At 41.5% G+C, this 72,089-nt stretch overlaps 2 long non-coding RNA genes across 3 annotated transcripts; both read left to right on the forward strand.

Annotated features, from left to right (window-relative positions):
- Window positions 1-5,589: 5,589 nt before the first annotated feature.
- LOC128112037 (uncharacterized) lies at window positions 5,590-7,685 on the forward strand. 2 transcript variants are annotated; one of them, XR_008218824.1, is made up of 3 exons: window positions 5,590-5,641; window positions 6,517-6,648; window positions 7,263-7,685. It is a non-coding gene; the product is annotated as an uncharacterized LOC128112037 (long non-coding RNA). The 2 variants fall into 2 exon arrangements; XR_008218825.1 differs by lacking the exon at window positions 7,263-7,685 and adding an exon at window positions 6,760-7,010.
- A 12,726-nt stretch (window positions 7,686-20,411) lies between these two features.
- LOC128112036 (uncharacterized) lies at window positions 20,412-33,051 on the forward strand. Its single transcript, XR_008218823.1, has 3 exons — window positions 20,412-21,552; window positions 22,035-22,108; window positions 29,862-33,051. It is a non-coding gene; the product is annotated as an uncharacterized LOC128112036 (long non-coding RNA).
- Window positions 33,052-72,089: the final 39,038 nt, after the last annotated feature.

Raw genomic sequence — 72,089 nt, forward strand, 5'->3', positions numbered from 1 at the left:
TTATAAAATATAAAGTAAGATGGTTTTAGCCAGGTATTTTCTCTCTCATATTAAAATGTTACAGTGTTCATGGCTGCCATAATGGCCCTTTCTTAAGTTTACACAGATCTTTGTTGTTTCCTTAATATTGTTTTATTGACTGTGATCCTTACTTCCAGGGTTAGGCTATGATCCAATATGGTACTTGGACACCTGCATTCCAAGATAAACTGGACAATGAGTAAGACTCAGTGTGATAGTTTGAATGTATTTGGCCCCCATAAACTCATAGGGAGTGGCACTATTAGGAGGTGTGGCCTTGTTGGAGGAAGTCTGGTCTTGTTGGAGGAGGCTGGATGACACATGTCTTTAATCCAGACCTTGAGGCTGTAGGGCACACCTTTAATCTGGGCCACACCTTCTGTTGGAAGTGTGTCATTGTGGGGCGGGTTTTGAGATTTTTTTTCTCAAGCTTCACTCTGTGTGACAGTCAGTGGACTTCTTGTTGCCCCTGAGTCAAGTTGTAGGACTCTTCAGCTCCTGCCTGCATGCTGCCATGATGCCCATCATGATGGACTTGAACCTCTGAACTGTAAGCAAGCTCCCTCAATTAAATGTTTTCTTTCTAAGAGTTGCCATGGTCATGGCATCTCCTCACAGAAATAGAAACCCTTACTAAGACACTTAGCTTTTTCAAAAGGAAGTCTTGTGGAAGTCGGAATTGGTGTTTATAACCCACTTGTCAAATGCTTACCTCATGATCATGTGATCTCACATAGCTGCAAAGGAAGCTGGGAACAGAGCTCTTACACTGGTCACATGTCCACCTTAAGCGTAGACGTAAAAAGTGAACACTAAGAGACTTTCAGACGCCTCAGCTACAGCTGCTTTTCTGTGGTGCAAAAGGGGGAATGCTAAAGTTCTTGGATGCTTTTAGCTTTTCTACAATGACTATTTAATTCCTTGTAGATCCTTCAACAATTCTACAGATTTTTCCTAAAAGATGGACAGCAAAAGTTGGCTCATGGTTCTAAAAAGGTCCCACCAAGTCCTTTTAGACACTCTCACAAGTGGGATAATTTTCCATTGTCATCCCTGAGAGTTTAGTCCAGGTTTTAAGAGCATGAATGAACCCACCTGTTCTTGGCATGCTGAGGGCTGAGTTTTTCTTTTGTTGTTGTTTTGTGTTGTGTAACTCTAGTAATCTGTTCTTCAAAGTCTCCTATATTCTGTTTTTAAATTTAATTTTGTACTGTTTTCCTTCAAGCTCTTTTATAATGAGATCATTAAATCTAACCAAGAGCTAAATTGTAAGGGGCTTAACTGAGTAAGGGCTGTAACCGCATTAATAAGGCCATTCTGTGAGAGCTTGCTGGATATATTTGATATTTGCTCAAACACCATCATTCATTCATTCTCTTATCATTCAGGAGATGAGTTTTGAAAGCCTTTTTTTTGTGTGTGTTTTTGTACCGGGCACAATACCCAGAAGGATGTGGAAATTAATATGTGAAGGAAGAGACGGTACTTGATCTCAAAGAGCCTGCTTTCTAGCAGGAGAGAGACAAAATCAAAGAATAGAAACTTAATTTTACTTACCTCATTTTACTAGAACCTCAACAACTACAAGTTTCTGAGGGTGTGGTCATGGAGGCTATGTATTGAAAAAGATGTGGGGCTAAGACCATTTGTTGCAATGGCATTGAAAGTAGCTTTGAGGCCATAGAAAACTTGATCAAAGACAGTCCAGTAAGAGGAAGGGCCAAAATTGGCACAATGGGGCTGTTGAGTATTGGCTAATAGGGACTCTGTGCTGGGAGGGTCAGGGGGCTGTTCGCTTCCAGAATGGAAACATGTTCACACAGGTTTGGCAGTGACAATTTGAGCATCATATTATATGGATTTTTGCATTTGACTATGTGTGTGTTTTTTTTTTTTTTTACTGGGAGGAATAGGAACTGAATGCCTATGCAAAAAGCTGTGTACCCTGCTGAAGTGAGAAGTGGAAGGATATATCAAATAGACAGCATGCATCCTCACAACTCTCCCATGTCTCAGTTTACTGTGTATATAATTCACACACATCCACTCAGTTCTCCTCCTGATTTCAGTTAACCATCTTTCCATTATTTAGTAATCCACAAACTACAATTCTTCTGCCACTCATTGACATAAGTAAACTTCCATCCCCCCCCTCAGTAAAGTATCATATTTGTTGAAGCATTGCTACATTTCTTACTTTTTGAAGATATGTAAAACTGTGCCCAGAATTTGTTTGGTTGCTATCTTTTTAAACTGTGGTACTGATGAACCTTTCGAGTACTTCTCCCCTGGCCTCATTCTTGCCATAAGTCTCATGGTTTTTTATTGCATGATTTTGCACAGAGCAATGGCTCTGGGGAATAATGTATGCTATATTAAAGCAGGACAAGTAGTCATGGACCAGGTCTTGTACATGATTTTATATACTGTTTGAAAGGAAACATATGTATTTCCTAGTCCTAATGAGAGGCCTCAGAGTAATTTAAACAGGGTGAGACTTGATCTAACCTGGTAGTGACGTGGTTGACAGTTATAGCTGGTCCAGCAATACTAGTTAGGAGATCACCATCATGCCTAGGTCAGAGGCTGCTGTGGGATGGTCTGTATGTCAAATGTGTTGCTGATTGGTCAATAAATAAATCACTGATTGGTCAGTGGCCAGGCAGGAAGTATAGGCGGGACAAGGAGGAGAATAGAGCTGGGAAGTGGAAGGCTGAGTCAGAGAGACACTGCCAGCCGCCATGATGAGAAACAGCATGTAAAGATGCTGGTAAGCCATGAGCCGTGTGGCAAGGTATAGATTAATGGAAATGGATTAATTTAAGCTGTAAGAACAGTTAGCAAGAAGCCTGCCACGGCCATACAGTTTGTAACCAATATAAGTCTCTGTGTTTACTTGGTCGGGTCTGAGTGGCTGTGGGACTGGCGGGTGAGAGAGATTTGTCCTGGCTGTGGGCCAGTCAGGAAAACATTAGCAACAAATGGCGTCCAACGTGGTGGCAAGAGTTTCCACCTAAAACCTGAGAAAAGATTCTAAAATGGAGCTAAAAACAGCTTCCTAATTGTCTCTCTCAAATGAGCGGCAGCTGCGGGTTTGAGAGTTCCTAGTGTGCGCACTCGACCTGCAGTATGGCGGGAATGAGGCCTCTGCAAGTGGCACATTAAGCTGTGTGGTGGATTTAGCCTTTGCTAGTACAAAATAAAAAAAAAAAGGTTTCTGGGCTACACGCTGCTTTGATAGAAGCATAGACCCACTATTTCTGAGAGTTGATGGCTCCCAGAGCTGGCGGAAAACGTACCACCGCCATGCTGGGAAGCTGAAGTGGGCAGAGCCAGCAGCCATAGCGCTAGCGCCGTTTCAGGCTTAGAAGGCTGCAGTTTAAAGCAATAGGCACAAGCTAATATAAAAAAATAAGCCACGTAAAGATGGCTACCACACAGAGAATCTGGATTATGTTCTCTTTGATATTCGTAACTGAAGAAAAACATTTGATTACAAAAGCTGTTGAGTTATGCCAAAATGTATATTTTAAAGGTACCTTGACTTCAAAATTTGGATGTAAGGATATGTTGCTTTGGAAAGGAGGCTCTGCTTTTGTTTCCACAGAAAGCCAGAGGCTATGGATTTGTTCCAGATTAAGATACATCAGGTTTGACCAGCCAAGACCACCTGAAAGGTCTCCGATGGCACCATGGCCCAGATGATCCAACATCCAGAACCGTTTCAAGGCAACTGGCTCAGACGATACACCCTCATGGACTACTCCATAATCCTAAAATATTCTTTATGTCCCCATAAGATACAGCGCCCCCCTCCAGCAGGAAGTAGTATGAGAAGCTACACCCAAATTCCCAAATATACCAAGCTGACTTTGGAGATGTGTAAAGGTTAAAACCTTCCTTTTTAAGAAAAGAAAAGGGGAAGTGCTGTGGGATGGTCTGTATGTCAAATGTGTTGCTGATTGGTCAATAAATAAATCACTGATTGGCCCGTGGCCAGACAGGAAGTATAGGCGGGACAAGGAGGAGAATAGAGCTGGGAAGTGGAAGGCTGAGTCAGAGAGACACTGCCAGCCGCCATGATGAGAAACAGCATGTAAAGATGCTGGTAAGCCACGAGCCGTGTGGCAAGGTATAGATTAATGGAAATGGATTAATTTAAGCTGTAAGAACAGTTAGCAAGAAGCCTGCCATGGCCATACAGTTTGTAACCAATATAAGTCTCTGTGTTTACTTGGTCGGGTCTGAGTGGCTGTGGGACTGGCGGGTGAGAGAGATTTGTCCTGACTGTGGGCCAGGCAGGAAAACTCTAGCTACAGAGGCTGTGGTGATTTAGGCTGATGGGAAGCCATGCCCTTAGAAAGGGATATTTGAAAGAGAATTGTTATAGTTATCAGGGCCTCTTGTCAGATCCTCCTTATGGCCAACATGAATTTCTAACAGCTGCACTCCCCCTGGTTTGAGCTCCCCCCATCCCTGGTTAGTATGGTCCTGTTTAAAGTGAGATGCTGTCCCTCTGTAAGGAAATCAAGGCTATAATGTCATCTTGCTCCGGAGCAGCCATGCAGTGCAATGTCACGCTGAAGAAATGAGAACATCCTTGAAGGTATCTTTCACCATCAAAAATGCTAATTTGTTTTCATTAATTTCTATTTCTTTCTTTTTAAGACACACTTAGGATTAATAAAATAAATGGCAAGATAGAATGGTTTGAATCCTGGGATGCTTAAGGAATTACCAGAAACAAAACCCTCTGAAAACTCTGAGAGGCTTGCTAAGGGGCACATGATGCCAGATGCCATAAACCAGGCAGCACAATAGTCAGCTCTTGAAGTACAATCATAATAGGAGGATTAATTTTCAAAGTCTTAGAGGGATTATGGGGTAGTGCGGAGAAATCAGAAGGACTCTTAAAAGACCTAATCTTGTCAAACTAATCTAACTTTTTTTTTTTTTCTACAACAGCGTGAAAGTTATAGTGTGGCTCTGTGTGTATTACGCCTTTGATGAGGCATTTCATTTGAATGGCATTTTCCTCAATGGTCTGAGCAATGTGATTGTGAACATTTTCTCTCTCAGGGGTACCTTGATCTGGGGGAGGCCAACGCTCACAAAGTCACTGATGAATGTAATCATCAGGCAAGAGGGGCTGGCCCTGGGTGAATGCAGAGTCAGATATCCACAAGGAATTTCCTAGAGTAGGCTAGGGCTGTTGTGCTGTGGACACTGATAGCTGCTGAATGTCATTAACCGAAGGAGATAAGGACTATAGAGTGTGACTGGGTCCTGGGGCACACCAGTCACTCCACTGACTTTTCCCGGGTGTGAAAGGAATGCTTGGCCCATGGTGTTAGGATTGCTGGAGATAGGAAGACAAAGGCTGAAGACTGGGTACTCCTTCATTTTGTCTGTTATGCTCTGTCCAAAGAAGCAGAAGACCCCTCCTTAGAACACACATTAGAACGTGGGATGAGCTTGATGGACTTCTTAGGTACCTCAGTCCATTCAGCTGCTATGTTGAAATACCTTCACTGGGTCATATTGTGAATAACCAATCTGCTGTTTGTAGTTTTAGGAGCTCAGAAGTCCAACATCATGGTGCTGGCAGAGTCAGTGCCTGGTGAGTATTCCTTCTATGTGACCTCACATGGCTGAAGCCTAAGGCAGACCAATGGGGCCTCTATTATAAGGTCACCAGTCCTGTTCAGGATGAATCTCATGATCTATCACCCTTACAGACCTCACCTTCTAATACCATCATCCCTTTGGCAATAGCTTTCAGCACAAGAATTTTAGGGAGACACAAATCAATCAGATTTGAGCATAAAGTGATTTCCCCCAATGTAGCAAAATTAGTTATTTACTAACAAAAGCAAACAGGAAAACAAACTACGTTAATAAGTAAGAGTCACTTGTAATTAAATTAATAATATCTAATTACCTACAGATAACAAAAGAACAAAAGACTTAGCTGTTTGGGCTCCATAGTGGATGATGGGGGAGGTGGGGGAGGGAGCAATGTCTTCTATATTTCTTACGTTTGTCTTTTTTATGCTTTGACTAAATGCGTATTATTACTACAATGCTATATAATGCCTAAGACCGGGATTTTGTTCACCAGAAATTAACACTGTGGGGCAAGAGGGTGGCTCAGTGGTTAGGAGCATTTGCTGCTCTTGTGGAGGTCCTGAGTCCAGTTCCCAGCATCCACATGGTGGTTCGCAACCATTCATAGTGGCAGTTTCAGGGGATCTGACATCCCCTGACTTGTGTGTATACCAGAAATACATGTAAGGTACACATACATATGCAGGCAAAAAAAAAAAATCGTATACAAAATAAAATAGATCTAAAAAAAATAAACATTAGAGAAAAGTCAAACAAGTCACAATGACTACAATTTGTTAAAGGTAATTTATATATGACCCTGTGCTCCTGTGTTTTATCATGCCCATCAGGAAAAGTAAAATTTAATCTTTAGCTCTTTCATTTAAGGACATGAAAACTGAGGCTCAGAGAGGGCTCCTAACATGTCCAACATCTTCAAGTCAGGAATCAACCATTGCTGTTGTTTGTGGAAACACACACACACACAAAAGGAAGTGCCTCTTTGCTACGGACCATCTTGTAAGTGACCCTTGACTTGCTCATTCTTCTGAGGGTTAGAAACTTTTAATGTCTCTTTTGTTCCTTTTTCCTTGAGAGTAGATCTGTTTTAAATATAGTATGGTCATTTAGTTTCCAGTGTTTTGAAGGGGATCAGGAGCTATTTTGTCTCAGACGGGAGATGAACTGAAAATTTGTGAGAGTAATTCTACAGGTCAGTTTTCCAGGTGATCTTCCAACCATCCCCTTTTCCCCTGCTCCCTGCTGGCCGTTGGCTCTAAGAGTAACTGTGGGACCAATAGTGTGAGATGGGAGAGACTGGAGGTGACAGTCCATACTCTACTGCATCCTCCCCCTAAATAGGATGTCTTTGGGTGCATTTACCCAGAAATTCTTCTCACCCCGAGGATAAAGCCCAGGTTGACTATCTGCTTCCTGGGATTCTTCAGGTGCAATGCAGTAGTCATGTGAAGTCAAGACTGTCTGCCCTGGGTAGTTTTCCGTAGCTCTGGGGAATGGACAAGTATTGAATCCTGGGCTTCTGTTGCTTCTTTCTTGAGTATTTTATTTTATATTTTTTAGATTTATTTATTTATTATATATACACAGTGTTCTGCCTGCATGTGTCCCTGCAGGCCAGAAGAGGGCACCAGATCTCATTACAGATGGCTGTGAGCCACCATGGGGTTGCTGGGAATTGAACTCAGGACCTCTGGAAGAGCAGCCAGTGCTCTTAACCACTGAGCCATCTCTCCAGCCCTCGTGAGTATTTTAAAGCAAGTAGTTTGCTTCCTGCAACTCATGCAAGCTGGTAACCAGTCTACAGTGAGTCTGCTCCCAAGGCCTGTCACCTGTGTCTGACCACATGCAAGCCAGTCACAATAGCTAACTCTGTATTTCATCTCCAGTTCTGTCCATCCGCCAGGGTAGGTCCTCATTGGCTTATCTTCTGAAAGGCTGTTGGAAGGAAGTGCAGGCTGCTGCCTGATACAGATTTCTCTCTCTCAACAAAACAAAACACATAAAGAAAATCATCTGGGGTTTAACCTAGGCCCTCTGCACATGTGTTACACTTGTGTAGCTTGGTCTTCTGTTGGAGTCTAACAGAGGGAGCAGGGGCTGTCTCTGACTCTGTTGCTTGCTTTTGGGACCCTTTGCTCCCACTGGTTTGCCTTGTCCAGCCCTAATAGGAGAAGAGGTGCCTAGTCTCACTACAACTTGAAATACCATGGCTAGTTGAGTTTTATGGGAGGCCTACCCTTTCCTGAAGAGAAATGAAGGGGGAAGAGTGGATAGGGGGAAGAAGGGAGGTGGAGAGGAGGGACTGGGAGGAGAGGAAGTAGGGGAAACTGTAGTTAGGATGTAAAAACTAAAACATAAATACAAAAAATAAATCATCTGTTTTATCTTTTTCCTAGACAGGATTTATTAGCAGTTAGTAATCTAACACTCTTTCAGATAGCTCTCATGGATTTTTTATTCTTAAGTTGTTTTCAATTTTGTAATCATAAAAATTATTTTAAACAAAATTACTTTTAGTTTAAAATATATCAACACCAAACACTAACTATAAATACGGCCACTGTGATTTTATTTCCTATAGTATATACATACTCCCCATACTGTCTATAGATGATTTGATGATTTGATTTGAACAAAAATTTCCAAACACGGGAGCACCTGTATTGCCATTTTTCACCACTTTGCCCTTATTAAGTGATTATAGTTACAAACACAGCTGGAAGAATTCTCTTTTAAGCAGCAGAGCCGTTGGAACTTGGGGGTATAGCTAATGTCAAAGCCCATGCTCTTAACCATTATCCTCCCCCCCCACCTCCAAATGCAATGTCTATTCTGTAGCCTCCTGAGGTGTTAAATTTTAAAACTGAGGGTAACAGATTTTACTCACTGCATAGAACTAGAAACAAAAGTTAAAAACTACATGAATGTCTACACTTACAAAAACCTTTATGTAAATTTATAATCGTATTTGCACATGTCTATACATGCATCTAGTTCAATGCAGAGTTTCTTTTCCTTTGCCACTCTGCCAATAGTCTCTCTCTGTCTCTGTCTCTGTCTCTGTCTCTGTCTCTGTCTCTCTCTCTCTCTCTCTGTCTGTGTATATATGCGCACGTGTGTGTGCGCATATGCATGAATTAATTAGTAAACTCTGACTAGCAGGACTTCAGAACAAAATATTTTTTTTGTATAAAAGTATAGTAAGAAAGGTTTGTTTAATGAAGCAGAGGTTTGTTCAAAATCAACACTGTTTTTCTAGTACTTTTCTAACTGTCCTTGATGTAAAGGCAAGGGGAATCTATCTTTATGAAATCCCTAGATTTGGTTTTCATCTGGCTATGCTGCTAACTAGCTAGGTGATTTTAGAGGAATCATTTTATCTTTGAGAGCAGTATTACAATGCCTTGAAGGTGACTTTGATCTTTAAGCATCCATAGATTTGTGAAAATAATTACCTCCATTATATAAAGAAAGTCCTTTCTTTAAAGGAGCCCATCACAATAGAGGCACACTGAGGGTTAGAGATGCTGCAACAAAGGAGAACACCACACAGACCACTTTGAAATGTCTGCATGTGAAGGAAGTAATGTGTTTTTGTTTCTTGTGGTTGGGCTCAGAGGTTCTTAAGGTGAGTCTTTGAACTGTTTGATTTCTAAAGGCAATGGTCTATGTCAGTAAGGAGAGGTGGTGGATGAAGAGAGGAGTATTATGTGAATTTGAAGATAGCTTGTGGCTGTAATTAGAAAGCCCAAGGGTACAGTTGTTCTCATTTTTACCTGCACGACTATCTTTTGAGTTCCAGGAACCACCAGGTGCATATTGCTCACAGGCACATGTGGGCATACACAGACACAGATGTGGAAACACACACAATTTATATGATGACATATAGATACACTGATGAACCATCCTGCCTCCATCTTGGGCTTGAAAGCTATCTTATACTAAAAACAAAGTAGTTTCATTCCTGTTAATGATTAAATCTCTGTTTCTCAAAGATTGGTCTATGCCCCACCTGTAACCTTAACTATAAATGGTTCTCTACTGCCTGTTCCAGGAAATGGAAATAATATCTTTGTTTCAACAAGTTGTTATGACCACCTTGTAACTGTGCCTTTGTTTCAGGAGGTTGTTATGATCATCCTGCAACCTTACCTTTGTTTCAAAAGGTGATTATGACCTGTTGTTATGACCAACCTTGTTATGTTCTGTATTTGCCTGCCAAATCCCCCATTTGAAAACTCTCTATCCTTGATCTATAAAAACATTATCTTCCCCACATCCAATGCTGATGTCTTCAACCCTGCCTTATGGGGAGGCAGCCTGGTTACACAAGTAAAAAGCTTGTGTTAATTAATTGCTTGCTTTAATTAATTTGTCCATGATGATTTTGGATGGTGATCTTTCTCCTCACTTCTTTGGGATTAACAACACATGCTCTAGTCTGAGCATAAGTCCAAAGATTGGAGAAGACTGATGGCCCTGCTTAAAGCAAAGAGAGAATTCAGTCTTGGGCATTCATTTTCTTTTTTTTTTCTGGGCCATCAATAGACTGGATGAGGCATCCCACACTGGCAACTACCATCTGTTTTATGCACCCCATCAGTCCACCCATTCTCTTCATCCTGAGTCACCCTCTGGGATACATACACTCAGAATGTCCAACCAAATATCTGGTCAGTCTGCAACCTAGTCAAGTTGACATAAAATAACAACCACATACATGTCATTTTGTAATACCTAACATTTCTTTGTGACTTCTTGAAGATATGAACTATGACTTAGTAGTAACTATAATTCTAAAACGGAACAAAAGACCTGCCTTGTATGTAGCCGGTGATTTAGATATACATTTATTTAAGAGTGAGTGAACAAATGACTGAACAAAATAGAAAAAAACTGTCTGACATGGGCCAGCTGGGGATGGGTAAGTGTGGGAGTGGATAAAGGTAGATTTTTCCCTTTTCTAGCAATTGGATTTCATTATCATCTTAAGGGAGAGAAAGCATATCAAAACTGCTCCATTTACCCTTGCTTACTTGAATAGATGTGACATTCCAAAGTTGATATCCCCTAATAGCTGTGATTAACATATCTAAATACTTCTCCAGTGACTTCTGAAACCTCTTTCTCTCCTTTGAAGTTCTATTATAACTTAGATTGGTAGTTTTGAGAAGTCAGGCTGGCAGTTTTATTCTTATTCTTGCTGATTGAAACATACTTTCATAAATGGATATTCCAAGGATGGGGGTATCCTCTCCCTCAAGGATAAGAATCAATTTCAAATTCCTACCACTAAGAAAATACAATTTGAAATACAATTTATGATCTAAAAAATCCTGATATTCTCATTAGGAAACAGAGTACTGAGATCTCCTCTTCTGTATCAATTGAGTTAAAATTGCTTTGGCATGGCCAAGCTCTTCCTTATGCATTCTGCAGAGGAAGACAGCCGACCAGCCCAGAGCCTGGTAACCAGTGCTCAATTAAAAGTTTGAATTAATAAAGCTCCCTTAATTGGTTTGAAGGAAGCAGCATTGTGACCTTATTACCCACTAACACCTCTCTGATCTTGGATTTAAATTTTCATAGAGGACAGACAGCAAATTCCTGTTTTCTCAATAACATACCACGTTCACTATTATAACAAGCAATGCCCCAGCTCACAACTTTATCCACCAGTCTAGAGTATGTTCTGGAGCTGGTTAAATTAACTTAGCTATCAAAATGCTAAGCTTGATAGCTCATTTATCTTTCTGTCTCACAACTTCACGTTACAAGGCGGTGATGATTGATCTTGCATCTTCCAGGTACCATATAGTATAAAAACTAAGAGAAGATTAATTAAAAGCTGTCTTACCCAGACAGGTTTTAAAATAAGTTTTAGATTTACACTATATATCAGCTGAAGCAGAAAGAGAGAATCTAAGACCAGCAGCTCTGTAATACCAATTGGATTTTTCTTTTATGTAGAACAGGCATGCAGTGGTCCTGATCACCATTATTATTCTTTCACAAGTGTTGAATACCAAAATGAGGCAGAAATACCCTCAGACAAGTGTCCTTTAGTTGCCTACATTTTCTATGAACATACTGTAGAGCAACAGGAACACATTGCTGCAGGAATATCACATACACACACACACACACACACACACACACACACACACACACACACACACACACTCACACACACCAGAGAGATAGAGAGTCTTCACCACCTACAAGTTAATTCCATGTGTTCTTTCATTGAATTTGGAAGTCTGAGAGAGTATACACAAATACACAAGAAAAACTCTAATTCTCTCCCTCTCCCCCCCACCCCCGTGTGTGTGTGTGTGTGTGTGTGTGTGTGTGTGTGTGTGTGTGTTGACAGGTGTGAAGACTCTGAATAAGGAATTGTAACAACTATTGACTGGATAATTGTGTCACATGACTTATTTACAGTATGTTTGATGCTTACACTCAAAGACATTAAATACATCCGTGCTGTTAGAAAAAGGAGTGTGGCAGAATTACCCTTCAGAATTGGTTTTTATTAGGAATGAAGACACAGAGCCTGTGGAACCATCCATGATCTGGCCTTGAGGTGGGGGACTATTACAAAGGGGGAGTATGATGGTGCCTTAAAGCAAAAGAGAGGCCTCTCTCCAAAACTTGGAAAGTGACTTCATTAAGAGAGATAGCCACCATGGGAAAGATGGTAGGGTAGGCCCAGAGAAGATCCTCTGAAGAAAGGAAAATAATAGACTTTTATATCCTTTCATGGTGTGGTGGGACATTCTACACCACATGATTTGGTCTGAGATAGTCTCTGTGACAAAGAGCTTGGGTGAGTCAAGAGGATCATAGACTAGGAACTTTGAAGCACAACCAACCCTCTGTCCCAGAGAGAGTTGCAGGACTGTAGGGGTGGGTGGCGGGGAGAGGCATGCCTTGATTTCTTCACTGCATTCTGTCCACCTAGTGTGCCTAGCATCTTAAAGGGACAGGCTCATGATCTAACATATGCTGGCAATTACAGATGGAGAAACCAATATCCAAAAGGGTTAAGTCTCCAGGCTAAAGCCAACTAGTAATCAGCAGAGCTGGGCTTTATGAAACAGCTGTTTTAGTTGGTTGAAGGTCACCATGTTGTCTTATACCTCCCTGCATAGCAGTGAGTATATCTTCCTGTATTTATAGAGAGCTTTTGGAGGCAGAAAAATATCAGTGTAGATTCTCAACATTCATTTCTGTTTATATGTTGTTTCTTCAGTGAGTGATGCCACTTCTTCAGGTAAGTGTTCCTCACTGACCATTCAGAAGGTTCTTCAATGGTCTTGCTGCATGGAACTTTCTATTTTTATATAACTTTTAAAAGTTCCTTAATAATAAAATCACCATGCATTATTTTTCCTGCATATGAAACAAATAATTGAGCTGTCCTTGCAAAGCTTTAAATTTGCAGGCCTAAAGATACTTATTGATTAACTGCAAAGGAAACATCATTATACATTAATCTCTCTAGTTTGTAGTCATGAGGCAGTCATCGTAAATCATGAGTGATTAGATTTGTAATAGCTGTAGGTTTTGATTTTTTTCAAAAGAAAGGAAATTTTCTTTGGTTTTTATCCAAAAGGAAGGGAAAGGAAAATGAAATATATTGACCCTATAATGAGTCATGAGCGGTGTTGTCTACCATCTCATTAATGCCAAGTAACTAACTCAATTCATCAAACATGAATGGAGTGTCTTCTGAATGTTTGTACTCTTGCTAGGGATATTCACACACACACACACACACACACACACATACACACACACACAGATTCTAAACACAGTTCTTCTCCTAAGGATACTCTTTCTAGTATGGGAATATGATTACATCCACATATAACAAAAAGATAAAATGATAATTCAGTGACATGACTTATAGGGAACTAATTTTCTTTAGAACATGGGACATTATTTCTTGGCTGAATTTCAAGTTAGAATCTGGAGAAATTTCCGTGAATGACAACAAATCTTTGATCTTCTGCAAAGTAAAATTTTCCCTCAGGGTCAGTGTTTGCTGATGGCCATAGTGGCTGAAGGCATGAGAGAAAATCTGTGAGTGTTCTCTAATGTAGAAAACTAGTCCCTAAGTTCTCCGTTGCGATAGAAAGATATGACTGTTTATATAAATGTCCCTTCCTGCAAGATTCTGGTTTACTAGTTGATAAATTTAATATTAATCAAGACACAGGGACCCTGCAGATGTGATAAAGGCTCAAGTTAGTAGACCTGAAGGTGAGGATTACCTGGGCTTTATAGCCCACACATGTGTGATATTTCACAGCAGAGTGTTTATTTTGGCTGGCAAGAGAGGAGAGTTGAGAGAAATAAGTGGAAGAAAGATTTGAAGCAATCTTGATGGGTAGACAGAGGGAACTGCAACACTGGGAATAGGAAGGCTCTAGAGTATGAGTGGCTTCCAGTTGACAACTAGGAAAGAAATATTTGGCTCAGTATAATATTTCTGTGGACATAGACTCTACCCACAAATGTGTATATTCATTTTCTGTCATATAACAGATACTGAGAAATCAACATGTACAAAGAAAAGGTTGGTTTTAACTTGCAATAGTAGAAGTTTTACTCTATTACCAGGCAGACACACTGCTTTTTAGGACTGTGGGACAAAGTGTACTGGACAGAAGCAAGTGGGATCATTTCATGGACGTGGAAGAAGATTTAAGAAAAAAAAAGAATGGACTACGGCCCCACAATCTACTTGAAGGGTATGGTCTTAAAGATATAAAAGATCCATTAGATCTCACCTCTGAAAGTTCCACCAACTGTGTCATGTGCTGGGGACCAAGCATAAGAGATGGCCCTTTGCAGAAATCTGAACCACAGCAACATGAACCGATCTGGAGACAGATTTGTCTAGATGTCCAGATAAGAACCCAACCCAGCTAATACTCTTGATTTATTGAGGAGAAAACACACTGGAGTCCACTTGGATTTCTGATGTCTAAAATTTTAAGATAATAAACACACATTGTTTTAAGCTCCCAAGTTTGTGGTCATTTGCTATAGAATAGTAGAAAGCATACACCATAAAAGTCTTCAAAAAGGTAAATGAAGGGAATTTTCTTTCTCTGAATTTGGGAACTGTTTATTCTTTGATGAAGAGGATAATTGGAGTTCCATTTTATATGCTGCTCAACATGCAATAAAGGGGAGATTCTGTGTTTTGGAAGTCTCACAGCCCTAGAATCAAGCCTTGGCTCTGTCCTTTAACAATGGGGCCACCTGGGACAACCCTTTTCTGTCCTTTCAGCAGTATTTGCAAAATGGCCTAACCTTATTTATGGAATAAGATTATAGTGTAGATGAAACATGGCAGAAGTATGGAAAAAGTTGCTCAGGAAAAGTGATATTTATTTCTATATGGTTTAGTAACTGATTTTATGCATTTCTTTTAAAGTTGCATAGCTTTGTTGGGAACATGAGCTCCAAGATAGCCTTTCAAATATTTCCCCAAAGAATAGGAAAGTCTCCCGGTTCCCTGTTATTTCTTGCCACCATTTAATCTCAGTGTTGACCTGGTACTGTTCCTTGGTGGTTCAGGGTACTGTTTTTGAAGTCATGTCTCAATTACTCTCCTAGTCAGTGGTGACAAGAGTAGGTACTTGAAAACAGTACTGTTTCTTGATAATCACAGTCAGCAGGTATCAGTGGACTCTATCTTAGTACAGTTTGACAACTGAGGGAGAATGTTTCAGGAGAATTTTTGATCACCTTCTAACTAGGAAATTCCCTAAGTAATGTTTCTCAAATTGTATTTCTTAGAACTTGCTTAAGATATCAAATCTTGAGACCCCACGCTAGACCTCCTGCATTAGACATCCCATGGGCAGGGTACAGCAAGCTGCATCTCAACAAATCCCCTCAGGATGCTTCTTCACAAGGTGAGAGCTGCTGCCCCAAGAGACTAGGATGACTCTTAGTGCCTCCTGGAATTTCCAAGTTGAATTTTCAGTTTGGGAAGATGATGAATATAACAGCACAGGATTAATGAGCAGGATTATGAATGATCCGGTTCTAGGGAGACTAAAATGCCATCACAGTTGAAGTGACACCTAAATTTTGCATGTATATGAAAAGTTTTGCAGAATGAATCACTGTGCAAAAGTATCAGGGAGCTGGGTTTTTTTTTTTTTTAAGAAAAAAATTAGGTGGCAAATTCTTTTGTAAAGCAGAAACTCTGATTCATCTGTTTTGTAAGCAGAATTTTATGTATTGAATTTTCTTAGGGGGAAGCAGATTGTATCTGGTGGTTTTATGCATTGGAAATGCTTCTGAAGTATTTGATTAGCTGATATGAGAGTCAAAATATTCTTGGTTCTGGAAACTGAGAAAATTGCCATTTTTATTATAAATACTTTTAAAATAGAATTTGATACTTTTTCCATAATTTAATTTCAAAGGCTTTTTATTCCCTCCCACTTTGAGGATAGTGCCAAGACGGGAGGGCACTATTAGGACATGGTGGTGCCCTGGGTTGCCTCACTCACCAGCTCTCTGACCTTGGGCAAGGTCCTTTTTGTTGCAGATTAAGCATAATGTTTTGGTATAGCTGTGCTAAGAGCACGCATGGAAATTGCTTGGAAAGCTGGTTAAAGCACACCTTGTCTGTAGTGGGTCCGAGGAGGGCTGCAGCTTCTTTTGCTGGTGTCACAGCTTTAACTCATGGGCTAGTTTTAGTTGAGGAAACAAGCTATTGCTGTGGCTTATGTTGTGCACATAGAAGTAAGGCAGGGAGCTAAGTCACAAACTGGCTTAAGGAGTAACTTACCAAGACATCCCTGGGGTCAAGGAAGAGGCTCTGTCTTCCTTCTGTACAAGAGCAGGCAGTCCTGGGAAGAGGTCCATTGGAATACTTTGTCTTCCATCAACAAAGCACATGAACACAGCAGACTTCCTAGTAGTATTGCAAAATAAAAGGTTTACACCCTTAAAGCAGTAGGTAATTGTCCAGCAAATAAATAGTATATAATGGCTACTTTTTAGCACTTGGGAGCTGAGGCAAGAGGATCATAAATTTGATGACAAGAACCTATCTCAAGCCAACAAGATAGAGTTGCTTATGCCAACCCCTCCAAACGTAAGTATAAGCTAAGTGGTTATAGAGAATGTTTCCTGGGCACAAAGCCTGGCAGAAACTGTCTGTGCTCTAACCTTGATTCCTACTTGTATTCCAATTGTGGTGGTCCTTGAGGACTCCAGCATGTTACTCCTCAGGATTGAGATGTTACAAAGTAGGAGACAAAGGATGCAGAATGTCACGGGCTTTCTCATGAATGAATATATTCTAAAGGACACTTTTGCCTGGATATTTGACTATCAGACTGTTGAAACAATGAAGTCGAATTTTCCCAGGAACATTCTCATGGGGAGGAAAAGTCTGAAGCCTTGAGGGCAGTCAAAGGGGGAACTTGTCTCTTGAAGGAGGATTTACAACTTGTCAGATGCCCTTGCAAGAGAGGCCTGGAGCAGAGCCAATAACAGGGAAGATTAACCTGGGATGACTGCTTAGTTATGCCCTTCTCTTGCCTTCTATTGAAAATATATCCTCACATCAGGACACTGAAGGTGGACTTGAGGTGTGTGGGGAGGAGGGGATGGGCTATCACTAGATCTCTTTGTAATTCTCCCCAATGTGTACACATTGAATAAATCCCCATTTTCTGATTTTTACCACTAAAACAAGTATTTTGATTGAGAGAATCTAATTTATTAAAGTCACCAGCATTTTTAGGCATCGTAATAGACACATTTCGCTCCCATGGCTGGATTCTACCTGCTCATGTTTTTCTACCTCCCATAACAGAATAACAAATGTGCTGAAAGGGTTTGTAATTGCCAGTGTTCACTGGGTGCTCCCTTTGTTCTGGGAATTATTCTAAGCACTTTACATTTACTAATTGATTTAATCATTTTTTTTTTTGGTTTTGTTTTATTATTTTTAATTGACAAAAATTGTATCTGTTTATGGCGTGTAACACGCTTTGAACTATGATGACACTGTAGGAGGGATAGCTCAGCATAATTTGCAGACATTATCTTCCGTACTGTTTAGGAGCATAATTCATCTAATCACCAGGAGAAAACTTCTCTGCAGGTACAAGCACCGCTGAGGCAGTTCCCTGTGGTAGGTGATTTTTTTTCAGAGCTGGTGAACAGCTGAGCTAGGCTTCCTTCTTGAGAGTACAGTCACTCTTCTGGAGTTCCGTGTGAGTCTCTCTGTGACTTTGCCTGGTAGGAAATCTCCTCTTCATGAACTCAGGACACCTCCCACTGAACCTGTTTTCTGAGGCCTGGCCCCGACCAGACCTTTCCCACTGTACTTCCTACCCATGAAATACGTGCCTAACATCTGCCCAGCACCTCTCACAGTATCCTCTGTGAATTTTTCCTTGTCTTGCATCGTTCCTTCTGACAAATTCCTTACCCCAAATCCTTGTATAAATCAGACCCCTGATCCAAGGGCTGATGGACTAATACATGGGATCCAAAATATACGCACACAAATATATTAATTTTTAGATACATATAAACATGTATTAATGTGCATATATTAATATACACACATACACATATTGATATATACATACTTTATTAAATATGTATGACATAAAATACTAATATGTATGCATGTTAATGGAACAATACATGTACACATATTAGCATATGTATATGCACATACATATCTTAATATATGCACATGAATACACATATATTTATATATATATATATATATATTAATGGAAAGTGGAAACAACCCAAGAGCACAATTCAAATAATGTTCTATTGAATGCATTCTTCCTGTGGGGATTCTCTGACAGACAGGAAGCTGCAGCCTTTTCTAAAACCCTTCAATCGAGGTGCTCAGGAAACCCGGGAGAGGAAGCTATCTATGGACAAATTGCATCCAAACTTCCAATCTCCTTTGTTTGTTCAGGTCACTCAGGATATCATTATCACATTAATGGGATTTTCGTATTTCTGTTTGCAGGTCCTGTCATATGCACATTGTAATCTGCTTTGAAAGACAGTGGGGGAGAAATGCTCTCATTTTCATCTTTTTCTGAATGCACAGCTTGAGTGTGGATGCGACCCAATGAATTTATTGACTATCAAGAAGGACAAACCCTCTGTCTTCTCTTTCCTCCTGATTTCCTAATCTCTAGTTCTTTAATTCTTATTTCGGTCACTGGCTGTTACTCCTTTGTTTTCCAGTGTGAGTTTAGGACAGACTGCCTTGTAGGCGCCTGTTGTTATTGTAGAGTAGAAAGTGCAAGCTAAACTCCAGAGGCTGTCTGGGGATAACTCAGACAAGAAAATAAAAATCTTTAATTTTCACTGTGTTTAAGTGTGTGCTTTTCCATTCCATCAAAGTAGTTAAATTGAGTGTAAGGATAGTCCCGGGCTTGTGACAACAGAACTTAATTCTCCATTTGATTTTACCCAGCAAGAGTGGCTTTATGGCATGGTGATTCAAGGATGACAATTTCATACGCAAATGGTGTATTTTAAGCAGTAAACAAATATTAATTTCCAGACCCCAAGATGAGTTAAGCAAGGCACAAATCATCTGGTGCTAAATCTTGAGCCCATTTTCCAAGCAGTTGCAAGTGTTTCTTTACGGGGACTGTGACATGTGTGTGTGTGTGTGTGTGTGTGTGTGTGTGTGTGTGTGTGTGTGTGTGTGTGTGTTAGGGGTGTTTTATCTTGTGTAGCAGTGATAAGGAGCAGCCCGAGCGAGAGGTGATCAAAGGTCCTGATCAGATACTGAGTCTGCGGTCTGAGAGTCACAGCTTATCTGACAGATCTTAGAGAAAATCTCTTCGCTTTCATGCATTTCATGAAATCCAAGAATTCCCTTGCAACTTTACTTGGTTTTCTTCCTCCCATAAGTAATTACTCTTTATTTTAGTGACGGAATCATTTTAATTTTGCATTTTTTCATCTTTATATAGACCTTGGCAGAGATTAATCTGTCCAGAATATTCTTGGTACTTGGCTCTGGTGTTTCAGGACTGTAAATGGGATACAGCAAGCAGGCAGCTTATTTTTCTCCCTACCTTCTAGGTTTATTTGAAGACAAGTTTTATTTGAGGGTGTGTGCACATGAGTGTGCATGTGTCTTTTTGCCATCCCAGGCGTTGTTGAAGACAATGAGAACTGCTTAGAGTTGCAGCGTATCCAGCAACAGGCTCACAGGCTCTGCTGGGCTCAGCCTTCTGACACCCTGAGCAAACAGTACACTAAAATATCACCCATTATGAGTTCCTCCTATCCCTTCCTTCTGTGTTGTCTCTCCTCTCTTGCATCCTGTAATCTCTTCCCCATTCTCATCCTGATCTTTTCTTATCTCTTTCCCTCTTTTATGCTTTTATATATAAAAGAAAATCAATCAGATACATTTTAAAAATGCTTGTCTCATCTGCTTTAGGTTAATACATCTCTGTGTTCTCCAGCTCCAGCCCCACCTTTTGGTTGGTTCTTTCTCTTAAAAAGGAAGAGAAGTGGATTTAGTTCTGTGGTCCAGAGTGAACTGGACAGACTTGAGATGTCACTGAAAATCAGCTCTCATGTATTCCTTAATATGCAATTGAATCTACTGCTATTACAGGTGATCTCTCTCTCTCTCTCTCTCTCTCTCTCTCTCTCTCTCTCTCTCTCTCTCTCTCTCTCTCTCTGTGTGTGTGTGTGTGTGTGTGTGTGTGTGTGTGTGTGACTATGTGTCTATGTTGAGGGAGTAGGAAGGAGGTAAGGAAAGCAACATGAAGTTCACACCATCTGCAGTGGTACAGAGAAGTAAGTTCTTGGGGGATGTAGCTGACCCTGGTCTAGTGTTTAGTTTGCTCTTAGGCTAAATGGCAAACAGGAAGCACTCGGCCTCCTCTCTGTGTATTCAGTGCTATCCATTTCATCTACTTTCATCTCAGCAAGGCATTGAGATGTTTTACTTCAGAGCAGAGGCTGAGGCTTTTTGTTAGGGCTGTGTTTTATGTGCTTTTGAAGATGCCAGTGGCAGAGGGCCCAAGAGACTGTCATCCTTGGATCTCACGCTTAATGGCTTACCTCCTTCTTAGAGGTGGCCCAACCCTGTGGGAAGATCACTTTCTTCCCTGCTCACCACTCTGTCTTTTCCATACATACACATATTTTTGCTCTAGAGAATTTATATAGTCCTTATAGAATTTGAGGGTCTGAAAATAGTTTAGAGTTTTGTTTCAATGATGAGGATACTAAATAAAGAACTTGCTCATAAAACGTAAACTTAAGGTCATTGCAGAAATTGGCAACAACTCTTAAGGACTTGGTGTTCTCATTCAAAACGTAGACTCTTAATCCAACAAAGTTAATCACAGCGACAGCAAAGCCAACAACAATAGTGATAATCACTGTTAGTAACTCAAAGTCCACATCGTCAGGCATTGTGCGGGGTGTGCGACATCATACCTGATTCTCTCAGTACCCCCATAGGGTTGGGTTATTAGTTGTTATTCTAATTTTAGAGATAGTGGGTGCTCAGAAGTATGTAATAATATAATAAGATAAGCTTTAATGCAACTCAATTCAAAATGTGTTATACTAGGACCACCTTGGACCAGCTAATGAGAACCATTTGTAAGTTAGCATCTGTTGTATTTCAAAAACCATGGGCGGCGGCCTTGGCCAAAGGGCAGACTGGAAACTCACTGGTACCATGCAGACAGCGCTCACGTGGAGGATTTTATTAAGGGAAGGGAAGAAGAGACGCAGAGTGCACCTCTGGAGATAAGAGAAAAAGACGGAAGAGATGGGAAAAGGAGAAGAGAGGAGGTTCAGACACGACCTTGTGGGAAGAGAAGAAGAGAGAGAAAGGTAGGCGGAGCCCACCTCCTAAAGGGGCCTTAGCACATGCACAAAAGAGCTAGCAAATGGGAGGGGCGGCTATGTAGCATGTCATTGTCAGGACCCCAAGCAGGCCAAGGTACTGCCTGCTTATTGGCAAGGTTCCCAAGTGGCAGGCCAGGTAATGTCTAAATGCTAATAGCCTCCCCTCCCAACCCAGTGTTTAGCCAGTAACTTATGTGAAATCAGCCAAGGCAGACATATTTGCATCATAGAATTTTGCAAAGGCTGCCTATCAAGGCTTGTTTTTCTTTACCAGTGAGTTGATTTGTTAAATGTTTACCACCATACTGACATCTATAATTGTCCATTTATTTGTGTGTCTATTTGTTTATTTATTTATTTGAGTTGGGGGGGGGGTCCTCACCTATCCTAGGCTATTCTTGAACTTTCTATGTGCCATGACTGACTTTGAATTTATGAAGCTCCTGCTTCCCCCTCTACCTCCTAAGTTCTGCGATTACAGGCGTGGACCACCACGCTGGTTTATGCAGCACTGAGGACTGTACCCAGGAATTCATGAATGGTAGGTGAGCACTCTACCAACTGTGCCATATCCCAGGTTCTAGAATGACTTGTGTGTGTGTGTGTGTGTGTGTGTGTGTGTGTGTGTGTGTGTGTGTGTGTGGTTTTTTGAGACAGGGTTTCTCTGTGTAGCCCTGGCTGTCCTGAAACTTGCTCTGTAGACCAGACTGGCCTCAAACTCATAAAAGTTCCACCTTCCTCTGCCTCCCAAGTGTTGGGATTAAAGGCACGCACTACCACTGCCTGGCCTAGAATGACTTTTTTAAAATTATTAGTTATTTTTTCCCATTTATTTTACATCCCAACTGCAGTTTCTCCTCTGTCTTCTCCTGCTGTTCCCCCCACCCACTCCTCTCTCTTTCTGTTCAGAGAGGGACAGGCCTCCCATGGGTGTCAACAAAGCATGGCCCATCAAGTTGAGGTAGGACTAAGCTCCTCCCTTTGTATTAAGGCTGAGTGAGGCAACCCAATGATCCTATGACAGCACAAGAGAACAACCTTAAAAATAACTTTATGAAGATGAGGTCAGTGAGAGGTTCTGTCTCTAACACCAGGTAGAGAGCAATTAAAGGGGCACTGAAGTTTGGCTTCTGACCTTTATATGGACATAGGACATCTTCTCTCTCACACATACACACACACACACACACACACACACACACACACACACACACACACACACACATGTGCGCATGGCGGCGGGGGGGGGGGGGAGAGAGAGAGAGAGAGAGAGAGAGAGAGAGAGAGAGAGAGAGAGAGAGAGAGAGAGAGAGAGAAAAGAGAAGGGTTGTCTCTTGTGGGCAGGGATAGTTATCCAAACATAAAAAAAAAGATGCCTATTATCCTGAGAAAATAGAAGGCTAGGAAATACTCCATAAACAAAATCATACTGGCCAATAGAGATCATTGCCAATGAAATCTGCATGGACCTATGCCAGTCATCAGAGGGATTATGATGTCATTTCCCACATCCAGATGTGCCCTTCGGTCAGAAGTACAGTTCGACACAAAAATTTACCATTTCAAATTCCCTCTCATATTGCTTCAGCCCTTTACAAGGTTATGACTAAAAGCAGAGCTATCTGCAATAATCATTTATGAAATTACATGCAAATAGAAGAAATCATGTCCAAATTGAGGAAAATGACCATTTTTTTAAAAAAAGAAATTATTCAATCCTTGGAAAATAGCTTTTAAAATAAGTGACATACATTGCTCACTTTTTTTTTTCCTTTCTGGTTAATGAGGAGCAAAATGTGCCCTCAGGAGTGGGAGCCCTAGAGTTCAAATGATCAATGCAATTGGAAATATTTCTTGCCCTGCATATTGAACTTCAAACCTCAGGAGGAAAGATTTTATTGTGCTGTTAGAACGTTACTGCCTAAAGGGCTCTCTTGTTCTAGGAAGAATTGTTAAAATTAAGAGTAATTACAATACAAATCTCATCCAAATTTTCCAAAATTCCAGAAAGAATGGTGGGTTAGTCTGAAGGTGTGAACTTATTTCTACCCTTTTCAGTGTCTGGATTTATCATTTACACGCTGCCTTTGAAATAGAATAATAGAACTCAGCTTAATCTTGCAAGAACTAATTATTGGCATGGAGATGTACTCACAGCACATCTTGCTTTTAACTTGCTTGTAGCGTAACCTTTTCTGCTTAAGCAGCTCCTCCAGTGACATTATCACCATCTCACTGTGCTCATTCTTATATGGGATTGCAGCCCGCTAGGAATTGGAGGAGGTGTGTCTGCTTGACTTGTTTTGTGCTAACATAAAACAATCAATGGCTCTGGAGTTTCCAGCCTCTCTTCCCCTTCCTTCCTCTTCCTTTGGTTCCTACTTTCCTGTTCTTGCCAGGTGTGAGACAGATGGTCACATGGTATTAGATAAACCAGGGCCCCTTCATCCAGCTCGTGCTTTTCTTCCTCACCCTGTGCTGCTGCATTTTCCTTGCTATGGAGGCGGTCAAGAAGAAGTATGTGGTGGGGATGGTGACAACTGATTCTGGCCTGCTTTTTCCTTTGGGTCTCCCTGACCCACTCCAGCTAATGTACAGGGCAACGGCCACGTACGTTGTTAAAATACTTAAATATTTTGTGCTGGTTGATAAATAACGACTGCTCAGAGTCCCTTAACACACAATGACTCCATAATGGCTTCTTGTACCTCAATCTGAGGCAACCTGGATATCCTTCCCCACAGCCAGTGTGATTGATTCCTGGCACAGGACTGGGCCTTAGGAATTAGTCTGTGATTTTTAGAACCATCTTTATGCTTTATTTGTTTTTCTCTTGTGTGAACCGAACTGAACCCCTGTATGTATTTAGAAGAGTAGTCAAAATAATATCTGTTGATACTGTATAACAGCCCCTTTCTCCACCCACCTCCACAGGCCACTCTATCAGCCATAGGCTATGAGGATCTTATTAGAATCCTTGGATCTTCGTGTCCAGTTGTAAGATGAGGAATCAGCATTAACCTTGTAGGGTTGTAGAGATGTTCATATGAACTTCTGGAAAACATGATTGGCATCGTACTTGACAAGTTAATTCAGTGTCATTCATCATGACTATGTTTTTTTTTCTATTGGTTTAATGGTTGGAGGACCCTGCAGTGTGTTCATTTCTATCCAGTTGCCCAGTTGTTTGGGTTGAGATGTCAATATTAAGTATTCTTATTTCCTCTGAACTCTGACTCAAGTCTTCTTGGCAGAGTTACTCCAGTGTCTAATACAGTTCAAGTTGGTTATAAGTTTATATCGATTCTCTGTGGCAATTCAACAACCTTCTACTTTTCAGTTGGTTCTTGCAGTCTACCTACAACTCCATTCCCACACACCAGTCACCCCTTCCTAGCGTTCATCCATTTCCGTTCTTCTGAACGTCTTTCTTTTCTCTTGATTCTAATTTTATACTTTTCAGGCTTGTATCCATTCTCCTTGCCTCTGAAAACTGAAAACAGGTGGTCTCAATAATGTCTTATTTTGTTGGCCTTTAATGAGATTTAGGGTCTCTAGTCCCTGCTTTTAGGACTCATTTTCTCCATTGTTTCTTGGGAGCCTTTTCTCTACAATTTATGTGACTCAGAGGCACAGACTGAAAGTCAGACAGTGACCAGAAGTATCATGCAGGGCTTTTAAAGGCCAAACATTCCTTGGGAGATTACAAAGAATGTGGACTTTTCAAAATATGAAGGCAAATGAGATAAAGACTTTTAAATCAATAAGGAAAATAAGAATGGTTGCTTAAAAAATTGCTTTATCTTCACATCTTAGACTTATTCAAGGTATTTAGATTAGATTTGCATATTAATTTTTTTTTTTTTTTCGTTTTTCGAGACAGGGTTTCTCTGTGTAGTTTTGCGCCTTTCCTGGGACTCACAGAGATCCACCTGGCTCTGCCTCCCGAGTGCTGGGATTAAAGGCGTGCGCCACCACCGCCCGGCCGCATATTAATTTTTTTAATGTATCACATTAACAAAATCTCAAACGTCATAGTCAAAACAAAGATGGACAGATCATCTGCCAATATATTAAATGGCTCATAGAAATAGATGCAGTATTTCAGAAGACTATGCTCTTGGGGTCTACCTGCTCTGGGGGTCAGAATTGCAATGACATCTGACTGGGGAGGCACCTATTTTGGTAAAATATCTGAAATAATGACAATATCAGTAGTAGGTTGGAAATAGTTACTTAGAGAAGCATAGACTCAGAAAGTTTCCTAAAATGTTAATTTGATGTGAATCTATCCCATAAACTCTTAAGAGCATGTGTGGTTGCTCTATGAAGCCCCTTTTCTCTTCTTTGAGCTGCAGAAACCTATGTGGTCACGAATGCAGAAGATGTTTTGGTCTTGGCCTGGATCTTTTCCTTCGTGTTCTCTGGTTCTGAGTTGTCACTGTTTTAGTTAGGATGCCTTCCATCACAGGCACCAGTTACCTGATTCAAACTCATCTGCTTCTTGTCACTGAACATCTTCAAGGAACCCTGTCTCCACACTCCTTGATTCAGAACTCATGTGGAGTCCACAGCCCTGGAATGCCCTTCATCTGCTCTTGCCTCCCTTTCCCAGGGCTACTGTTGTTCTAAGCCTGCCTCTTACTAATAATAACACTCTAGGTCATCTTCAGAGGGAACGAGAGCTGAAGTATTCTTTGAATGTTTCTGAATAAGTGCTGTTAATTGGTTAATTGATGAATATGGTATGGACCTGGCAAACAGCCCTATGCTGATTACAGTAGCCAATCAATAATAGAGGATTAGGTGTGCTGATTGCCACTACCTCTGCTTGGTTACATGGTCCATTCTGGTATAGAACTGTAGACAGAGTCACTGAAAGTACACCTGCTAGGGTGGGCAAAGTGTATGCTCAAATAAAGAAAATTTTTTATTTATTATCTTTTGGAGGGGATATGTGCTGCCAGGATATCCTTTAGCTACTGACTCATGTTCTTATTCCATTTCCTTCTGTGCTATCTCAGAATGGACAATTGTTTTTATTAGTAATTCACTCTCACAGTAGACAATTTTCTGTGACTTAGGACCACTTGAAATTTAGACTCTTACGTGTAATGCTACACAAACTATGCTTCTATGTTCTTAGTTTTCTGCTAATACACACTACGAAACATCATACCCGAGGGAGCTAGAATTCAGTCTGTCCAGGGCAGAGACCTCATGTGTCTAACTCTCTGTTTTGCAGCCCGTGGTGGTTAATCTTCATTGTCAACTAGATCAGACTTGGAATTACCCTAGTAGACACACCTCCAGGTGGGTCTGTGAAGGCATTTCCAGGAAGTATCCACTGAGGGCAATGAGACAGTCCCCTACAGTGGGTGGTACCTCCCAACAAGCATCACAGCTATAAAAAGGTTCAAGAAAAGTCAGTGTTTCTTGTCTACTTGCCTTAGCTTATGGCTGGTGAGTGTGCCCATCTCCGGTGCCTCTGCTACCCTTCTCCACGGACATCATCCAGCTTTGTGGTCTCCGACTGACTGTGTTCAGTGACTCTCTAGGAAACTCCCAGGCCTTCAGCACTATATTGGGACTACTGAGACATCCTGCTTTGGGGACTGGGCGTCTTGTGGGTTCTGAGCATCAACAGTGTGCAGACAGTCATTGTTAGACTACCTATCAGATGGAAGCCATTCTAGCAAATCCCATTTATAATATGTAAACGTTCTATCAGTTCCATTCCTCTAAGGAACTCTGCTGAGTGTGCACACTGTAGTACTTAGTGTGTTTAGCATGTGTTCACAGTGGTGGCTTCTTTTGAGGAGTCCTGTGACAGTAGTGCCTCTTGCTACCCTGGAACTGTGCAGTTGTAGTGTCTTTTCTGGAAAACCCCTGGATGTGGAGGAAGGGTCAGTTCCCTAGAGAGCCTTGATCTTTGAGGGAGAGCTACTTTAAAAAGAGTGTACTTTAAGTGGAAGTCATCAACTCCATGTTATTCCCATGTCTCAGACAATAGATGTTTCTCTTGCTGGCAGCTCCTCCGGGAATTTCCTGCTTAACTTGCTCATACCCATTAACTGTGAGCTACTATCAGCTGGCTTTCATGTCCATCGCTGGAGAGAATGGCTCTGTAGTGACACTGATAGCTTTTCCAGACTGGAGGGCAGGAAGAAAGTGGGACTTTGCACTTCTGAACCTACGCCTGTAAACACCGCCATTTATACATTGTGTGCCAATTTTACTGTTTAATATCATTTTCTTCCCATGTAACAATCAGAAAGCAATAAAAGGACTGCAGAAAGAAGCTAGTGGGTTTTATCCAAGGGCTAGAAATAAATTATGTTTCTCAGAATTCTGATTGTGTAGACCTCCTGATTGGAAACTCCAGAATGAGTCACAAAGCAGCCAGCTCAGGAATTACTTTGCATCTTGTTTTTTCTTTCTGCTCTTCCCTTTTCTCCTCTTCTTTTTCATTGTCACTTTCTTTTTCTTTTGCTTTTTGTTGCATGTATGGTGTTTATGTGTGAACATGTTTGTGTGTTTGTGGAGCAGAGATGCAACCTAGGCAGCCTACCCTGTCCATCTGGGATTCAGTCTCTAGACTAACCCCTTCCTGTTCCTAAGCTCTGTACACTGTTCCTGTCTCTCCTTCTGGGGCTCAAAGGCCTCTCCCCCAACCCTTTTCTTTCATCATGAAGCAGGTTGGATGAGAGATACTCGGTAGCACATCTTATACCCTACCATCCAACCTACCTTACTGACACCCAGGTGAATGAGTTTATATATCTATAGCTATATATAATATAATAGTTAATATAATTTAATATGTTATATATTAAATAGAATTAAATACTGGCAATGTGTATAAAGAGCCAACTGTCTACATTAGCAATATATATAATATAATTATATATTAGATATTAAATATATAATACATATTGATGAAATATAGACAGTTGGCACTTTCCTTATACACGTTGCCTGTATTAATAAGCATTTATACATGTTTCTATGAGTTTTTCCATTTAATTTTATTTCATAAGAACTTTTACATTTTTCTTCACAGTCGATACTGAACACCTACTCTCTGCTGGATGTTGATGTTGGCTCTTTTAATGGTCCTGTCAGATGATGGACTTTGACCTACTTTTCATTTATACATGTGCATTTCTCACAATCTCTCCATTTCTATAAAAAGGCAATTAATGCATTTGAAGATATGTCCTTTTCCACATCTTTGTTAGATTTCAACAGTAGAATTACTGAGTCAAAGAGCATGGATATATTTATGGCTGCTAGTATATATTATCACATTGATTTCTAGAAAAATTCTATAAACTTACACATCTATGGCTATATTATGAAACCATTAATTTCACTAGATCCTCACTGGCATTTGTTTTTATCATGTAAGAAAAGGGTAAGGGCCACATGGTGGCACACACCCGCAACCCTAGCCCTTGTGAGGTTGATGTAAGAGGAATCTCAAGCCTGAGCCTCATCAGGGATACATAGCAAGTTGTAGGCCAGTGCAGTCTACATAGTAAGACTCTGCTTCAGAAGCCAGAAACCGAAACCAAAGAAAAAGGCTAAAATGAAAAAAAAAAAAAAGCATTAGGTTTCTTTTTGTTTATTAAACTGCATTTTATTGTTTAACTGGGCAAGGCTGGACATTTTTCTATAATGTGTTATGAGTCTGCATGTGAATTAGTGCAGCACGTCTGTAACTCGTGGTCTTAGCAGTGACCTGGCCTTTCATGCTATGGTTTTTGTTCTTTCCTGGGTTGCAGGCTAATAGAACAGTAGCATTGTTGCATCTACTTCCAGGATGATGTTAATGATCTCTTTCCCTTCTGTTTAGCCAGCAGCTGTGAAGGAGCCAGGGCACCAGCAAACAGGAACTGCCGGCCAGGAAAAACCCACAGAGGCAGGAAATCATCCTAAAAGGGTGAAAATTGAGAAACCACCCCTAGTACAGCTTGTTTCCAGGATACGGTAGTGCCTTCAAGCCTCAGCAATTATTCTCTTAGAATCAATTTGGTGGTTCTTAAAAGAATAGATTTTTTTTTTTAACTTGAAAGGGGTTCAAGAGAAAAAGATAAAAGCTTGGAAAACATTTAATTTTGGTTTATAAAGAAGTCATTCTTCACCACCGAACAGGAAATATCATTCTTTGACACTTTTCTACTATTTTGCACCAAAACAAACAGTCTCCTTTTAGGCTACACACTTTTGTGTTCAGATGGATACAGAAACCTGTGGAACAACAGGGCTAATGCTATCTTCTTCATTTGCAGGGAAAAGAACACATGGGGCTGCCATGCTCCTTAATGGTAACGATGTTTGGTGCCAGTGGGGTTGCTGTGCTGCAGGGAGGGGAGCATCATGGAGGACGGTGAAGAGCTGCTGCCTCAGTGGTTGAGAGATGAGTGTCTGTAGCCGGCTGTTTCCAGGCATGAGTGCAGAGCTCTCCCTCCACAGCCCTTCCTTTTTTAAAAATACTTTTTTGAAAGCATAATAAAGTTTAATATGCATATGTAATATGTCTATGTATGTAGGTTATGTGTATGATTCTTTATAGAGTACGTAATTTTCACCTACCCGAAATATCATTTGCTATGACTTACTGATCGCAAGAAACTTGTTGAGCACAAAATATCGAAGGTGTGCTGCCACTTTATTAATAGCATAATAATCGATAATGTAATAATAGGTCAAGAAGTCAATAGTACAAATATTCATGAATTTTAAGTAAAACTATAAAATAATGCTCAATTCATTTTAGCAACTAAATTTGCTTTACTGTTGCTGTGATAAGATACCATGACCAAAAGAACTCTGGGAGGAGGTTTATTTGGCTTTCCAACTGGATGGTGAACTCCAAGGTTGCTCGTCTCAGCTCTGGGACTCTGCATCCTTGGCATGCTAACAGAAGGTGCTTAATATCTCTCATGAAGGGCAACTTCTTTTTTTTCAGTTTTTCAAGACAGGGTTTCTCTGTGTAGCTTTGCACCTTTCCTGGAACTCACTCTGTAGCCCAGGCTGGCCTTGAACTCGCAGAGATCTGCCTGCCTCTGCTTCCTGAGTGCTGGGATTAAAGGCATGTGCCAACACTGCCAGGCTGGCAACTTGCTTTTTAAGCCCTACAACTCCCTCTACCCCTCACCCTGGGACAGTGGCCTGCTATTAGTATATTCATCCAGCCTGATGTGATCATGTATATTCAGAAATTCTCCTATTCAAAGTATCACGAGTCTCAGTGTCAGGATAGTTGGAGTCCTACTCCTCTAAACTTTTCCTTTGTGAATATCAGAACTGAGCTACAAGAGCCTTAAGCTGTAGAAGCAATGAGTAAAGCTAATAAGACAGTGTTGAATAAATGGTTTTCCCCCTCTACTTCTGGTAGGAAAGACTAGTACAGAATGACCTAGCAAAAATGTGTTGGAACTAGCCCTTGACCTCGGGTTTTTAATGAGAAGTAATACAGGTAGGTTTAAAGTCTGACTTCAGCATTATAAAAGATGACATGTATTCATCGGTTTATTCATGGACTGCATTGTGTCTGTTACACACTCATTGGCGGTGCCAAAGGGCTCAGCGGATGGTGCGGAAAGACAAAATGAGATGAGAAGCAATCAGAGCCTCTATTCAACTAACCAACCTTGAGTGCTTCCAACCACTGGCTCTTCTGCGCTCTCAGAGTGGCCATGCATCTTAAGACAGCTCCCCGTGACCTTCTTATTAAATGCTAACTTGAATACGCTGGTCCTATTTCTGTCAAGTGAAAAGCCACAGGAAAATTGCAGTTCTTTTCCATTCTATGTCCTATAAACCACCACTTGGCATTCCCTTTTGTCTTTAAAATCTTAGCTTGAATTTCTTCCTCTGTGAGGCTCTCAAGAGTGATTTCTTTTACTGTGTGAGTATAAGCTTGCACTCCTAAAATTGTGTGTCAGGACACATATTAAACAGAGATTCTAGAGTATACTATGAAGCCTCCGTAGAAAATCCTGAGGTGGGTGAGTCAGAAGATAACACTGCTTAGTGACTGCCTTGCCTAGTTTTCATGTCAGTTTGACAGAAGCTACAGTCATCTGAGAGGAGGGAACCTTGACAGAGAAAATGACTCTAGAAGATTGGTCCGCAGCCAAGCTTCTAGAGCATTTTTTGATTAATGAATTATGTGGGTGGGTGTTTCCCATTGTAGGTGGTGCCACACCTGGACAGGTGGTTCTGGATAGTATAAGAAAGCATGCTGAGCAAGCCAAGAGAAGTGAATCAGTAAGCATCATTCCTCCTTGGCTTCTGCTTCAGTTCCTGTCTCCAGTTTCCTGCCTAGAGTTCCTGCCCTGACTTCTTTTGATGATAGACTATCATGTGGAACTGTAAGCTGAATGAACCCTTTCCTTCCTGAGTTGGTTTGGTAACAGTATTTTGTGACAGCAATACAAACCCTAACTAGAGATAATGACTGTATAGTTATTAGGGATTTGTCTTTGTTGAACATTTATTGTGTGCTTTAGTTATTATCTCTATGTATTTTTGATAGTGAGTAAATACTTCTATCACCACTCATTGAATTTATATAATTATATTGTTATTGAGTAAATATAAGTGTGTATTATATATGTATTATGTAATTGAATAATTATTTGTATCATCTATCATATTGCAATGTTTGATGGTTTTTTATTGTCTTCAGTTCTTACCTCTGTACATGGCACACAACAGGATCTCTATAAATAACAGTCCAATAAGTGAGAGGAAACAAAGGAAATAAATTTGATGATGTCAGAGACAAGGTTAGTGTTTGTACTATTCTGAAAGGTATGACACTTATCCCATGGTATGACACTTATTCTATAGTATGACATTTATTCCATGCTTTCAGGGAAGTTTTAGGACCAGTGGATTCATCTAGCGCGCACACACACACACACACACACACACACACACACACACACACACACACATAGCGAGATGCTAAGAGGTAGGTGAAGCATTTAATCCATCATGGAATCTCATTCAGTTCAGGATGTAAATGACTCAAAGGTTTTAGGTAGTTTCTGAAACTGACAAAATGTGTTAGACACCGCCCTCCCCAAGCCTGTGTAAGCTACAGGACTGAGGAGAGATACTCTCAGACAAGCTGAGCTGCCTAGAGATGATCAGACCAGCTGAGGCACCTGGAATAAGCCGAGACAAGCTGAGCTGCCCCAAAGACTCAAACCAGATCAGCTCCTGGAGGCCAAGAGAGCTGCCTGGAAGAACTCAGACCAACTGAACTACCTGGAAATGGCGCTTTCCAACCTGTTGAGCAGTCTTCACATTGTGCAGTGCACTTCATGTTTCCATCTCTCGTGAGCTGGCACCCATGCTGGGGAAGGGTTTGGTGATGAAGCTGTTTTCAACTCCATAGGCTCCTTTAAGTAACTCTTATTCCCATATTTCTACATGTAACCCCAATAAAGCTCAGTGATTCACCAAGTTGTGCTTTGGGTGGTATCCTTAGTGTGGTCTGTCATCAGTGATTTGAGTTACATAGACATTTGTTCATGTCTCCCCAGAAATAATGTCATGCAGTAATTTATGTGTGTATGTAGGGGGTCATTGTCCAGTTTGCCCTAAGCTTCCATATCATAGTTAGGGAAGTAAAGGCCACTCAAAATCTGCCCGCTCCTTTTTGTCCAAGTGGAAGCTGTAGGAGGGAGAAAGTAGATTGGTCAACCAGATCAGCTAGGTCCTTTCTAGACCTTCTTTATCATCTCTTGGTCCTCAAATCAATGATGATTCACCAAAGCCTGTTAGTGTAGTAACAGGGAGAGCCCTGACTTCTGAGACTCGTTTTGAATGGTTTGAGATGGTTAGACCTAATGGTTCTGATGTATTCCTAGAGCCTTAAGTGGCTGTTTAGCATTCAGGCTGCATACAGCCAGTGAGAGTTCCCAACAGAAAAGGGAATTAACTGTTTGGTGTGTTTTAATAAGTGAGTGAGCAAAGACCATGTGAATCGATTATCAATTTGGCTAACTTTCTAGCGGGGCTTGTGTGGAAGAATTAAATGCAAACAGACTGTGTGTTTACCAAGGAGGAATGCACCTTGAGGTGGATATTAGCATGCTCAAATGTGACTTTTGTAACACACTGGATTCTTTGCCCACCCCCCCCCCCCCCCCCCCCCCCCCCCCCCCGCCTCCTTGCAAAGTCATGAGTGTGTATTGGAAATAGCAGTAGATTACTGTAAAAAATATAATCAGATACGGGGATAACACATGAAGAACCTCTTTCTCTAAGTACATTTGTGACCTCTTTTGACCTTGAGACTGGTAGCATCCTTCTGTTCATTAACAGGTCATTGCCAAAGCCTCTGGCTTCAAGGACACTCGAAGAGGACACTGAGTTTGTTCTAATGCTGGACGTGGCAGCTGTGCTTAGGTAGTTTCATTTCTCCCATGTGAGCTGGCTGATTTTCATCAACTTGACACAAACCTAGACACATATGGGAAGAGGGGATCGTAACTGAGAAAATGCCTCCATGAGATTGGCTTGTAGGTGTGGTGATTCCCTACAGGCTTTACAGCAGGCAGGGGAAAACCAAAAACAAACAAACAAACAAACAAAAAAACAAAAAAAAAAACAATCCACAAAGAGAAAAGAATGATACTCAGCCCAGCTGATTTTTATTGTAACTGATCCTGGACCAGGACTTCTAGAGTCTAGCCCACATCAGTTTACTTTAACCATATTTAAAGCACAATACAATTTTTGAAAAAGCATTCAGATAACAATGAACTCAGTCCCAAGTACACAATAATTTAAGACATGTTTACATTGATGTACTTACAAAATACATCTGGCTTCTTTCACAATGGGTACTGTTGACTCAGAGATAGTGCTCAAGATTTAGGGTCTAGGAAGTTTGACTGAGGTAAATATAATGCCTGTGGGTGTCGGGATTGGCCTGGCCCTAAGATAACATAGAAGTCACTTAGGCTGTTGTAAAGTACAAGTGACATCCCTCATAAGAGTAGATTTTATGATCTAAAAACAATGCTCAAGATTCAGGGAAAAAGGTCTTGGATAAATATGTAAATAATAAATTTATGTTTGTACTTATCCAACACCAGACAGCAGAGGATCACCAGGTTGTAAAACGACATCATTCTTAGCATTCCAGGAAGAGCAGCTTCTCTCCTCATTCCTTTCAAGAGGTAAGCTGTTACCTGGCTTCTCCAGTGCTTATCTGTGTGCACAAGGCTCTTTGCTCTCTACTTGCAGGCAAGTCTGTTGAGCAATTTTTAAAGAGTAGTGACTGATGTGGGAGGGTCCAGCCCATTGTGAACCACTGTGGAACCAACCAAGTTCCACCCTGGGCTGGTGGTCTCGGGAGTTAGGAGAAAGCAGGCTGAGCAAGTCATGAGGAGCGAGCCAGTAAGCAGCACCCCTCCGTGGACTCTGCATCACTTCCTGCCTCTAAATTCTTGTCTTCATTCCTACCCTGACTTCCCCAGATAACGGACTACTGACTCTAAGAAGAAATAAGCCCTTTCCTCCCTAAGTTGCTTTGGTCATGGTATTTTATAACAACAATAGAAACCCTAACTAAGACATCATCGACTTGGAGAAGAGTGGAATATACATGGCACCCAAACTATCTGTGCAATAGCTGTTTCTTTTTAAACATTTTTATTGGCATATAATTATTGTACAAAGTGATGGGCTTCATAATAACATCCTAATATCATGTATTTTGAGGAAATTCTTCCCCATTGCCCTCTTCTGTCCTTCCTACCTCCTATTAGCCCCTCCCTCTTCCCAAAGTGCCTCTCTTTCTTTTATTTTCACTTCCTAGTCTTTAGTGTCAATGGATAATTGTTCCTATTTCATCCCATTTTAAATACAATATTTGATGAATTCTTTATGGATTTTGTAATGTACACAATACACTTAGATCACATTCATCCCTAGTCTTCTCCTTAACTCCTTCCAGATGAACCATCTCACTATCCGACCTCTTTCCAATTGGGTATCATTTTTTTTTTTTAAATAACACACTGAATCTCATTTATGCTGTTCATATACTCATGGATATGGGGCCACCCACTAGAGCTCTGTTTATTTACCAGAGGCTATACTCACGAAGAAAACTGATTCTCCCTTTCTTAGAAGACATCATCTGTCAATAGCTCTTCAGCTAGGGGTGGGGGGCTCACGAATGTTTCCCTCCCCTAAGCAAGAGATGTTTCTTAGATTTGAAAACTACCACACAATGATTGATTAAACACACACATACTTTGTCTAGCACTGCTTTGGGATTGATATAACAGAGGTGATGAGGGAATGAAGAAAGGACAGAGAGATAGACACATGTACAGCAAAGCTGAGATTGGGTGGGATGTTCTTGTCCAGGGGGAGATGCATCAATTACGTAACCTGGAAACTCAGTTTGTTTTACACAGCTGAATCAAGGAGGCTGGGTTATTGTGTACAGCTGAATAAGGAGGCAGGTTTATGGTGCACAGTTGAACAAAGAAGCAGGCTTAGCTAATTTCAATAGGAGGTTTCTGCAGGGCAGCAGTCTTAAGCTGTAGTCCTCTGGAAGGAGTTGTAGTTGATTTTTGTACACACTGGTTAGTCATTTGTCAATAATCATATTTGAACCAGAGGAAGACTTTCCCATGCCTCTGAGCCTTACTAGGGGAGGGCTTTGCCACTTCCATGGATCTGAGGAATTGGTGTCTTTGGCATGGTGTCTATGTCAACAACACCTGTTCACTTGAACTTCATCTGCTCCTTATACATTCACTCTGGATTTCTTCCACTCCCCACACACAAACACATACACACACATTGCGACAGGGACTTCTGCAGCCCATGAACTGGGAGTGTCATTGAGGAGGACCTTGAGCTTCTGATCCTCCCACGTCTACCTCTCAAGTGCTGAGACTCTAGGTATGTACCATCTCATCTGGTTTGTACAGTGCTAGGGATCAAACCCAGGGCTTCATGAATGCTAGACAAGCACTCTACCAACAGAGTCATATCCCCAGCCCCCAGCCCCCAGCCCCTACTTGTAATAGCTAGACTTTACGCTGTGGGGCTCTGTGGGTAGCTAAAATTCCGCAATTATAAAATGAGAAATTGATGTCAAAAGACAATTATGATCCTTTACACAATGGAGTGTTGCACATTACAGGTGTTGTTTTATGTATTATTTTAGAATTCTAGAACACATAGCTATATCATATCATTCTAGGAAGAAAAGCTGGAAGGCCTAATTTATGCTCCTAGTCTGGTTTATACACTACAGGGAGATTATTTGACTCTGATTCTTAAGCCAAGCTATTTCTGGAAAAGAGACACTATAAGTAATAATAATAATAACACTTTACATTTGGGGGAGGTATGTAACTGTTAACCTCTTAGCCCATTTATTGGCCACACTTTTTTTTTTTTATTAGTTTTTGGTTTTGATTTGGTTCTAGGGTTTAGCACTAATAGCCAGATGGGGTCTGCCTAGTCTCTGTTAATATGTAGAGGACGGTAGAGGATATCCCTACTTTAATTAATAAGTTTATTTGATAAGGTTACTGGTTGCCATTGGTTAGGCAAACACAGGCCCATGTCTCTGACCCCCAGGGCCAGAATGCTAAGGCATTTTTATTTGCAAGGAAATATGACTAAAGAGTATGGAATACAAGTGTACACAGTCCTGCTGAGGATGCTTTTTCACAGTCAGTGACACAGGCTGGGCCACTTGGAAGGGGTTCAGCATTCAAAGTCACCAAGGCTTCTGAGCTCCTTTCCATTCTGCTTACACTTGGCCTTCCTTTTCTGTATATGCCCGTCGCCTCACACAGCTTCTTATAATACCGTGAATATTCCCAAAATTTGAACTTTCTTTTCAAAGGAGGTAACCCCGGAGTCTCTTTCTCCAGCTCCTTCAAAAGGGCTCGAAGTTTTTTGAATTGAGCACTTTGTTAAAGAATCAGCTTTCCCTTCCCCTCCTTGGCAGGGTGAATGTCTTTTCATAAATTATTGTACTAAAGCATAGGAGAAAAAGCCATTTCTTTAATGTTCTATAAAGCATACTTATAGCTCCTTCAAAAGGTCCCCCAATTTAACAAATTTTTGTGACTTCACATGCTTTGTATATATTTCTTTCCCAGATGATTATCATACTACATACTGAGAAAGCATGTGGGATTTTTGGGCAATACTAACTGTAATTTTGAACAGTATTCTGTTTTCTACCTTTGCCATATTAGATAGCTATGTTGCCAGATCAAGCCACACAGCTGTTCGGAGTCCTGCCTATAAAATCATTCTCCTAAAACCTACCTTATTGGGTTATTGTCAAGTTTAGATAGTCCACATAAAACACTTACTGTAATGACTAGGATTAGGAAGCTCAGTAGTTTGTTGTTACTATTTTAGTGACTGGGCTGTCCTCTACACAATGTTACAGTTCCCCCTTTTTATAACCTGTCATATTTTTTTCAAGACAGGGTTTCCTCTGTGTAACAGTCCTGGTTGTCGTGGGACTCGCTCTGTAGCCCAGGCTGGCCTCGAACTCACAGAGATCCACCTGACTCTGTCTCCCAAGTGCTGGGATTAAAGGTGTGCGCCACCACCACCACTGCACTGCCATATTTGAAGGAATGCTGTTTATTATGAGTTAAGAGCCCCGCTCCATCTCTTCCTACTCCTGAACTTCTCTCTCCCCTTCTTCCCCCACCTGTCCTATTCTATCTTCTGTTATATCTTTCCCAAAGTAAAGGAGTTCTGCTAATTTGCCCTCAGTGGTTTTAGTGTTTTTCTTATCACCACATTCCTTGGGTTGTTACAGATTAGGACTCTGTAAGAGAATTTCAGACACTATGCATGTCCAACCATCATCTCATGCCGCTCAGCTGTGATGGTCGGTTTTCATTTCAGAGCTTCATGGTGTAGGGGTTAAGCCAAGGGAAGCCAGGCTTGGGGTTTTTTCAGGGTGTTGACAGTAAGCTGTTGACAAGATCAGAACTCACCTCTTGCACTCTCCTGCTTCTGGTTTCTTTGCCTTGGGGGAGGGGAAAGCAACTAGCAAGTCAAGGCAATAGATGGAGCAGGGTAGGTGTAAAGAGTGAGAGCCCAGGCTCTGCTGAGTCCCGTTGCTAGGCAACGGCATGCAGGGAGCAGACACATGCATATGCCTGCTAGCATCCTGTTGTCTTAGCAACAGAACATTTGGATGGAGGGCTGGAGAGGAGGGGAACTGGGTTCAAAATATTCGAAGTTTCCAGGATCCTAGAGTCCCTCTTACTCTGAACCTCATATGTTCATTTTCTTAATCTTCCTGTATTCACTGAGACTGACTAGTTTTTTTTAAGCTTTCTTCTTTTTTCTTTAGTTCATCACCCAACATTTGTATGAGGTTTTTTCCTCAGAGCTCGATATTATCCCAGTCACATTGCAATTCATTAGAGCCCATCCACCTCTGAGTCCTCTGGTGCTTCGCATGGCAGGGCCTATTCTGCAGAATTTTAAAATGATCCCTTGCTCCAAGTGCAGCCCCATGGGATTGAAATTAAATGCTCACTTGTGTGAAAATTTAAATTCCAGTGTTCTGGTATGTGAAACGATGCTAAGTCATTATCATCAGGGCCAAGGCTGTCACTTGTGAGCTTTTCAGTGAGTTACAAAGACTGCAGGAAGTGGGAGGGGCCATGATGGCTTCCTTCTCACACTGCACCCTGAGATGAGCAGGGGTTAGTGTATTTTGTCCCGCCTTTTTGTCTGTCAGTCCTTCAGACCCCACTGTTCCCCCTTCAATGTTGGAGTTGTTCCTTCTTCATCTCAGAGTTGTTCGTCTCGGCCATAGATTCTGGAAGGTGATAAGTTGGATTCATCTGGAGAGCCTGGGAACTCATACAATATCAATTTTTTTTTAAAAACTATACAAATGTTTTGCATTAGTTACTGTTTTTGCATGCCTGGCTTAAAACCTGGGTTCTTTCATCAATAGACTAGACTATCACTTTTTAAAGTATTTATAGGTGGTGTGTGTGTGTGTGTGTGTGTGTGTGTGTGTGTGTGTGTGTGTGTGTGATTGGCTGTATGTTCACATGGGTGCGGTGTCTAAGTAACCAGAAGAGGGCATCCCATTCACTGAATTGGAATTACAGGCTATTGTGAGCTGCCCAGTGTGGGTTCTGGGAACCAAAAGCTGGGTCCTCTGCAAAAACAGCAAGTACTCTTAGATGCTGAGCCATCTCTCAGTCCTTAGGCTAGACTGACTTGTTGCTGAGATCATTTTCTGCCTCTGACCCCTTGTGCTAGCAACCATGTTCCTGACATTTTCCCCAGCATCTTATGCCCTGTTTTAAAGATCTGCCACGTCCAACAACTTCCTCTTCCTCCTCCTCCTCCTCCTCCTCCTCCTCCTCCTCCTCCTCCTCCTCCTCCTTCTTCTTTGAGACAGGGTTTCTCTGTGTGTAGCGTTAGCTGTCCTGGAACTGACTGTAGACCAGGCTGGCCTTCATAGAGATCTTCCTGCTTCTGCTTCCCAAGTGCTGGGATTTAAAGGCATATGCCACCATAGCCTGGCATATCCAACTTCTTAAGATGAAAATTTTGTGTTATTTTTTTCTCCCTTTAGTCTTCAAGGGTCTTGAGTGTTACCTCTATTTTGTACTGCTATACCAGAATATCTGATACTGGGTAATTTAAAGCTATTGGCTGAGAAGTACAGAATTAAAGTACTAACATCAAAGGCCTTCTTGCTCAGGTTTATAGAAGGACAAGAGAAAGAAGATCTACCCTTTAATCTCATGTTTTTATAGCACCATTAATCCATTCAGGAGGGCAGAATCCTCACCATTCTAAATACCTTTGAGCAGGTCCCACCTCCTAGTGCTCCTGCATTAAGGATTACACTTCTAAACTATGAGTTTTGGGGGTCACGTGCAAAGTCTGGCACTCTATAGTGCTCAGCCCAATGTCTGGATTCCTGCCTTCAGCCTCTAGGTTTTCCTGCACCGCTAGTGGCTCCTGGGCCTCCTTTGTCACGAGCAATTCACATTTTGTTTCTCTGTTACATCGTGCCTGCATCACAGGACCCTCTGTGAGGCCAGAGCCTGTCTTAGCTTTCACATTCTTATAACTCTAAGGATTCATGGTACTCACCTAGGGAAGTGCTTAATTTTAAATCTTGCTCTACTGCAGCTAATCCTGCTATTTGTGGGGAGACTCTGGTAGGACTAGTGTCCTTTCCAACCTTGTATTCAATTTACCCACTTACCCATGCTCCTTTCTGTAAACTTGCACATGGGCCTTACTCTCTCTAAGAATGGAACAAAACAGTTTTTCTGTAATGTGATTGTGGTGGTTTCAATGAGAAACCTCCCTGATAGGCTCTTATAGTTGGATACTTGGTCCCGAGTTGGTGGCACTATTTGAGAAGGTTTAAGAGGTGTGGCCTTGCTAAAGTATGCCAGCCACAGGGCTGGGGTGGGCTTTGAGAGCTTAAAGCCTTGGTCTTTCCAGCTTGCTCTCTCTACTTCATGCTTGTAGCTCAAGATGTGAGGTCTCAGCTTCCTGTCCCTGCGCAAGCTTACTGCTGCTGTCACACCTCTGCTTCACCGTCATGGCCTCCTGTCCTTCTGGGACCAAAAGCCAAAATAAACTCCCCTGATAAGTTGCTTTTGGTCATGGTGTTTTATCACAGCAATAGCAAAGTGACTAATGTAGTGATCTAATTGAGGACTTAATTATTTACTGCCTAAGTCATTTAACTTTTTTCCAGAAAACATATATACCATTAAACATAAAAAGGAAACACATTTTCAAAACCCTGTTCAATATCCAGTGTAAGGCTAAGCTCATAGTATCCAATTAAGAAATCCTTTTTGAATTAAGTTGAATTAAATTAATCTTTGCCTGTGAGATGGAACTTCCTTGTGCTAAGCCTTTGAATTTCCTCCAATGTGGAAGTTGCCAGCATTTGGCCCAGGATTGAAATAAAATGATGAGGATCTTGAATGGGAGAAGGGAGTCTTGGTCTCTTTACGTGTATAGTGTTTATTTTATACCAATTTTGCATTTTGATTCCAAATGCTGTGCATTAGTGTCCCCCTTTGAAATATATCTCCCTCTTTTAAAATTTTGTGTATGAGTATTCATGTCTAACTGTGTTATGCCATGCGTGGGAGCTCCCAGAGGCCAAAAGAGAGCATCAGATCCCTGAAGCAGGAGTTATAGGTGGTTGTAAGGTGCCCATTGTGTTCTAAAATCTGAACTTAAATCCTTTGGAAAAGCAGCAAGTGCTCTTGAACATTGACACATGTCTGTGGGCCCAGTGTGCACCTAATCTTTTCAATGGAGCCTTGTTGACACCTTCATTTACTGCCTCAGACTTCTGAGTGCAAGGATAAGGCAATGTATCTGTAGCATTAATAGCCTTGGAAAGGCAGAAACCTAGTGACCTCATAAGGAAAATTTTCATCTAGACAGGATGAAAGGTGTATAAACCATAATCAAATCAATCATAGAAAGATTTATTTTGGGGGCTGGAGAGATGGCTCAGAGGTTAAGAGCACCTGCTGTTCTTCCAGAGGTCCTGAGTTCAATTCCCAGCAACCACATGATGGCTTACAACTGTAGGTAGAGTTTTCCTGCCTGGCCCACAGTCAGGGCAAATCTCTCTCACCTGCCAGTCCCACAGCCGTCAGACCCGACCAAGTAAACACAGAGCCTTGTATTGGTTTCAAACTGTATGGCCATGGCAGGCTTCCTGCCAACTGTTCTTTCAGCTTAAATTAATCCATTTCCATTAATCCATACCTTGCCACATGGCTCGTGGCTTACCGGCATCTTCACATGCTGTTTCTCATCGTGGCGGCTGGCAGTGTCTCTCTGACTCAGCCTTCCACTTCCCAGCTTTATTCTCCTCCTTGTCCCGCCTACACTTCCTGCCTAGCCAATGGCCAGTCAGTGTTTTAATTATTGACTAATCAGCAACACATTTGCCATACAGAACATTCCACAGCATACAACCATCTGTAATGAGGTCTGATGCCCTCTTCTGGCCTGCAAGTACACATGCAGCAGAACACTGTACACATAATAAATAAATAAATCTTTAAAAAAGAAAGATATATTTGTATCATAGAAAGATATATTTGCACTGTGTGGATGATAACTGAAGACCCTCAGTAAGGGCAATATAAGCACACTCTCTCCTGGATACCTCTGTCTCTCTGCCTCATCTCTGTACCTCCTCTCTGCCTCTGATTCCCTTTTTCAGGTGGAGTAGACACTTAGTAGGCTGATCATCTTAATTCTTCCTTCATGTTTGCAAGTCTATTTTAGCTTGAATGCAGTTTGCATGTTGCATCCCACTAGGTCCCCCAAAGGTAGTGGGGGGCATGGGGTCGTCAGAATTGGGGTGGGGTGAAAACATGAATTCAAGCTTGGCAAAAATTACTATGTCCTTTGCTTTGGGGAGGAGCCGAGGGAGGGAGGTTTTCTTCTCCAAAGATAGTGAGAAGCTTAAGGCTTTGTCTGGAGAACTCTATCTGCAAAACAGTGCTTGGGAGAAGTAGGTAGAGCAGCTTCTAATGCTGCTACGCACCTGACTCTATTGATATGTAACAAGGTTTTTCTTCTCTGGGTCCTCAGGTACATACAAAGGTGTTTCTTTCAAAGAATTGGAGCTAGAGAGCTGAATCTGTCCTGTTACAAAAGGTCTGCTGAGCTGATTCAAGAAAATGTGTGGTTCAAGGCTACAGCTAGTGCCTGCAAATCACATTTTCACTGAAGGAAATGCCCCGGATAGTCACCAGTTTCCTGTCTTTCAAATGAAGAAAATAAATTTATGGACATTGTCCATACAGTCACGCTTCTGCCATTGAAATGTGATTTTAAAAAACAATGTCTATGACTCCTCTTAATAGCAGTGATAAACTAAACCAGGGTTGCATCTTAGTGTTTCAGGATGCTGATAACTCCTGAGGTACAAGGCCACAGTACTCCAGAGAGACTGCCGGAGTGATGGGGAGCTACCTCATCTCCCTAACTTGGAAGCTGTGCAGCAGAGTGATAGGAGGCACCTTCCCGGGGGTGGGTGGGTGGCATGGTATTGTGGGAGTGACAACGGTGTTGCACAAAGTCCCTGATTCATTCACTTTTTCTTGTTCCACGAGACTCTGGAAACCAAGACAGGTTCTTCAGTGCCGATCTCCAGCATCGAGTAGTTTGGCTGTGTAGCTCTGTTGAAGGTCTGGGGTGATGCCTAGTTCTTCAAAACTCAAATTTTACATTTGGCCTCATGGGATATTCCTTCTTCCAGTGTGCATATGGCACTGAAAACTGCTGCTGGTGATCGCCCCTTATAAAGCAGCCTTCTTAGAAATGTCTTTATGTGCGTGTGGACCAGCATTCAGCAGTGACTTACTCTTTGTCCTCTGGATACCCCTGGAAATACCTTTAGTGGCTTCAGTTCGTGCTGCTGATCACTGTCTGTCATCCAGAAACTCCTGATTCTTGTACGGGAAACTTCCCAGTTCATTCATCGCTCATCAATCATTTTCCTCAGTGACTCATCATCCCAAAGTTTCATTCCTTGCCCCCTCCCCTTTTCTGGGGCTGGTAAATAGCATGTCATTCCAGCAAAAGGCGGAGGGGGTGGCAGCCCATCTGGACCCTCAAGTTTGATTTCATATTTATGAAACAGCTTAAATGTCACTTTGAGTGAAAAACGACACCTTCCCCAGCTTCTCACATTAGTGCCTGTGGCTGCCACTGAGTGTTTCTTTCTTTACCCCCCTCCCTTTCTTTTCAAAGACAGCTTGTGGTTTCTCTCTACTAGGCTCCTCTATGACAGGAATAGAAAGGGGTGGATGGATAGATGGAGGGATGGATGGATAGGCAGATGGACAAGACCACGATCAGCTATCCCCACCAAGCAGCAGAAAGAGACGAATAGGAGACAATGAAACAAGAAGCAAGTGGGAGTGATTCTGGCTTCGAGGGATTTTTTTTTATTCATGCTGGGGATTTTGAGATATATTTTTATTATTTTAGGTTGAAAAGGTAAAGATAAACATTTAGAAAACAAAGCTTTAGAAAAAACTGAGTCATCTATAATTCTACCACTCTAACAGCCTTATGGTCATTTGGATATATTTTTCTAGCCTATTCTTTAAGGCTATATAGCTTTTAAAGTTTAAAATAAAATGTGGACATGGAACTTGGGGCTCTGTAACACCTAAGGTTTCTGGTAAAATATTTGCTCAGACACAAAGAGCTCTCAGAAAAGGCAGGAGAGGTCATAAGTAAATACCTTAGAGATAGTTTCTAAATGTGCTCTGGGAGTTTTGGATAGATTCATTAATGAGACATTTTTTCTTGCTATAAAGCTGGAGAAGTTTTCAACATAAGTGAACTTGCAACAAAATATTTGGGTCTGCTTGTCCAAGTATACAGCTCTTACATGGGGGCTCTTGTGTTCCCTGAACACACTCAATCAAATGGGAATGGGAGGGGGCTCAGCTCCCAGCTGTGTGCACTCATTAGGTCCTGAGTTACAGCAGCATGGATATCTGTCTGTCTTTAGTCCTTCATTCAGAGGAACCCCCAACAGGGACTTTTGTCTTCTCTGGGAACATTCTGATGTTAAACTTGATCACCAACTTGCTTGGGTTGAGAAGCACCTAAGGGGTTGGAAAAACACTTCTGTGTGTCTGAGGGAGCTTTCAGAGATGAGTACATCATGAGGACCTGACCAAAAGGAATAGTTTAATACACTAATGGATTAAACTTTTAATAAATTACTGGGAAGGTGTAAACTGAGGAAGACGGGGCCTAGATGGATAAAATAGATCACTAATGATGCATCCTTGGAGACTGTATATTACATGGGTCTGTTTTGTTACTTCTTGGAGCTCAGTCTGCTGTCCACCTCAGGGAGAGTTGCGACATCATGCCCTTCTCACCACAATGGACTGAAACACCTCAAATCATGAGGAAAAGGAATCTTCCTCCCTTTAGGTTGTTTTGTCAGGTATTTGGGTCCAGTGACAATTAACTCAACATATATACTCAGTTTGAGAAATAATAAAAGCACTAGCTACTCTAATGAGAGTGAAGTGGGCAAGCATAAGGGATAGAATAGCAACCTGGAACTCTGCCTGGTTTGGCCACATACCCTCTTCCAAACAATGCGCCTAGGAACATAGGAGCCCTACCTGCATGGAAATGTACACATTCTTTTTCTGAGCAATGGAATACATTTTCCCCTCCGTTGGTCACCAAATTTAGATAATTTCTTTTCAAACATATTTCCAGTACATCTGTGTACAGGGGTAGGAGGACTGATCTGGACTGAACCGTTTGGGGTACACGTGCAACAAGGTGAAGTGTGTCTCCGAAGTTAACTTTTAAGGAGAATCCTGTTTATGAGGAGTAATTGGGAGCATGTATGATTAAAACCAGATGCATTATGATTTAGAGTCAGGTACCTTAGGAAAAAGGTGATGTAACTATCAATCAAAATAGAGAACTACCGTTACTATGCACACCAGAAACCAAACTCTTCTTGTCTGTGAACATAACCCAAAACCCCAAACAGTGACCAGGGCCCCTGAGTATCCTCACTCATATGGCCTATTGTCACTCTCTTCAAAACTGCCAGGCACATTTAGAAATCACCACAAAGGCATTCACCTTACCTGGCTCTTCCCATAGTTCTTTGGGTTTGAGCTAATTTTTTTTTAATTAAGAAATTTTTAAAATTCATTTTACATACCAATCAAAGATTCCCCTCTTCCCTCCTCCCACCCCTCTAACCTCCCCCTCCCAACCCACTCCCCATTTCCTCCTATAAGAAGGTAAAGCCTCCCATGGGGAGATACTTTTAGTAGAGGCAGGTCTAAGTCCCTCACCCTGCCTCAAGACTGTGTGAGGTGTCCCATTATAGGTAGTAGGCTCCAAAAAGCCAACTCATGCACCAGGGATGGATTCTGATCCTACTGCCAAGGGGCCCTTTAAGCAGATCAAGCTATACAACTACCTTGCCATGCAGAGGGTCTGTCTAGTCTAGTCCCATGCAGGCTCAGTAGCTGTTGATCTAAATTTCATGAGTTCCCACTAGTTTGGTTTGGTTATACCTGTAGGTTTCCCCATCATGATCTTGATGCCCTTGTTCATAGAATCCCTCTTCTCTCTCTTTGACTGGACTCCGGGAGCTCGGCCTGGTGTTTGGCTGTGGATCTCTGCATCTGCTTCCATTAGTTACTAGACAAAGGCTCTATGATGACAGTTAGGGTATTCACTGATCTGATTACTGGGGTAAGCCAGTTCAGGCACCCTCTCCACTATTGCTAATGGTCTAAGCTGGAGTCATCTTTGGGGATTCCTGGGAACTTTCCTAGCACCCAGTTTCTCCCTATCCCCATAATGTCTCACTCTACCATAGTATCTCTTTCATTGTTGAGCTAATATTTTTACAGCATATTTCTGATATGTGTTATTGCTTTGCTTTGAACAAAATTTCCTTTGCAACCTTGAAAGTCTGTGAGCATACCCCCACTTCACCTTTCAAAAAAAATATTTGAATACAAGGCCAAGATCCTGAGAACACCTGCCCCGGGTTCAGACCCCGACCACTGGTAACAAGAGATTTCAAGAAGTTCCTAATGGAAGAAAAAAAGAGACTGACAAAGTTAAGGCGCAAGATGAGAATGGAGGTGGTGGTAGGCCTAGAAACAGAGTCTGAAATGGAAGAAAGGACCTCCATGACCTTGGTTACAGTGAGTGTGGTTTACTCAAGCCTTTCCAGGGACAGCTTCTGGCAGGGCCCAGGAAGATAGTGGGGGCACATCTCACTGCAGAGATGCATTATGGGAAATGAGACGTTCCCTGCAGACATGCTAGTGCAAGCCAGAGCCGTGATGGAGAAGAATAGAGACAGAGGTGTGGGCAGATCCAGGGAGAACCAGTGGCTTACAAACAGCTGAGTATGCAGCGTAAAATTTTTGTCTTTAGTGGTCAAAGTAGAGGTATTCAGATGGGAAGAAAAGGGATGCTTTGCCTGGTCCATGCGTGGGGCCCCCCTTTGTCCTCCCCAGAAAGGTACTGCTGTCCTGTTGGGATGAAGACAAGAAAGGAAGCTCCATTCTAAGATGAGAAGTTTAAGAATTTTTAGCAGACACCCTCATTGTTTTATTTAGTTTTGTTTCACTGGAACAGAGTATCCCTAGGTAGCCCAGGCTGGTTTTGAACTTGTGGCTCTACTGCGTCCAGAATTCTGTGATTACAGTTATAGTCACTCTGCTTACTCATACACTAATACACTAACACACATCTTTAGATTGGTGTTTAAACATATTCCAAGCCAAAGAAAGTAACCAGCTGGAAGGAAAAATGATGTTTTTTCTTTTATAATATCCACTTGTTCTTTCAGGCTTTTTAATACCCTCTTACTTAGGTTTAGACATTATTGAAATGCCAACTCAATTTTCACTGAAGTTATACTCAAGTATTTGCTCATTGTTACCTAGTCTCAGTCATCAATTTTAAGGGTTATAATTTAACAATTTTATTTTTATTAACATGTCTTATTTTACTTGATTATTTCTGAATTGCAAGTCATTCAGGCTGCTTCTAACTTTTGTGGTTATAAATTATGTTTTGGTGCATACCTCATAGCATATGCTCCACCTCCCAAGTTTCCAGGTGTTTAGGGGTCTGTCTCCTCAGAAATGAGACATCTAGGTCAAAGGTTGTGAATGTTCATAGTTTCTTACTATATGTGAGATAAAGGGACCAAACCAAACAAAACAAAACAAAAAAAAAAACCCCCGCAAGACTTTTCTCATTTTGCTGAGATCTTTGAATGAAAATGACCAACACAGAAAATACAATCAGGAGCAAGTCTCTTTGGGTGGCGTCTTTTCTTAAATAATGGCGGTGGTCCGCAACTTCTAAATATAAACCAAGGAGGAAAAGTGACTCTCAGAAACTTCACAGTAACAAAAAGGAAAACATTTCCCACTCAGTCTGTTCATTATGTCAAGGCCTGGAGAAAGGGCAAGAACAAGACAGGAAGTGTCCCGGGATTCTGAGGCTCAAGGGAAATCAGACAACAGATGATGGCAGTGTGGAAGACAGAGGGCCATGTATATCCACTGTCCTGCAATGGCTCCCAGAGGACTCCTGTTCTCAGGAGCAAGTGGTGCTGACAGGGGAGTGGCGAGAGACAAGTGGAGTCACATCCTAGCAGGACATACCAGACCCCAATGGAAGTAAATCAGTCCAGGGTCGGTTCTCAGAAGCAATTCAGAGAACTGCATCTTTCAACTGCAGGGCTATTAATTGGCATCTTGTTTAAAGCATCATTAATTTTTCTGGATTATAAGAATAAAACTTCCTGACAGTTTCAGAAAAAAAATAAAGGAGAAAATAGAAATATCCCAATCCTTGTACCATTAATCATGTTATTAAGAATTCTAATTCCTTTAAATCGGATACAACACACATACACTATCCCCAAATGGAATGAAGCTGTACATAGAGGTCTGTGGTAATTATACGGTATAGATACAATAAAATCTCTCTCTCTCTCTCTCTCTCTCTCTCTCTCTCTCTCTCTCTCTCTCTCTCTCTCTCTGTGTGTGTGTGTGTGTGTGTGTGTGTGTGTGTGTGTGTGTGTGTGTGTGTGTGGGTGTGTGTTTCTTCCTCTCTTTCTTTTAAGGAGGATGTTGTTAAGCAGCCCAGGTTGGCCTAGAACTCAAAATCCTCCAACTACCACCTTCTATGTGTTGGGATTACAGGCCTGTGCCATTATGGTGTATAGGTTGAGTTCCTTTTACATTGTGTGTGTGTGTGTGTGTGTGTGTGTGTGTGTGTGTGTGTGTGTGTGTGTGTAGTCCTGGCTGTCCTGGAACTTGTTCTGTAGATCAGGCTGGCCTCGAACTCATAGATCATCCTGCCTCTGCCTCCTGAGTGCTGGGATAAAAGGCATGTGCCACTACACCTGACTCCATTTCCATTGAAAAAATGTTTTTGAATAATATTTTTCAGATCATATTCTTTGCTGTGTTACAATTGTGGGTTAAAATATAAATGATAGTTGAAAGTCTGGCCATATTGAAACCAATAGTAGCAGGTTTTGTGGGTATTTCACCCCATGATGCCAGCAAAGGATTTTATTCTGTTTTGGTCTTCGATGTGGGTTTTACTTGAAGGAGTTGTTACCTATTGCACCCGTGCTCTCCATCTCTCTCTCTCTCCAGGTCCTGATGTTGAGGTTAATTTTTCTTATGGTCAAATAAAAAAGGAGCCATCAAGGAGAATCAGGGTGGCTTGAATAGGGCGGGAGAGAAGTCACTCATGAAGCGGAGAAACTAGGCTAAGTGACACCTTTACTTATTCAAAAGAATCAGGTGGCAATAAAAAAGGAACTATCAATAAGTTGATACTGAGAGAGAGAGAGAGAGAGAGCGAACCAGCGAGGGAGAGCCAGAGGCAGACACACAGAGAGACAGAGAGAGATAGGGAGAGAGAGACAGAGAGAGAATATAACAACTTGGGTCTGGAAAGGAAAGTTATCTTGAATCCATTTGGAAATTGATGAGATAGAAAACACAAAAACATGGATAAGTAATTTTCCTTGAATTTTATATAAAGTTAGAGTCTTATGGCTAACTTTGGTTTTATGAGGTCTTGATATTGGGAAATTCAACATCACAGTTTCTAGTGTCTGTACAAATACAGTTAAGTCTCATGTTACTCAGAGTTATGTCTTTTATTTTCATTTTGCCGTTTTGTCCTAAGCCTATTATTAAGGGGCATATTTTTCTCATGAACTTGGTGGCTTTTTTTAATCTATAGTCTTATTTGATAAACAATTTTCCAGGACTTAGAGATAAAACAGTGTGTGTGTGTGTGTGTGTGTGTGTGTGTGTGTGTGTGTGTGTGTGTGTATGTGTATGTACTTCCTCTCTCTCTCTCTTTCTCAAATCAGCTAAGAATGGTAGAACCCGGGTTACTAATCCTCGGCAGCCCTTCTCACTTTTCTTAATTGTTCTCCATCTCCCCGGTTTCATCCCTAGACTTTGATTATAATTTTCACATCACATTTATGCAATTTAATCTTATGATCACACATCTCTTTGGACCACCATATGGTTCTGTGTCTTCAGGCTAAATTTACCTTCAAAAAGCTTCCGGCTTCTTTGAGCTTCTGGAAGGCCAGGCTAGTAAGCCCTTCAAAAGTAAGACACCAATTTGCTGATTGCTGCTCTTTCTGCCCTATGGTGAGGGCCTGGCAGCTGTTCAGAACAGAGATGGTGCAAAGTGAAGTTTCCTACCCGGCTAAAGCACACCCCCTCCTGCATCCCACTAATGACAGATTCATTTAAGGTAGTGGTTCTCAATCTTGTTCAGTTGGCGAAACACCTGGAGGAAGTAGCGTTCTGAAAAAAGGACCTTATAAAATATTGATACACTTAATTCCATTTACAAACTTAGACCACTTAACCGGCAGAAAATAGGACCATCTCACATGCTGCATATGAAATTGCGTCCATAATACCACAGAGCAGGGAACTCTGGATGGCTCCAAGTTTTTCTCTCAACATTAACATACTTAATAGTTTGCCTTGTCGTGCATGTACTCATGCCCTATAGTGGTACTGCAAGATTTGAGAATGATTTGGACTTTCTCATGGATTAAAATTTTAAACTGAGAAATTCCTGTTCATTGCAATGTCTGTTCATTTTGAATTCAGATAAAAGCAAATATCACTGAGTTTAGCATCAAACTACCTCAGGTTAGCATTACTCGAGAATTACTAGTTTGTTTTATGAACTAACTGGTTCTTTGAAAATGCAAATGTCCCTGCTGCAGTTAATCTGGACCCTGGTGACAGGGTGGGTGACTTCAATGTCAAGACCAACTGCTCCTTTTCTGGATAGTTTTCAAACTTTTAAATCCTGTAGATTCCTGAACTTTAAACACTCCCCTAATCTTTAACACAACTTCAATTCCATTTTGAAGTCTTCTACTTCCTTGTCTTTTAAGGAGATCTCATTATATTGTGCTTTATGACAAACCATTGTAACTCTTAGTAGCTTTTGGCATCATGGAAAGATAAAGAGAGATTCCAAAGCCCTAATCTTCAATATTCACCAGGGTTCAAGGGAGTGACAGGCTGTTCAGTGGTGAACCATCAATTCTTCTATGTGTGTGATGGAAGGAGCAATGACCCATCTGTAACATTTGCTCATTTCCTTGGTGTGAGTACCCCCAGTGCCTTGATTTCAGGTGATAACCATGATGCCATTAGAATAGCTCTGTGAAGGAGATACACATAAGTGGCTTTGCAAATCAACTCTAGTTGACTTCAGCCAAGCACCGCTCATAGGTCATAGCCTGTTCTCACTCACCAGTCATGTTGGAATCATATTGGAAGCAGGTACTCAAACTCTACAGGAACTACCCACTTCACACATGGAGTAGAAGGCTGCCTTTTCTTCTAAATCCTGTCCAAATTCTAAGCTTGCTAACAAAATAAATGTGTGTGTGTGTGTGTGCGTGCGTGTGTGTGTGTGCGTGCGTGTGTGTGTGTGTGTGTGTGTGTGTGTGTGTGTGTATGCTCATGGAGGCAAGAGGCATTGGATATCCCTGTAGCTGGGATTATAGTTAATTGTGAGCCTCCCTCTAATTGTAGGTGCTGGGAATTGAACTCAGGTCAGCAGAAAGAGCAATGTGTGGTCTTAATTCCTGAGACATCTCTCAAGGCCCCTTGTTCCTATATTTTCAATACAAAAAAATTTATTTTGACTGGGCATAGTTGCACATGCTTGCAGTGCTGGCACTTGAGAGGCAGAGGCAGGAGGGATCAGAAGTTCAAAGCTGGCCTCGGAGGCCAACATGGGCTACCAGAGAACCTGTATCAAAAAAGCAGAACAAAACAAAACTGCTTAGCTGAAGTAACAACTGTGTCTCTCTGTATTTTGTGTAGTATGTTTGTTTATTGTGGTCCAACGACTGCTGAATGAATTAATGAACTAGTCTTGGCCTTTGATGGCTCTTGGGGAGAAGATGCTCTCTGTTCCTTTCCTGTGGCTCCCTGTGACTTACTCTTAGTCACCCAGGTGAGTGAGAAACCAACTTCCTTTCAAGTATCCACCTGTGGTTATGTTCTGAGTCTGGTGACAGTGTCATTGATTCCACAACTGTCCAACCCCTGAAGACTGCAAGGGTGTACCTTCACAGGAGCTCAGCTTCCCAGCAGCCAGCCACCCCAACCAGCTTTCTGGACGAGAACCCCTCCCATCAACTCAGGGCTAGCCTTTTGTTCAGGGCACTCCGGGGGCTAAAAGCACCCCAAGGTGTCAGTGTCAAAAAACGGAAACTTGAGAATCTCATTTCTGCTTTGTCTCTCCTAAGTGTACATCCAGGGAAGGTGCCGGCGCAGTGGTAAAAATAGCAGGGTTATTATGCTCGAATCTAATGCATTTAATGTAACAATAGATTACTCCATTGTCATGAAATGAAGGGAAGGTAGGAGGTTCTAATTCTATCTCCAGATTCCTTAATAAGTACCTCATTGTCAGGGAAATCACTTACCTTGTTCAATCCAAATAAAAAGGAAGATTATACAGTGGCACGTACGTCTGTGAGAGCACCTAGGGGCCAGGAGGACTTCAGGCTCTGGCTCGGGGTTAAGGGGCAGCCAGGGAGGAGGCTGCTTGCTCGGAGATGAAGTGCTTCGCTGTATGGAGTCAGGGAGGTAGTGTTTTGGCGAGATGGAATTGACAAATGCTTCACTTTATCCACCTCCTCACACCCCCATGAACGTGTGATTTTGTGGCAGGATTTGGAGATGAGATTTTCTACTGTATAGGCTTCTTGTCAGGATGAATGAAGACCCTGTTAGCGAGAGCGTATCCCCCAATGGCCTGTAGGCGGCGCTTTTGCTCTAGATTGAACCACCTGCAGGCTGAAGGCGGTCGCTGCGGCCCTGGCTTTCTGCTCTGGGCATGGCAGAGTGCAGTCCTGTGAAATCTGTACTCAGGGACACCTAATCGAAGAGCCAGCCACAGCTCTCCTCTTGCCAAATCAACAAATCCTCAGTATCTGCTAATCAACCATTAATGTTCTATTGATAGGCAGAGCCAAAACAGGCTCACAGGGATGAGTTCATGGATTTAAACTGCTGCTCAAGTTTATAGCCTAAAATTTGGTCTTTCTTTTGCTTTAATTTCCCCCTTGAAGTTCTTAGAGATTATGAGTTTAAGGTACTTAAAATATTAGAAACTCTGAGTTTATAGAGGAGTTGAAAGGGAGTAATTTTTTTGAGATTTGTACAAATTTAATCATTTTGAAAGATAAAGATCATGATTAAAACACCTTGTTAATTCTATGGAATAGATCCTATACTGTTCAGAATACCTGCTAGCCATATGCTACTATTTAAAAAATAAAATTTTAAAAGCCCTCAATTTTACTTCCTCACTTTCATATTTTAAGGACTCAATGACTACATGTAACTAATAGACACAGATGTAAGTTGTAACTGCTGTCACAGAGAATCTAGACATCAATAGAGAATTAGAAGAAGAGGGAAAAGGAGGAGAAGTTGACCATATGCAAGGCTCAGGGTTCAATGAGGGATAGAGACACACACACAGAGATACAGAGATTGAGAGGAGACAGAGAAAATGAGACATACAGAGAGATAGAGGAGACACACTCAGATAGACACACAGAGAGAGGAGACACACACACACAGATAAACACACACACACACACACACACACACACACACACACACACACACACAGGCACACAGACAGAAACAGAGAGACAGAAAGATAAACTGAGTCTGAGGCTGGTGTATGTAGAGGACTTTCACATAAGTATAGGGCTGTATGATTCTACACACAAGGATTTTTGTAGATCTTCCATATTTTTGCAATGATGAGCAAAAGTGTCTGTAGATACTATCATCTCTTAGTACTTTCTATATTGTCAGGATGAAAATGAGTTGAGACCCTGTCTTGGTTCATAGCCCACAGCTTGTCTATACCTAATCAATCAGTGCCATCTCAGTTTGTCGGGAAGGTGAGAAGCCTTCTGAGTGGTTATTTTGTTTACACAGGATGCGATGATCAGCTTGACTTATGCTCTCAGAGCTAATATATCACCATGGTACCACATGGGCATATTGGGAGAGTCATGAAGCCAGAGGTGACTAAGGTTTGAAAATAACCTAAGTTGGAGCAGCATCCATCTAATATTGGGATGGCATAAGACTTTGGATTGGACAGTCATCCTGTGCAGCAATTCTAACTTTCCTGTCCAAAGTTCTTCCTGTTAGTTAACCAATAGTTCTTTGTCCACTGAATACATCTATTGTCTTTTGATCTTCTGTTTGGTGTCTAGTGAGAAGTAGGGAATTGTTTTGCTGTTGTAGTCCTGAAATTATTTCTTTGAACTCTGAAGTACTGCAAGGAGGCTTATGGGAATGAAGTCTGGGATTGCTCCCAGACCTCAGCTTTCCTTAGGAGTCTTTGCTCACTAAAGTACTTGTGACAGGTAAGACCAACAGACCTGAACTGTCCAACATTCACCTCCTTCCTTTTAGCATCCAATCCACAGTTTTATCACACTAGCAATTTGATTTTATCATTATTTTTCCTGGCATAATTAGGCACTGCATAATTGGTTCATGAAACACGCCCTTCCTCACCTGATTCTGTTATGCAAAGCAAGATGCAGGCTTATTAATTTACAGCTGGAGAAAAACTTGGCCCAGAGACTGTGAGTTCACTCAGAAAAACGCTTGACAGTTCAGAAAGTTTCTTGGTGAATATAGAATCAGAGCTGGGCATGCTCAAGGGACAGTCCTGTCAAGTCATGGTAACTTGATGAATCGTCTCTCTTTCCCCTTGAGATGCTTCTGTCTGAAGATCCGGAACATTCCCTGTCTGAGAACCCTCATGCCTGAGTGGAGCAGCAGAGAGGGAGACCCTGTCCCTCATCTCACTGCTTAGGCTGACCCTTGTCACTTAACTTTGTGGTCACTCCAGCCTTTCCATTTAACAACCTTTTGTAACAGTCTACACTTGACAGCTCTCCAGATTACTTTTAATTAATTATAGTTTAGGTTGACTACCTCCTAGTGACATTTAGGGAAGTGTTATAAACTCATTTCATAGTACATCTCCAAACCTACCTGGAGAATACGTTTCTTCTGGGCAAGCCAGTGTTTGTGCTGACAGATCTTTCTTCATTCACCTGCTCACTCATTCATTCAGTATTTATTAATTATTATTCTTGCTAGACACCAACGGACGCAGTCAAATTATAAAGATAAATAAGTCTCTTTCTGGTTTTGTAGTGTTCACACTCTGTTTCAGAGACGCATTCAGAAGCTAATATTTTCAGTTGTAAGTCACAAATAGAGATGGATAAATGGTTTAGGGGCATGAAGGAGCGGGTACAGTGTTTGAAACTTCATTTGCTATGGAAGGTCTCTTGTGAGCCATGCTTTTCTATGCTTCTTTTCCCTGTTGTCTATTTTGAAATTAATGATAGTCACAATAATAGTGGTGCTAGCTAGTACATCATGACCACCTGTCAGGATGAGGCATTATCGCTCAGCTATTAGTATATGTTACCTAATTTAATAGTTTTTATTCCTTTAAAATTTCTATTGGTTCTATTGTCTTTCCATTTATTTTTTTAAAAGCTTGGTTGTGGGATCATAGACTTCTATATTAGCTTTATGCTTCCCTCTTCTGGGTTAGCCCTCCCCTTCACCTTGATTTTCTGAATAATCACATGCCCCTCCCTGCTCACGCATTTTGATGGCCCAGTGTTCTACTTTTATTTTACCTATACGTAATCTACTATTCCCTCTCCCTTAATGTGTCTTTCCCTCCAAAAGAAAATCCCCTTTCTAGTTTCCTGGCAATGGTATTACCCAGTTCTGGTTCCAACATGCTGCAATAATGATCTACAAGGCTAGTATAACAGTGGCAGAGATGTTATGGGGTAACTGACTGCATTCTGATTGTATCTGAGGCCTGCCCTCTAGGAGGGAATTTCATGTCTGGGACTATAAACTCTGTCAAAAGCCCGGAGCTTTCAAGATCATAGGCTCAACGGTAAAGCCTGCTGTTGCTATTTTGCTAAGTGGTCATTTTATCAGATTATCTTCTAAATACGCTTATCCCACAGAGCTGGGCTGCACTCAGCCAGAGAAGCTTCTTCCGCAGTGGAGAACAGGCACATCACTGTCAACATACTGAGAATAGAGACTGAGTGCCCAGCCCCAGAAGGGCCGTCTGTCTCTATTAACCCCACCACCAGCAAGGCTCCAGGAACACTGTGGAAATGAAGATGAAAAGGACACAGGAGCCACCAGACGGGAGGAGTGATGTGAAATGCTGTCTTCTGAACAAGACGTGACTGACACAATCATGCACTCATAGTGGTTGTGGTTATTGCACAATACCCCTATGACATCCATCAGTTAAAATTCCAGCGTAGACGGGATAGACAATCACAGGCCCCATCTTTTATGGAGATGCTATTGGCAGTGGGTCGTTGCTGAGATGGAGCCACAGGAAGGACCATGATCCAGTGGATGGCCCCTACCCATGTACATATGGGAAGCAGTAATGGGACTTAGTGAGTCATTAAAAAAAAAAGACATGAAAGTAGGAGAGGCATGCCAAAGGGGACAGAAGGGGAGATAGAAATATGGTCTTGTTTTAATTTATGCCTATATGAAATTCCAAATATAAGGAAAGATTGAAAAATTATTGATATTATGGGCTTAAAAAAGACAGTGTCTTTCAAGTACCTCACGTACTTTTTACAATATTCACTCCTTCCCCACTAGTCTTCTTCCTTTCTCCAGTTTTCTGCTTTTATGTCACAACACACACACACACACACACACACACACACACACACACACACAGACACAGACACACAGAGAGAGAGAGAGAGAGAGAGAGAGAGAGAGAGAGAGAGAGAGAGAGAGAGAGAGAGAGAGAGGGAGAGGGAGAGGGAGAGGGAGAGGGAGAGGGAGAGGGAGAGGGAGAGAGGGTTGAGTTTTTATGTACCTATATGCAATGCAGGATCCACACAGGAGAGAAAACACATTTTTTTTTAAACTATACCACTCCTGAGTGTACACTGGAAGGACTCTATGTCATCAAAATCCCTTTAAAGAACTCTTGGAGAAAACTTCAAAAACTTCTGTTTAATGGAAGAGAAAACCGGGAGTGGCTGGGCACTTGTCCAAAGCCATCCAGGGAGATTTTTGGTAGAGTGATGGATTATTAGTCCATTTTACAATATTGCATGCCAGCTACCACCCTTGAACAATGAGACTGCAAATCCACCAAATGGAATTATGGGAGAAGGGGTGCAGGGATCTTCTGGAGGACCCTCTCCCATTTGGGTTGAAAGAACAGGTCATCTAAAGTTGAAAGCTTCCATTCTATGACCCTGTGTGGGGAGGAACACTAGAATTACGTTGTAATTTTAGTTGTAAAAATCTAAGGCTGATAGGTAATCACATGGAAGTTCTGGGTAATGTCCATGTTAAGAGGCATATCAGATACACCTAGTGGCTTAATGAGTCTTACAAACATCTGTGAGTCTCCAGAAGGACTGGGTTTCTTGGGTTCATAGAGGCAGTCCTGGGAAAAAATTATCTACCACTTATACACCTTATGGCTGAGACCATCAGGGCTCCATTATCCTGGCCTTGACTGGACCACTTGTGTTTGCTTTTTCAATTTCCCATAACCTAGTGATTCAATTCTGTCTCTGAAGCTAAGAGAATGCAATTGGGTTTCCTTTGAAGCAACTGAGATACACAGTGTGAAGAACTTTAATTGCATTTGAAGGACCTATCTTGGAAACGCATTGTGGGTCTGGGAAGGACTTGCCAGAGGATGTTGTAGCTCCTCTGAGCCTTTATTTCTTCATAGGTAAACATTTTCTGACTTTCTTATTCGTTTTATACTACTCTGCATTACTGGCAGTTCTTTGCTGCTCCTTCCAAAGGTCATGCATCATGCCCTTCTCTCCCTTTTCTCTTTTAAAGTGCCCTATGCTGTCTTTGAGCTCATCTTCGCTATCTCTAGCTCATCTCCTGCCACAATGGGGAAAATGGCACCTAGGACAAGGATTGCTCACTGCTGCTGGCAATAAATGAGTCCACTATGTATAGGTAAGATTGAAAAGACACTAGAAGGCACCTGGCATTCCTTCCCCTTCTGTCTTCCACCTCAGGCCTTGAGGAAGGGGGAGAGGGAAGGAACCCCATCCACAGATGAACAGTGAGGCAGCAGAGAGCAGTGGTTCTGGTCCTTCTTGATCCCGTACACATGCCACACCATACACACCAGAGATTGGAAGCCTCACATATGTGTTTCTGCATGCTCTGGGAAGATCAGTTCTCTGTGCACAGTGTAGAGGAGGGAAACCATGGCATGGCATTCTTACAGCCCCATTGGGCTCTCAGATCTCCCATGTGGAAACATGTAATGTAGAGACCAGAAGATTCAGTCATATTATTTCCATGCTGCAGCATAACCTACTCAACAAATGCAGTGTAGCAATAGGAGGACTGTTTGCCTTCTGTCCATTCTTGCTAAGTTGGATCCAGTCCTGTAGGAGGGAGGCAGTGAATGGCTCTCTTCTTTTCTGAGCCTGAACTGATGTCAGCAAAGACAAGAGGAAAGGCATTTTTCAAAGAAATTTGTCTAACTTTAGGGCTCTGTGGGAGTTTATTGATCTCAGTTCATTACATTTGAGAGGCAGGTTAGTGGTTCAGCCCATGCCCTCTAGGCTGGTCATTATCAAATCTTGGCACTTCTGTGGCCTTTAGACTACCTCAGATCTTGGTTTTTCTGTCTGTAAAATATGAGGATTTCAATAATATTAGTCTCTCATAGAATCTAAAGTTTAGTCAACATATGCAAGTCACTTGGAAAGCTGTCCGGCACATAGTAGTCGATATTATTGTTGCTAGTCTTTTCCTTGAATTTTTCCCAATAATGCTTACACATTACATTCTTTGTTATCACGGCAACCTTAAGCTGTAGCAGCTACAGTCTGTGGTGAAGGAAACAATTGACTCCAGCCACATCTTCAAGCTCACACAGCTAAAGAAAGACAAACAGCCCTGCAGCAGGTGTCCAGCTCTTTCCCATGAGCTTTCACTACTGTTCTTTCAGATCCTGAACCTAGAAGACTCAAGTGACAAGTGTTTGTGAGCAGTTCACCATTCAGCTGAGAATTAAGACTTTGGATTATAGATCAGAATCTTTGAAATGACTTAAGAACTTCATTAAGTCACTGTGTATATATAAGGAACTACTAGACAAAGTTGTATTTTCAATAGAAATAATCCCAATTTTAAACACAAAGCCCAGGATTCTTTTTTAATATTTTATATGTATATCCCACTGCATTAGCCAGGTCTCCAGAGAAACCAAACTAGTAGAACTCATATATAGATTATAAATGGAGACATATTCAATTGGCTTACAGAATAGGAGCTGGGCTGTCCAACAATAGCCATCTGCATGCTGGAGACTCAGATAACACAGTAGTTGCTCAGTCTGAGAAACTGGGTGTCTCATAGGCAGGCCCAATCCTGTGCTGAAGGTTTAGACGTTTCCTGAAGGGTTGCTAGCATTAAGTCCTCCTTGAAGGGCCAAAGATGCTGAGCTCTGATGTCAGCAGACGTTGGTGATAGGCGTGTACATGTTCACTCAGGACTGTCTGGAACTCTCAGGGTGCCTTTCTCTAGCTCCCTTCCATATTGTCCTGTCTTCGGGGTGGTTCTTATCACAATCTTCTTCCTCTACCACAAGTCACCACTCCGCATGTCAATGCTCTCTGAACACTCCCTCACAGACACCCAGAGGCACATGTCACCTGTCCTAGACATCTTCAAATATAGTTGTTGATAACTGAGACCAATCATCACATTCATTCATTTCCATGATTCAGATTTCCACAAAACATTTATAGATTAAAATGGAGAAAATTATTTGAACTCTGTGGGAAGCAATTCTCTTTTTTCCCTCCTCAAAGCTAATCCAGGACAATTATACATATTTATGTGCCATTTTTATTTCATTCAGAAGGAAAATAGGTTTATTGGGCTCCTCAGGAAAATGTGTATTTTTTGTAAATAAAATTACCAACATCACTGAATATGAAATATTAGTGAAATAAATGGCACTGAGCTTTAGCCATCAAGATGTTAATTTGGAATCAGAAATAAATTCATTCCAAAATTGGCTAAAGAGTGGGAACTTGAACAAAGGGGGACTGTGTGTGGGTGAGAGATGGGAATCATTTATTAGAAGGAAATAAACTTGAAAAGTTAAACCTCTGCAGAGCTCTAGGAACTAGATCTGACTGAAGGATTTCTTTGTTTCCTAATGGAAGATTAGAATTTGTGGGTTGTCTCATTTTAATTTTTTGACAAGACAAAGAATACTGCACTCAGCCAACAAGATATTTTCTTATTCTAAAATCAAACAGAAACAGAATTTTATTTTGTTATTTGTGTATGAGTGTTTTGCCTGCATGTATGTCTGTGTACCACATATGTGCCTGGTGTCCTTAGAGACCAGAAGAGTGTCAGATCCCCTGGGACTGAAGCTACAGATGGTTGTGAGCAACTATGTGAATGCTAGGAATGGAAACTGGGTCCTCCAGAAGAGCAAACAGTGCTCTGCTGAGCCATCTCTCCAGCCTTGATACTCGAAAATATCAAGAATGAGATTTTTATGTAAATAAGCTTGGATAGTACAATGAACGGGCTCTTCAATAACAGCTCTCATGAAAGGCACCGGCATCCTTAAAGAACAAATACCATTACAACTTTCTATAGTGGCGGAAGGCATAACATTGAATACTAACTTAGAATACTTCAGTGCTGGTATCCCTTCCCTCTTCTGCCCTCCTTTACACCCTCCCTCCTCCTCCTCCTCTTTCTTTGCAGACACTATAAGAACAAGAGAAACTGTGTCACCATAGTTTCTGATAACAGAGAATCTTGAACAGGACAAAGAACAAAACAAAACAGAACAAAAAGACCTACATCTGTTGAGTCCTCATAGCACCAGCTGAGCAAGGCTGGGTGGTGGCACTGATGTGCATAAGAGGATGTGCTCCACCTGCACAGGGCAGCAACTCCTTAGCTCCAATGGTAGGACAGAACATGGACCTGTGTCAGATCTCTTGCTCTTCCGTGGAAATAACTTAGAATTTTATAGGTTGTACATGAAAGCTTCCTGCTTTTAAACACGGACAATGAGTTTGTATAAAAAAAAGCCATGTGGCATGTACTAACTCACTTATGTGTGGTATTAGTTGCAGCGATATCCCTCATGTTGGAAATCTTGTAAACACCTTAAATGTTTATTGTGGAGAACAAAAATGGAGAATAGAAGAAAAAAAGTCACGTCATGCTAATTTGATGACACATTCTGCTAGAATAAAAAAGAAATAGGAATGAGTAGATCTTGATGTCTTAATGTGGAAAAATCTAAGATATTCTTGTTTTGTTATTGTGTCTGATTGACACATAGCTATATATTTTTACGGAGTAATGTAATGTTTGGATTCATACATACATTTCATGATGATAAAATTAAGGTAACTAATTTATTATCTCAACAGTATCATTTCTTTGAGTGAGAACATTGAACCTATTTTATTAGCTCTTTTTCTAGTTATTTTGAAATGCACAACACAATATTGTTCAAACTACCACCCTTCTCCCCTTCAAAAGACCCACAGGACATACTACTCCTGTCCATCTTCCTTGCTAAACCTGTCGGGCACACACATTCCTGCTCTTTCCATTGTCCTCAGACTCTATACTTTCATAAGGCTATACTCGACATCTATCAAACAACCTTGTTTTAGAAGACTCTGCATCTAAGAAAGGCCATGTGGTAACTTGTTTTTCTTTCTTAAACTTATCAACAAAGAGTGGTAGGCAAGGTGTTGTGTGGGATGACTCATCCCTAACATGCTTGAGGGCCAGCTAGCCCAAACAAGTAAAAAAGATACTTTCTGAGAGCCAGCCTGGGTCTGCCTAATGGTTTTAGCAACAGCAGCTGAAACATGATCTGGAGATGACCTGGACCAATGAGAGGCAGCCATGTCACACCAGCAGATGCATATTTACCAGACTACCCCCAAGGGTGGGATGTAGGGCATATAAGGCTTGCCTCTTCTGAATAAACTGAGCTTGTTGTTTTGACATTCTCCCAGAGTCTGTGTGGTTTGACTCTGGCCCCCTCTCCCAAAGTGAATAGCACAGGACCCTGCTACAGTGTTATATGACTATAATCCCAGAACCCTGGAGACAAAAGGCTTGCTATGATTTTGAGTTCCACTTGGGCTAAAAAGAAATATCCTGTCTCAAAACACAACCAGCACCAGCAGCACCAGCACCAGCAGCACCAGCACCAGCACCACCAGCAGCACCACCACAGCACCACCACCACCACCACCACCACCACCACCACCACCAGAACAACAACATAAGACAATTTACAGAATAAGGAAATCATTCAGAAGTTCTACATCTGACAGAGGGAGTTAATATCCATAATAGGATGCACATGGAATTAAATAACTCATTAACAGGAAACCAAATAGTCTAATTAAAAGTAGACTTTAGATATGAATAGATGTTTGCCAAAAGAAGGCACCCAAATGTCCAACAGACAGATGAAAAATGCTTAACATCACTAATAGAGAAATGTATATTAAGACCTCTATGAAGTGTCATCTCACCTCAGTTACCATCAATAAAAAAAACAAAACTTGGTGGAGTTATGTTCAAAAGGGCATCTCTTGCATATTGATGATGGGGATGTGTGTTAGTTTAGCCATTGAGACGAAGAGTGTAAATCCCTCCAAAATCTGAAAATAGAGTTTAGAGCTACCTCATGATCCATGAATTCCACTATTGTGTATGTGCTCAAAGGGAAAGAAATCAGCATGATAAAGAGACATCAGCAGTCTCTTGCTTACTGTAGTGAAGTACACAGTGTGGAGGACTTTTCAGGTATCAGTATAGTGTCTGGGCTGGGGATCAAGGGAAGATTCAGAAATGTACCTAAAAATCTAGCTTATCGGGTAATTTGTTTGTATTCCAAAGTTTAAAACAATCACATTAGACTTTTCATTAGTAGGATTTAATTCTTTCTCATTTACTGCTTATTTCCAGCAAGTCAAGTACAGGTTAGGTATCCAATAAATACCACTGGGTGTTAAATAAATTATCCTGAGAAATGAACAGGGTTTGCAAGCTTATTAAACTTCAGATTCCTTGTGTATAAAGAAAGACATAATGTGTGTGTGTGACTTCAAAAGTCATTCAGAATGTGGATAAAATAATGTGAGTTGACTCATAAGTTTCTAGTCCATGCAACCTTTAGTGCCTAATGACACCAGTTGTATTTGGTACAGTACAAGGAGAAGATGTTGGTGTTTACTGTGATCCAAATGGACTCTGATATTTCTGAAATGTCTTTCTGGATGCACAGGCTAGGGGCTTAAGTTTCTAGTCTCCTTTATTGCAAGAATTTAGGACCCAGCTCCATCAATCGGATATCCTTGTGAGAGAATTAAGTGTTTCAACGGAAAGGCTGTGGTCTTGCCCTATAATGAGCTGGTGGTGTAGCACTGCGCTGCTTGTCCCTCCCCTGCTAGACTTAAAAGCTGAATGAAACAGGCAGAGGAGCATCATAATAGCAAGACTCTAGAGCTGACAGACATGGTGGTCTGGGTTTAAGAACTGAATTAACCAGGCAGAGGAGCATCGCATTAAGACTGTAGAGCTGACAGACACGGTGACCTCTTCTTGGTGGCCAACTGTGAGAGTCAGAGTAGAAACACCTTTGGGTCTTTTGCTTCAGCAATGTGGCATGGGAATTAGCTGCAGGAACTAAGTCTCTTATCCTGTATTCAGCAGCTTTTCCAAATAAAGTAATTGTCTAAGCCACTGAGCACAATGCGTGTTTGGTTTATAAAGCTACCATAAGAGACTACTACATCTGTCTAGTTAAAATAACACAAGTGTCTCCTCACACAGTCCAGGAATTGGATACTAAAGACTACGATTCCATTCTGGCCTTGCACCATTTGATAGATCTTGCAAGAATCATTCTTTCTCCTTCCTCATCTTTGGTGTGTCTCGATACCCCCATTTAGAGTGTTACTTCTGTTGTCACAGGACTTCTTCCCTTTGGAAAAAGTGATCTCGTGAGGACAACAGTCACTGGATTTAAGGCCCACCCTAATAGCTTGCTTGAGACTTCCTTTAAATTTTAACAACATCTTCAAGCTCCCACTACCAAATAAAGTCTCCTTCTAAGATTCTAGCTGGACACGTGTTTGTAGGGGACACCATTTAAGCCAGTATATGGGGAAATGATTTCATGTTGATCAAATTATCGCCAGTGAGTTCTGATCTCTGAAACGGAACCTTCTTGGTCTACACGGACTCTGAGGCTCTTAGCATTCCTGACATGGGAGGCTCCACAGTAGTGAAGCATTTGATCTGTTTTATTGAATTACTATGATAGAAATCATCAATCCTGTACAGGCAACCATGCAGAAAAACCCAGGGACGCAAAGCTTCTTGTTCATAGCTGTCTGTGGCTGTTGGCTCTGTATGGGGAAAGCAGTGATTCCCTGCTCTGTTATTGGGAAACCTGACAGCAATTTATTCAGTGTGTTTGTGACTTTTCTTCATCTTTCTTGGCCCTCTTTCTGTACGATACGAACAGCTGCTTTTCATACATAATCAGTCCTTAGCTTTTAATTCTATGCTCAACAGGATAAACTGGTTTGAGAAACTTATTTTTAAATTAATTAATAATTAAACTAAGTATAAGTTATTACAGAATTATTGAGGTAATTTGGACTAAGTGGTGGTCACCAGGAGGCATTTGAGAGGTGCTAAGGTGTGGATATTGTTTGAATGTGTCCCTGAAGGGATCATATGTTGGTAGCTCAGCTACCAGTATTTCAGTACTGAGATCATGGCATCTTTAAGAAGTGGGAGGAGTGGAATCTGTTTGGCCACTGGGGTCACCAATCTTGGACCAGGAAGTCGAGGTTTCATATACTACCCACAATTAGGAAGCAGAGAATGAATAGGAAGCGGCATGAAGCTACAAACTCTCAAAGCTCAACCTTACTACTGATGTACTTCCTCCACCATACTCTAAACATTCAACAACAGTACTATCAATTGCGGATCAAGTGTTTAGGTGCCTGAGCCTATGGGGGGCATTTCTCATTCAAACCACCACATCAGGTAAACACATATCACCTATTTTTTTCTTCTTCTGATCCCTCAAGATTAACTGATATTTAATTGGCTCAATCAATCATTTAAGGAATGTGTGCACACATATACAAACTGAATTGAGTATCTTGAAAAAGATACATTAAGAATCACAACTATCTTAGGATATCTACCAAAGCCTCTAATTAAGAGTTATTCAATGTAGGTACATAGAAACATAAAATATGCCTATTTTTGAGAAGAGATCATCACCTGTGGCTACCCGATAATACTGCCTGGAGGGGATGTTCTTAAATTAGCTCATGCACTAATGAAGATGGCACTCTAGGTAAGAAAGATGTGGATCTAGGAAATAAAGGCCCATGTGTGAGACTCTGATTGATTACAAAAAAACTTATCGAGGATAGTCGTCAGAGATAAGAAAGAAATTCCAGCTGGGCGGCAACTAAAGCATGCTTTTAATGCCAGGCATATTGTTAAAGGCTTGATTAGAGAGGCAGTACTGTGTTAGATATTGTGGGATAATAATTCATTATAATAATTATACCTTACTAATGGAAGGTACTCTGTACACTACCAGAGGAGAAAGGTGAACACTGCCCAGCTGCAAACCCTTCTGTCTACAATGATGACCTGCCTGCAAGTGATGTTGGTGAAATAGTGGCACAGAAGTAGGAGTAACCAACTACTTTGTGATTGGATTTAGGGCCCACTCCATAAGACGTAACCCATCCCCGACCCTGTTTGGATAGCTAACAACCTGAGACTAGATAGGCCATGGGCTCAGCAGAAAACCAAACCTTCCGCTAAAGGAACATAACAGTAAATGACTCCTAATGATGTTCTGATGCGCCCATAGATCAGAGGCTTGCTCAGTTATTATCAGAGAAGCTTCTTCCTGCAGTGGACGGGAACAAAAATAGAGACCCACCACTGGACCAAGTGCAGGAAGTGAGAGATCGTGGAACACTCAGTCCTAAATGGGATGTCTCCATAAAATCCTTCCCTTCAGGGCTCAGATAACTATGCAGAAGAGGATGCAGAAAGATTCGAAGGGCCAGTGGGGATGGATGGAAGACAGCAAGGGAACAAAGCCTTCTAGTCACAGCAGGACTGACACACACATAAACTCACAGAGTCTATGGCAGCACACACAGGGCCTGCACATGTCTAAGCCAGATGGAGTATCACCAGCACTGTGAGGGGAAGTGAACACAAGCCCCCATCCCTAACCTAGAAGCTATCTCCAACTGATACAACTCTCAAAGGAAAAAATAGTTTTCTCCAGTAGAGTCTCCCTGGATATATTAACCACACTTAAGGGCAGGCCCCATGCCCAGCAGTTGATGGTCAACACAAAATGAACTCAATGGTATTTTTGCAAGCTTTGCTGTCTCATAATGCTTTTCTAGGCTTTTTTCCCCATGTAGATCTTTTGCTTATATATTATGGTCTTTATGAGTCTTTATGGGATTTCTGTGTATGTGAGTGTGTGTGTCTCTATGTTTATATGTGTTTCTTGTGCTTTTTATTTGGCTCTTTTTTTCTGTTTTGTCCTATTTAGAGTTGCCTTTTTTTAAAAAAAGATATATTTATTTATGTATGTATGTATTTATTTATTACACAGTGTTCTGCCTACATGCCAGAAGAGGGCACCAGATTGAATTATAAATGGTTGTGAGCCACCATGTGGTTGCTGGGAATTGAACTCAGGACCTCTGGAAGAGCAGCCAGTGCTCTTAAACTCTGAGCCATCTCTCTAGCCCTAGAACTGCTTTTATTTATCTTACTATGTTTTATTATTATTACTTTAAGATGCCTTTTTCCTAATCAGAGAAAGTAAGAAAGGGTATGGACTTGGGTGAGTAGGGAAGTGGGAAAGATCTGGGAAGAGTTAGGGGAGGGGAAACCTTAATTATAATATGTTGTATGAAAAATAATCTATTTTCAATTAAAAAGAATTACACCTTACATAATTACTGGGGGAGCTAGAGCATTTTGGCTTTATATTTTTGTATAACAAATCAACCCATAAGTTAGAGACTTCAAAACACAACCGATGTACATGCTCATGATTCTGAGATTGCCGAGGCTCAGCTGGCCAGTTCTTCTGCTGGACTTACCTGAAGTGTGGTCAGATTAGGAGTAGAAACACATGTTTAAATTAGCTTCACTCACACGCATATCTGACGCTTAGCAGGGATGGCTGGGAGGTTTCTGTACCTTTTTATATCTCTCAGCATCACATTTTCTATGTGGCTGGTAGATGCTTTCCATAAAGCTTGAACCCTAGTAGTAACCAAGCCAATCAGATAAGCCTTATTGTCCAAGTATGTATCAAGCTCCTGTTTACATCATGTTTGCTAATGCCCTTTATGTTAAGCCTAGTGCCGGTGCCAGGAGAGAGAGCACAGCACTTGGATTCTAAGAAGGATGTCTCCTAGAGGCCATCATAGTAACAATTTATTTTACTGTGCTACGGGATCAAGGCTTTTATCAGTAGGTAATAGAGAACTGAAAAGTTTGGAGGAGAAAGTGACATAATTCCATTGGTAATTTAGAAAGACTAATTTGGCAGTAATGATGTAAGATGATGTAGGGAGACAAACCAGGCAGGGAGACTAATTCAGGGAAGCCACCGCAGATAGTCACAGCTAGAAGAAAGGAGGGATGAATTAGTGTGTCAATCCAGTTCTTATGTGCCTTTGGATCCATTCTTCTCTCTTCCCTTGATTAGAAGGGAGCTGATTACTGCTGTATGTGTTCTCCCAGCCTCTGTATCAGCTGTCAGCTGGCCTCCTGCTGATGTGGCCAGTGAGAAGCACTGGTGGGAGGGAGGGGGGCCAGGAAGGTGGAAGGAGCCAGTGATCATCTTCACTTTCTTTACCTCAGGTGATACTTCTGGCAGCAGAGGGAGTTTCTCTATGGCTCCAGCATTGCTAACCCCATCTTCTGTCCTTAACTCTCCAAGGTAGAAATCGTAGCAACCTGGGTTGTTTCGCCTTCTTTTGTTTCGCTTATCAGTTTCTCTGTCACCTTGACAGCAAAATTTCTGTGGGTAAGTCCTTCTGTTTTAAATAATTAGTTTCAATGTTCTCATTTCAAACCTGGCTGATACTGAAGGCTAGTAAGAATAGAGGAGATGAAACACAAAAAGGAATGTTTAAGGCTGGATAATGACTGGAGGCAGGGTAGTTCCTCTCAGGGGATATTGAAGATGATTGCAGTTTTCTGTTATGTGTAACCAAGAGAATGGGTGTTTGAGTAAAGAATCAAACACCCAGAAGGGAAACAATCTATCACGGAAAGGATAACATGATAGTTAATCTTGATGGGACTAGGAATCTACCAAGAGACGTGCCTATGTGTGGATCTATGGGGAGAGTTCCAGGAAGGAATAATTAATGCAGAAGATCCTCCCCTATAATGAGCGGAGACTTCCAGTGGGCAGTCCAGGTATAAAGGGGTCTGAGAGCCAGGTGTGGTGGTGCATGCCTTTAATTCCAGCACTTAGGAGGCAGAGGCAGGCAGATCATGGTGAGTTCAAGGCCAACCTGGTCTACATAGTGAGTTCCAGGACAGTCAGGTCTACAGACAGAGGTGAGACCTTGTCTCAAACAACAACAACCAACGAGAAAACAAACGAAAGAGGTCTGAAGACAAAGCTGCTTACTTGTCTGCCTTTGCTTCTCACAGTGTGTCTGTCTCCTGCTGATGCTGTTCTTTGCTAGCAGTGTCCAGCTTCTTTGTGTTCTAATGCAGGTGGAATACCAATGACTTTCAAGGTGTCTTCTAGGCCTTTTGCACCAGACTGGGACTGCTGAAGCATTTAACTTCACAGACTGAACAGCTACCCCCTCTCAGACTCCAAAGTGTACATACGGTGTTATTGGACTACCCAGCCCCTACAGATTGCCAGTCACTCTAGTACATTACCATAGATGTATTTATCTCACTTTGTTCCTTCCCTGTAGAGAACCCTGTCTTGTATGGACAGTGAATTCAGTTTGATGCACACTGAATATTTGGATGGGTATGTTATTAGATGATGATGACCATTAGGTGGCTGAGAGAGAGAGAGAGTACAGAGGTAAGAGATTAGCCCTAGGTCTTCTATGGGGAGAAGTGGTTTTAGAGCTTAGGAACAGTGTTGCTGAATTTTTCGAGGGGAGACATGAGCAAGGCGCTGAGCCACTAGGTAGCACAGCTGCCACAGAGTGCACTTACAACTCCACTACAGTTTAGTTTGGTGAAGGAAAGAGTTTATTGAGCTTATTTACAGGAACATGGAGAAGAATTACTTCCAGAAACACAAGGGGCCAAAAGCAGCCACATGACTAGAAAATCTCCCTCCAGCATCAATGACAACTCCCTCACAGCTCTAGAGATTGAGTCCCCTTTCAGTTAACCTAGTTTCTGCATCTACAGGTAGCTAGGGCAGAAGTACATAGAATTACAGTTGGCAGGGAGGTACATAAGGGAGTATCTGAAATCTCAGATGAGAGTCTAAAGACATACCCCACCTCTTCTTTGTATAAGGGACTGTTGTAGCTGGAGTTTTCCTGCCTTGCCCACAGTCAGGACAAATCTGTCACCCGCCAGTCCCACAGCCAAGTAAATACAGACACTTATATTGCTTACAAACTGTATGGCCGTGGCAGGCTTCTTGCTAACTGTTCTTACAGCTTAAATTAATCCATTTCCATTAATCTATACCTTGCCACATGGCTTGTGGCTTACCGGTATCTTCACATGCTGTTTCTCATCATGGCGGCTGGCAGTGTCTCTCTGACTCAGCCTTCCACTTCCCAGCTTTATTCTCCTCCTTGTCCCGCCTACACTTCCTGCCTAGCCAATGGCCAATCAGTGTTTTATTTATTGACTAATCAGCAACACATTTGCCATACAGAACATCCCACAGCAGACTGCCAAGTCTTGAGGGCATCTTGTGAGTAGTCACAGTCCTTCTGATGGAGATGGTAATGGCTGTCATGCTCGTAGCAGAGTGCTCTACAATGAAAGCTGCTTAGACTGCCAGGAGAAGAATGATGAGGTAAACAAAAGTTCAGGTATTATCTCTACACAGGGAGAATGGGAGGAAATAAGAGTCTCTGGAGGAAGGAGTAGCTCCACGAGACATTACTCCAAGAAAGGCGAAAATCTGAGAATGATGGGGATGCTTCAGTTTCCATAAAAATTTGTCAAACTTATTAGTAGCTTCAAGAAAAGAATATGTTATCCCAGTTCTGTAAATCATCACTCTGGCATGAGGCTTCCTTGGATACAATGAAGATGTCATAGACTGCTTTCCTTTTGGACGATTTCAGGGAGAATCCGTTTCCTTGCTCCTTCGAGTTCTTGGCAGAAGTTACTTCCTTGTGGTTGTTAAGACTGAGATCTCATTTCCTTGCTGGCTCTTGCCAGAAGGCTTTCCTCAGATTCTAGAAGCTGCCTGCATCCCTCACTTCATGGCTTCTTTTCCTCTTTCAAGTCAGCAGCCACTAGTTGAGTTCTGTTTGTATCATTCTTTAAAACTCCCCTTTCTTCTTCTGTAACGCCATTTGGCCCTTGGCTTTAAAGGGCACATGTGATTAGATTTTTCTACAGACTCCTTTATTAACAATCTATCTTCTCAGTTCTTCATTTTTTTCTAGGAGTTACATATTCAGGGGTTAAGATTTGGGCATAATTAAGGGCTTATTCCTCTTCTCAGCAAAGATGCTAGACCATTATTTCCATGGAATAAAAAGAATAAGTGGAATGAAAATTAAGAAAATAATTTAAGATATGTTGATGTCCGTATGTGCTCTCTGGGATGAAAACTTCTACAGTGTAATTAATTAGGATGTGTTGATGGGGAGGATGTCCATACATGCTGTTGGGGGATAGATGTTTCCAAAAAGTGATGAAGACCAAGGACAATTTTCTAAGCTTAAAGAAATATGGAGACAGATAAAAGACAAAATATCCCATGTATTAGGCAGTGCCAGAGGGTTATTATATGAGGTAATATATAGAAAATAGTCATCACAGTGACTTGTAGGTAGTCTCAGCCCCTGTTTACAAAGTAAGGACTTTTCTCTCAAGAAGTTTAGGGATGATATTCGTCCATGTCCTATTTCTACGATGAAACACTAAGGCTGAGTACTTATAACG

Source organism: Peromyscus californicus, unplaced genomic scaffold (assembly GCF_007827085.1).
Source record: "Peromyscus californicus insignis strain IS unplaced genomic scaffold, ASM782708v3 Scaffold_16__1_contigs__length_79575227, whole genome shotgun sequence".
Lineage (NCBI taxonomy): Eukaryota > Metazoa > Chordata > Mammalia > Rodentia > Cricetidae > Peromyscus > Peromyscus californicus.